The 52644-nt window shown below is 58.9% G+C and overlaps 7 protein-coding genes across 13 annotated transcripts; 5 read left to right on the top strand and 2 right to left on the bottom strand.

Moving 5' to 3' along the window:
* The first annotated feature begins 7133 nt into the window (after positions 1–7133).
* On the top strand, positions 7134–12705 carry CXCL16 (C-X-C motif chemokine ligand 16). The gene is made up of 6 exons (XM_048518174.1): positions 7134–7461; positions 7992–8115; positions 8210–8292; positions 9471–9674; positions 9774–9983; positions 10140–12705. The coding sequence occupies exons 1-6, from the start codon at positions 7380–7382 to the stop codon at positions 10166–10168; spliced, it is 732 nt and encodes a 243-aa protein (XP_048374131.1). The 5' UTR covers positions 7134–7379; the 3' UTR covers positions 10169–12705.
* A 1455-nt stretch (positions 12706–14160) lies between these two features.
* On the bottom strand, positions 14161–15215 carry MED11 (mediator complex subunit 11). The gene is made up of 3 exons (XM_048518175.1): positions 15018–15215; positions 14800–14930; positions 14161–14703 (listed from the first exon to the last, which is right to left on the bottom strand). Exons 1-3 carry the CDS (start codon positions 15157–15159, stop codon positions 14569–14571), a joined length of 408 nt encoding a protein of 135 aa, XP_048374132.1. The 5' UTR covers positions 15160–15215; the 3' UTR covers positions 14161–14568.
* Positions 15216–15292: 77 nt separating this feature from the next.
* LOC125445225 (autophagy-related protein 16-like) lies at positions 15293–18290 on the top strand. 3 transcript variants are annotated; one of them, XM_048518172.1, is made up of 9 exons: positions 15293–15409; positions 15500–15557; positions 15637–15679; positions 15892–15965; positions 16152–16382; positions 16536–16598; positions 17250–17313; positions 17682–17766; positions 17851–18290. In XM_048518172.1, the coding sequence occupies exons 1-9, from the start codon at positions 15319–15321 to the stop codon at positions 17874–17876; spliced, it is 735 nt and encodes a 244-aa protein (XP_048374129.1). In that variant the 5' UTR covers positions 15293–15318; the 3' UTR covers positions 17877–18290. The 3 variants fall into 3 exon arrangements, with proteins under 3 accessions (XP_048374129.1, XP_048374128.1, XP_048374130.1); XM_048518171.1 differs by having other exon boundaries at positions 17682–18290; XM_048518173.1 differs by lacking the exons at positions 16536–16598; positions 17250–17313.
* ARRB2 (arrestin beta 2) lies at positions 18283–28490 on the bottom strand. 3 transcript variants are annotated; one of them, XM_048518167.1, is made up of 15 exons: positions 28359–28490; positions 27098–27128; positions 26049–26109; positions 25591–25635; positions 24131–24327; positions 23620–23679; positions 23423–23490; positions 21896–22031; positions 21281–21365; positions 20356–20428; positions 19940–20077; positions 19758–19844; positions 19577–19657; positions 19429–19483; positions 18283–18962 (listed from the first exon to the last, which is right to left on the bottom strand). In XM_048518167.1, exons 1-14 carry the CDS (start codon positions 28382–28384, stop codon positions 19435–19437), a joined length of 1137 nt encoding a protein of 378 aa, XP_048374124.1. In that variant the 5' UTR covers positions 28385–28490; the 3' UTR covers positions 18283–18962; positions 19429–19434. The 3 variants fall into 3 exon arrangements, with proteins under 3 accessions (XP_048374124.1, XP_048374126.1, XP_048374125.1); XM_048518169.1 differs by having other exon boundaries at positions 19577–19656; positions 19761–19844; XM_048518168.1 differs by having other exon boundaries at positions 19577–19660; positions 19767–19844.
* Positions 28491–28507: 17 nt separating this feature from the next.
* On the top strand, positions 28508–39583 carry PELP1 (proline, glutamate and leucine rich protein 1). The gene is made up of 18 exons (XM_048518166.1): positions 28508–29032; positions 29125–29189; positions 29271–29376; positions 29637–29786; positions 29877–29948; positions 30034–30093; positions 30423–30573; positions 32058–32187; positions 32286–32373; positions 33239–33327; positions 33420–33536; positions 33669–33819; positions 34526–34670; positions 34837–34892; positions 35843–36049; positions 36165–37019; positions 37392–38078; positions 39389–39583. Exons 1-18 carry the CDS (start codon positions 28508–28510, stop codon positions 39476–39478), a joined length of 3744 nt encoding a protein of 1247 aa, XP_048374123.1. The 3' UTR covers positions 39479–39583.
* Positions 39584–40821: 1238 nt separating this feature from the next.
* RNASEK (ribonuclease K) lies at positions 40822–42987 on the top strand. Its single transcript, XM_048518036.1, has 3 exons — positions 40822–41008; positions 41323–41402; positions 41717–42987. The coding sequence occupies exons 1-3, from the start codon at positions 40931–40933 to the stop codon at positions 41856–41858; spliced, it is 300 nt and encodes a 99-aa protein (XP_048373993.1). The 5' UTR covers positions 40822–40930; the 3' UTR covers positions 41859–42987.
* Positions 42988–44347: 1360 nt separating this feature from the next.
* On the top strand, positions 44348–45989 carry LG15H17orf49 (linkage group 15 C17orf49 homolog). 3 transcript variants are annotated; one of them, XM_048516351.1, is made up of 6 exons: positions 44348–44498; positions 44640–44734; positions 44849–44950; positions 45075–45253; positions 45355–45459; positions 45668–45989. In XM_048516351.1, the coding sequence occupies exons 1-6, from the start codon at positions 44478–44480 to the stop codon at positions 45670–45672; spliced, it is 507 nt and encodes a 168-aa protein (XP_048372308.1). In that variant the 5' UTR covers positions 44348–44477; the 3' UTR covers positions 45673–45989. The 3 variants fall into 3 exon arrangements, with proteins under 3 accessions (XP_048372308.1, XP_048372309.1, XP_048372307.1); XM_048516350.1 differs by having other exon boundaries at positions 44349–44498; positions 45664–45989; XM_048516352.1 differs by lacking the exon at positions 44849–44950 and having other exon boundaries at positions 45664–45989.
* Positions 45990–52644: the final 6655 nt, after the last annotated feature.

Genomic DNA, 52644 nt, shown 5'->3' with positions numbered 1-52644 from the left:
CCCGAGGCAGTGGGCCCCTGGGAGGACTCGAACCCTGGTCTCCCAGATCCACAGCCGTTTGTTAGGCATGAAATCTGCCTGCAGGGCACGTGCAGAGAGGTGGCTGGCGTCCAGTGCTGGGCAGAGGTCGAGCGCTACAAAACAGACGTCTGCTTGTGGAGGGTGCAAACGCCCGCGTGACTGGAGGGGTCGGCGTGGTGCAAGGGAAGGCCCCGCTGCCCTCCCTGTCCTGCTGACTGTCCCTTCCGGAAGGGCCACCAACTCCAGCTCGGGAGGTTCACGGGGACCAGGGGGTGATGCCTGCGGAGGCAGAGTCTGGGGAGGGAAGAGCGCAGCCAAAGCGGCCCTCTCCTCCAGGGAGGAAGCGATCGCCCTAACTGGGATTCCAGAACCACAGGCCCCGCCGGCAGGCTGGCAACCGGACCTCCGGGGCACCTGTTGCCCCCCACATGGAACAGGATGCAGGACTAGACGGGCCCTCACTGGTCCAATCCATCGAGTGGAGGCTGGCAGTCAGAGCTGGCAAGGGAGAGGGTTCCAGACCCCCCCCCCATTTCACCAGGAAGCCAAGGGAGGGGAGGCCTGGTGGCTTGGCCTTGGGCAGCCCCTCACCCAGTTTGGGGGTGGGGGCAGCACCCACCGGGCTTGGTGAGCCCCCAGCCGGCGACAAAGCAGTTCTCCCACATGCCGTCGTCGGGGACGATGGTGTTGTCGGGCAGGCAGACGGCGCTGTGGTAGATGCTGTAAGGGATGGGCTCTTGCAGCAGCAGGAGGGCCAGGTCGTTGTCGTAGGTTTTGGGGTGGTACAGCGGGTGGGAGAAGATCCTTCGCACCCAGCGCGTCAGATTATGCTGGCCCAGGAAGTTGCTGCCGGCGGCCACCTTGATGTCGTGGACCCTACATGGAAAAGGAGGGGCAAAGCCTTTACCATCCCACGGGGAAACCATGCAGCGGTGCCACAAGCCGTGTGGGGCAGGATGGCAAGGGCCTCCGGCTGCGCACGGCCGAGGCAGAAGAAAACCAGCCAATCAGACACTCCGTCCGGAGGAGGCCAGCCAAAGCGACCTCAGTGGCTGTTCGAGCGTTCAGGTTCCGTAAAACTCTCTGCCAGGTTGAGGAATGAGGAAGAGGAAACTGCGTCAGGTGTTTGCCAGTAAGGCTCATGGGCACAGCAGGGCGGATCACGAGGCCTGGCCTATTAAGCAACAGAGTCAGGGAAAACAGCAGACACAACAGAACGGCACAGACCACTCCTCAAGAGGTGTCCCCCCCCCAGAATTTCACATTAGAAGGGGGGAAAAGGATATCGAAGAGATAGAAAAAGTGCAGAGAAGGGCAACGAGGATGATTGAGGGACTGGAGCACCTTCCCTATGAGGAGAGGCTGCAGCGTTTGGGACTCTTTAGTTTGGAGAGGAGGCGTCTGAGGGGGGATATGATTGAAGTCTACAAAATTATGCATCGGGTAGAAAGTGTTGACAGAGAGAACTTTTTCTCTCTTTCTCACAATACTAGAACTAGGGGACATCCATTGAAAATGCTGGGGGGAAGAATAAGGACTAATAAAAGGAAACACGTCTTCACGCAACGTGTGATTGGTGTTTGGAATATGCTGCCACAGGAGGTGGTGATGGCCACTCACCTGGATAGCTTTAAAAAGGGCTTGGACAGATTTATGGAGGAGAAGTCGATCTATGGCTACCAAACTTGATCCTCCTTGATCTGAGATTGCAAATGCCTTAACAGTCCAAGTGCTCAGGAGCAGGAGCAGCAGCAGAAGGCCCTTGCTTTTGCATCCTGCAGGTGAGCTCCCAAAGGCACCTGATGGGCCACTGCGAGTAGCAGAGAGCTGGACTAGATGGACTCTGGTCTGATCCAGCTGGCTTGTTCTTATGTTCTTAAGGAGGAGGGTTGCTGTTTGTTTAGCATCCTGCTTTTCTCTACCTTTAAGAAGACTTACTAGGGACTTACAAATTCCTTCCCTTCCTCTCCCCACTACAGGAGGGGCTGGGAGAGTTGGCAGACAACTGGGCCCCCCCAGCAGGCTTCATGTGTAGGAGCGGGGAGACAGACCCAGTTCACCAGGTGAGAGTCTGCTGCTCATGTGGAGGAGCGGGGAATCAAACCCGCTTCTCCAGATTAGAGTGTATCACTGCTAGCCGCTACATCAGCCAGGCCTGCACTCTTGACGTGCCGCAGGAGGCCTTTCTACTGGCGTCTGCAAGCTAACAGCTCGGGCCTGCCTCGTTATCTGAGACACCTGTACGTTTAGAAAGGCAACCGGTGGTGAAGAAGAGATTCTGGCTTCCACCACAGCTAGAGGAAGACCGGCGTGGGGGGAGGACGACAAGGGGGGAAGCCCAACTCTGACCAGTCAGGACCTGATGGGACTTTCACCCACGGCAGCCTCAGGAAATCTCTGCCTGTTCTGGTTAATCTGTGTGCAGGAAAAGTGTGGAGGGTCAGGGGAGAGAAGGGTTTTCTTCACCTTTTCTTTCCATTCTTGCTTGACCTGATCCCTGAACTTATTAAACTTACCTCTGTTTTGACTGTGCCCAGTGGTGGGATCCAAAAATTTTAGTAACAGGTTCCCATGGTGGTGGGATTCAAACTGTGGCGTAGCGCCAATGGGGCTGGGCCGGGCACAAAGTGGGCGTGGCCGGGCATTCCGGGGGCGGGGCATTCCTGGGCAGGGCTGTGGCAAGGATGCAGCCGCTATGCCGGTCCTTGGGTGGGAAACGAATGCACGCAGGCACAGGCTGCCACGCACACCGGTGCACCTCCTGCTAGACTGCTTCGAGTTCTGCGCGCTACTGCTGAGAGGAGGGGCGTAACTAAGGCAAAAACCACGTGGCAAAATCACAGATTAGTAACCCCCTCTCGGCACACACAAATAATTAGTAACCTACTCTTGGGAACCTGTGAGAACCTGCTGGATCCCACCTCTGTGCCTGACCTCTGGCAACACAGCCTTGCTATCCAAAGTGGGGTGATGAGAGCGGGGGGGGGGGGGCAATGGGTGAGCCCACCATCTCTGAAGGGTGACAGCTCAGAACCGGGAAACTGTGATTGATCATCCCCACACTCAGCTCTAGGAGTGGAGGGGCGGGCAGGTATCTGGCCAGAGGCTCCAAACAGCATAGCACATCCCAAGGTGAGGGGTGGGGGGGGGCAATCTCTTTCTGGCAGCAGCAGAGCCGGATTGGAGCCCGGTAGTTCTTTGAATGCAAACCAACACAACTACTTTCAGAAGTGGTCTAGCAGAAGATACCCTCAGAGTCACAGGTGCAGCAGTAACTAGTCACAGGGTTCTAGCCAGTGGGTGGGCTGAGAACGGGCTCAGGAGGCCCACATAAGAACATAAGAACAAGCCAGCTGGATCAGACCAAAGTCCATCTAGTCCAGCTCTCTGCTACTCGCAGTGGCCCATCAGGTGCCTTTGGGAGCTCACATGTAGGGTGTGAAAGCAATGGCCTTCTGCAGCTGTTGCTCCCGATCACCTGGTCTGCTAAGGCATTTGCAATCTCAGATCAAGGCGGATCAAGATTGGTAGCCATAAATCGACTTCTCCATAAATCTGTCCAAGCCCCTTTTAAAGCTATCCAGGTGAGTGGCCATCACCACCTCCTGTGGCAGCATATTCCAAACACCAATCACACGTTGCGTGAAGAAGTGTTTCCTTTTATTAGTCCTAATTCTTCCCCCCAGCATTTTCAATGTATGCCCCCTGGTTCTAGTATGGTGAGAAAGAGAGAAAAATTTCTCTCTGTCAACATTTTCTACCCCATGCATAATTTTATAGACTTCAATCATATCCCCCCTCAGACGCCTCCTCTCCAAACTAAAGAGTCCCAAACGCTGCAGCCTCTCCTCATAGGGAAGGTGTTCCAGTCCCTCAATCATCCTTGTTGCCCTTCTCTACACTTTTTCTATCTCCTCAATATCCTTTTTGAGATGCGGCGACCAGAACTGGACACAGTACTCCAAGTGCGGTCGCACCACTGCTTTATATAAGGGCATGACAATCTTTGCAGTTTTATTATCAATTCCTTTTCTAATGATCCCCACCTGGAGTGTGGGGCTGAGGTGGCTGGTGGGTGGGTCGGGGGAGGGGCTGTCTTTTCATCCCCACAATTACCTTGCATCCTCCTGGAAGCAGTGAGCTGCTGACAGCACCCACCAGGGGTGGATGATGGATCCCCCGCAGAAGTGGTACGATGTGGTCTGGATGCTGACGACCCACGGCCACTCTCCAGGGAATGCCTTGGTCCCCCCCACGATGCGGCCCCCGGCCATGGGTGACGCATGGGGCCCGTCAAACTCTGGCCGAAAGCCGCAGCCTGAAGCCCAGACACAACAGAGAGAGAAAGAGCCCTGTGAGGAAACTCCTTCCTTCCTTCCTTCCTTCCTTCCTTCCTTCCTTCCTTCCTTCCTTCCTTCCTTCCTTCCTTCCTTCCTTCCTTCCTTCCTTCCTTCCTTCCTTCCTTCCTTCCTTCCTTCCTTCCTTCCTTCCTTCCTTCCTTCCTTCCTTCCTTCCTTCCTTCCTTCCTTCCTTCCTTCCTTCCTTCCTTCCTCCCTTCCTCCCTTCCTCCCTTCCGCCCTCCCTCCCTCCCACCAATCCAGATGGAAGAACAGGACATAGCTGATCCTCCCTGTGAGCACACAAGTGTGTGCAGGAGCCGAGTACTATCAAGTCACTACTGGCTGATGGTGACCTTGTTCTGTTTTCAAGGCGGGAGCTGTTCAGAGGGGGGCTACCTGCCACCACTCCCTGCTTCCATCGCTTGGCCTTCGTGGTCTTCATGCTGCTTGGAGGTCACCCAGGCCATGACCCAAACACCAGTTGAGGTGGGCCCTGCTTAGCAGCCCAGCTTGGGCGAGGCCAGGCTACCCTGGACCATCCAAGTCAGGGGGAGGGAGGAATGCTGTGGGGTGGGAGTGTTGGGGGTTTTTGTATCTGGCCTCTACGGGTGCCGTCTCTTGGCAGCAGTGCCCGCCCCCCCCCCCAGCCCCAATACCTCGGCCCCACGCCCTCGTCCCTGGCACAAAGACCAGGAAGCCAAACAGCGTGAGATGCCCCATGGGTTGCGCCCAGAAGGCAGTGGTGCCAGCTGTGAGGGGGAGGGGCCTCCCGGTGTGCCCTGTGAGGTCACAGAACTCCGGCACGTGACGTCACAGGGGCAGAACCAGCGCTCCTCCTCCTCCACCGGGCTTTTGGGCCACCTCCTCCAAGTCTCTCTGCGGGGGAGTCGTCGTCGGGACGGATGACAGCAGCAAGACGACCTTCATGGTTTAAACGAGTTTCTTTACAGCTCACAATATTATTAGAACAGTCGCAGAAAGTCACAGTCTGAACTCTCCCAGGTTTCAAGTAGGTTCTGACCAGTTTCTAAGCATAGTACAGCATATGGTACAGAGTGTGGTAATCCAAGTATTTTATAGAGGAAGCCAGATTGTATTCTTTCAATGGACTTGTTCCATGCAGTTATCCATAAGGGAACTCCATAGAGAAGTTGCTGAACTACCCTGGAGTTGAAAACCTTTAGAGCTGCTGGGACAGATCCCCTTCCCCTGGTGTGAAAAAACTTTACCACTGCTGAAGCAGTGTGATAACTTCCTTTTACAGCAATATCTCTATGTCTGGCCCACGTGGCTTTATGATGGAAGGTCAGGCCTAGATAGTTACTTGGAGTGTTTGACCTTAACCCCATTAATAAGCCATCTAGAAGGCTTAAATACATTAGAAAAGATGACAATTTTTGATTTTTCTGGGTTTAAGGACAGGAAGTTAGATGTACAGTACTCCATAGTTTTTCTAAGGAGCCTTTTAAGGCCCACTTGAGAGCTAGAGATCAGTATGACATCATCAGCATAAAGTAGGAGTGGTATGGGTTTGTTTGAAAGAACTGGGCTGTGTGCATTAACATCTGACAACACTTGTACCAAATCATTAATGAATAAGGTAAACAAGACTGGGGCCAATACACAGCCTTGCTTAACACCTGTCACGACGGGAATCTTAGGAGTTAGGTCTCCAGAGTTTGTACATTTTATCTGGCAGGTTGTGTTTGAATAGAGAGATGTAATAAGTAGTAATAATCTAACGTCGATCCCCATCTCTGTTAATTTAAGCCACAGCAATTCTCTTACAACTGAATCAAAGGCACTTTTCAGGACCAGAAAGGCAGCAAAGATCTTAGATCGCCCCCTTGTTTTGTATTTTAATAACAGGAGGAGGCGCCCAGACCTATTTGCCTCCGAATGGTATCAACTTCTCAAATCAAAAATTTACTCAATAGGTTTATTGCTTGAAGATCTCTGTATGCTTGACACCCAGAGAGATCTTCCGAACCTTAAAAAGTAGACTTCTAGAACAGGAATATCATATCTTGTTGGGGCAAGCAAATAAATCATGCTCACCCCTCTCTGTCGGAATAATACCGGAACAGGGGCACATAGCCAAATAGCTTGAATTATTAACTGAACCCCAACAGAGATGGATTATCACAAGGGCCAGATCCGATACCTTCCCATCGGCCATTACAAAGGGTCGTTACTTATCCATCCCTCTCCAGGATCGGGTTTGTCCACACTGTAAAAACCAAGTGGAGACTCTTGCTCACATTATTCTTGACTGTCCGAGATATGTGGGCATTAGGAATTTCTCTCCCAGGCTGGCCCTAGACAAATCTGAAAGTGACTCTGACTGCTCTGTTGTGGAGCTTCTGTTAAACAACACAGATGTCGTGCTCTTGGAAAAAGTAGCAAAGTTTATCTGCCATTAAAGGTTAAAAATGAAAATGAAATGAAGTAGCAAAGTTTCTTTTACGAGTGACAGAACTTTCTAAGTAATGTGTACTGCTATATACAGTCTTCCTGTCTGCACTTTGAATGTACTCTTGATTTGTATTTCAAAAATGTCTGGCAACACTCTAGAACCTGTTTTTAAATGCCAAAGTTGTTGTTGTTGAACTCTCCCAGGTCTCAGTTCCAACTGCTCCTCCCGGGTCTCCCAACTCTGCCCCTCAGTCACCCATCGCCATAAGGGATTGTGTGGGAGGGGTTCCCTAGGGAGAGGCATGCCCCCCCACTTCTTCCGCCCCCTGCCGCCTCGGGAGCTCCTCCTCCTACGGGAGGGAGGGACGGCCCTAGTAGCCAGGGGCCAAATCGCTGGGGAGGTCTGCGGGAGCCAGGAGTCCGGCCGGGCCGGGGTCTGGTGGGCCTGCAGCCGGAGGGGCGTCCCCGGGGTGGCGCCATAGACGCGGGCGGCAGGCCAGAGGGCGGCGCTGGGCAACCCCCGCGCAAGGGCGGAGCGGCAGCAGCCAGCCTCCCGGCCACCCGCGCCCGGCTCCAGTTCGTTGCTTTCCTCCGCCGGCCACCATGCAACCGACGGCGGCGGCGCCCCGGGACCGACGGCCGCTGCCCTTCCTCCTCCTCCTCCTCCTCGTCGTCTCGGGCCCAGGTGGGTGGGAGCGCGCGTCCGGGGAAGGCGGCGCCGCGGAGCCGTCGGAGCGCCCAGAGCCGAGATAGCCTGGCGCGAAGGCGTCTGAGCGTGTGCAGAGTGCCCCTGGCTCTCGCCTCGCCGGCCAGGGTCGATGCCATCCGAAGCGGCCGGGGAGCAGGCAGGCGCAGGGGCTAGGAGCGGGAACGCGGTCTGTTCTGACTGAGGCCATCTTGCTTGGGCCCATCCTACCTCGCGGGATTGTTGTGAGGATTCAAGGCCCGGGGCGTGGGGGGATTCCGAATATCACCCTGGCCTTTGGGGAGGAGGGGGCGGCCGCGGCTGACCGAGAAAGAAAATTCCGCTCCGACGGAAAGAGGCGCCGCTTTCCCTCGGCCACCAGACCCCCGAAGCCGGGGAGGTCCCAGGCCAGAGCCGCTGGCTGGCTGGCTGGCTGGCTGGCTGGCAGCTGTGGGAGGGGGGCGACCCCCGAGGCCCCCGGGGGGGGCGTTCCCCCCCCCCTGACGCGCTGCCGCTCTGTCTTTCCACAGCCCGGGGGAACGAGGGGGGAGCTGCCGGGAGCTGCCGGTGCTCCAGAGAAGACACCGCTCCTTCGTTGGTCAGGAAATTCATTGACAGGCTGGTGTCCTGCGACAGCTGCCAAGACCTCTTCAGGTAGCTGGGGGTGGCCCAATCCCCCCCTCCCCGCCCTTCCGCCCGCCCTGCGCCCCTCCTGGAATTCGTCCCCTCTTTCCCCCTCCTTCTGCAGGTTCCACTTCCCCAGGAGGAAGGTCTGCGGCCTGAAGGATGCGCCCTGGGCCATTGAATTCAGAAATGCTCACTGCCCTAAAGGTGAGCCGCTCCCCACGGAACAAGACCTCCCCTCCCTTGTTGGGGGGGGCACATCCCCCCCCCCCCGCAGAGTCCTGAAGGAGGGAGAGGAGACAAGCAGGCGTGCTTTCTCCCCTTCCCGGCTGCAGGGGGTGGGGGGAGTCTCTGATGGCAGTTTAGGCCCAACTGCTGCCCCCTCCCCCCATGTCACTCACAGGATGGTGGGGCAGGAAGAGGGGGAGACGTCATTGGCCATATCTTCCCCCACCAATTTTCTCGCTCCCGAAGCTGTGGAGAAATATGGGGCAAGGGGCATTGAGATTCCTGCTGCCCCCTTGGCAGGCCGGCTTCCCTGGGGTCCCAGTTAAGAACATAAGAACAAGCCAGCTGGATCAGACCAGAGTCCATCTAGTCCAGCTCTCTGCTACTCGCAGTGGCCCACCAGGTGCCTTTGGGAGCTCACAGGCAGGAGGTGAAAGCAAGGGCCTTAAGAACATAGGAAAGAGCCTGCTGGATCAGACCAGAGTCCATCTAGTCCAGCTCTCTGCTACTCGCAGTGGCCCACCAGGTGCCTTTGGGAGCTCACATGCAGGAGGTGAAAGCAATGGCCTTAAGAACATAAGAACGAGCCAGCTGGATCAGACCACAGTCCATCTAGTCCAGCTCTCTGCTACTCGCAGTGGCCCACCAGGTGCCTTTGGGAGCTCACATGCAGGAGGTGAAAGCAATGGCCTTAAGAACATAAGAACGAGCCAGCTGGATCAGACCACAGTCCATCTAGTCCAGCTCTCTGCTACTCGCAGTGGCCCACCAAGTGCCTTTGGGAGCTCAGGTGCAGGATGTGAAAGCAAGGGCCTTCTGCGGCTGTTGCTCCCGAGCACCTGGACTGTTACGGCATTTGCAATCTCAGATCAGAGAGAATCAAGATTGGTAGCCATAGATCGACTTCATAAACCTGTGCAAGCCCCTTTTAAAGCTATCCAGGTGAGTGGCCATCACCACCTCCTGTGGCAGCACATTCCAAACACCAACCACACGTTGCGTGAAGAAGTGTTTCCTGTGGATATTAGTCCTAATTCTTCCCCCCAGCATTTTCAATGGATGCCCCCTGGTTCTAGTATCGTGAGAAAGAGAGAAAAAGTTTTCAGTTGAGGGGAACGATCCCCAATGCCCGCCTCCATTTCTCACTATCTCATCAGGCTACCCAGAAGAGGAAGCCGGGCAGGCAGATGCCAGCCGGGGGCATCACCCACCTGCCCCCAGCCCCCAAGCAACGGGACCAGCTCCATCCCCCCCCAGCTCAACTGCAGTCGGCCCAGGTGAGCTGCCCAGGGCTGCAGGCCCCCCCACAGATGCGGCCTCAGTGCCCACAACGGCTGGGAGCACCGTGGACCCCAGTGCTGGTGAGTGAGGGGGGCAAGTGAGGGTGAGTGGCCCCTCCCCCTCGGACAGGCTTCCAGCCCTCTCTGGAGAGCCTAAAATGGCCATGTTTTGTTCTGCAGAGGCAGCTGCGAGGGGAGGCAGTCGGGCCCCCCTGGAGGAGAAAAGGGCGACCCCCCCTCCAGTCCGTGACGCCAAGACCCCCGTCATTGTCCTGATCTGCGTGGCTTTGCTGTCATTTGGAGTCGCAGTGTTTGCGCTGTGCCGGTGGAGAGGGCGGCGGGGCAGGAGCCAGAGAGGGCACACCCCCCAGACTCCTCTCGAGGAAGATGGTGAGCAGGGAGGGGGGCACCCCCTTTTGCCTCTTGCCCTCTGTTCACTGCCACAACCCGTGGCTTCCTCCCTCTGCTGCCGCTGGCCCCTCCTGGCTTTCCTCTCGGAGCTCCAGGCTGTGCCTCCGTCTCCAAGCCCTGTCTTCCTCCCCCCAGAGCCCTGCCTGCGCGGGGAGAAGACCTGAAGTGGCCCCTGCGGAAGCGGTCGGGATCAGAAGACTTTGGCCCAGAGGGCAGCAGACCCGAGTGCGAACTCCTGCCATGGGAGACAGGCCTCTTGCAGAGGGGCGGCTGCTTTCGTCTGTTACAGCGGCATCAAAACGTCAGGCGGTACTTAAAAGACCTGTGGATTTTGGCGGCTGAGTGCACCTGTCTGAGCAGCGCCTCTTCACGCCTCTCTCGAAAGAAACCTTCCCCAAACCAGCTCTTCCGGGGCTGGTGTGTTTCTGAGGACTCCTTGTGGTAGCCCTGCACGGCCCCCAGCATGCTGGGTGTGGGGGGGGGGGTGGGGGCTTGGCGGTCTCCACTCTCGGCCTTGTCCTTGGGGCCGCAGCTCTGGCGCGCCACAATAAACAGACCTCCTTTTTGGCGGAAGGAGGGTGACGTGATTTCGCGCCTGTGGAATTTCCCAGGATAAGGAGGAGGAAGTGCGGTCTGCTTTCAGTTTCTCAGGTTAGCTGCTTGTAGCCTCAAGGCTGAAACCATGCTGCCCCCACCCCCACCCCCCTCCTTCCTCAGTGATGTCATGGTTTCTCCCCACCCCCTTGACTCAGCCAGCACAAAAGGGGGAAATGCACGGAGGAGGCTGTGAAGTCCTGCAGCCCGTTCCTGCTGCGACCAGCCGGAGGTTTCTCGCAAAGAAAGTGTGTGTGTGTGTGTGTGTGTGGGGGGGGGGGGCAATGAGCCCTGCCAGGTCTTGGGGGGGGGGGCTTGACTCATCCGACTGCCCAGAGCGTAAGAGAAGGCAGCTCAGCACTGCAGCAGGCCAAATCCTGGCTCTCCGATTGGGGAAGTCCAGCTGGCGTTGCGTCAGGGGAGACAGTGGGGGGACTTCCTCTGCATGGGCTCCCAGGGGGCTGCCGGGCCCTGAATGAAGAAGCCACCAGCAGGAACTCACCACAGTATCTTGTGCAACACCTGGGGGGGCAAAACATGAATTCTGGACACCTCTGAAGAAGTCGTGCCACCAAAATCTTTAATGCAACATTTGTCAACATAGAGTTGACCACATCTAATTTTGGGCTGAGAATCCTCCTTTGCTCCCAGCAGGTTCTGGGGTGGCGCCAGCAGGGGGGACAAAGGGAGGCCCTTGAGGGTGGGGGTCACCCTGCCGGACACCTCCCTGGGAATTCGCTGTCTTTCCTCACACTGGGTCTGGCTGGGAACTGCTGCCTGTTGCGGTTTGGCCTGTAGCCGGGAAAGAAAGAAGGGGGCTTGGCAGCCTCTTGAAAGGGGGTGGGGGATGAACAGCAGAAAGCGGGTGTGTGTGACAGGGCCGGGCCGGAAAGGGGACCTGCTGAGCTGAGGCTAGAAGGGACTCCTCATGAGGAAAGCCCTGAGGCGCAGCTGGAAGCGAAAGGGTGCTCAGACAGCTCCAGGCAGAGGCCGTTTGGAGACAGGGTGGCCGAGCCAAGGGGTTTGTTACGGCTGCAGCGGGACTCGTGGGGGGTGTGGTGGGAAGTCAGGGAAGGGTCAAAATAGCCATTTCTGTGCACCAAATGTAAATGATATCTGACAGAACCATTCGGAGACTCTGGCGTGTTTGAGGGTACCAGATGGACGGTGGCCTCCACAGGCTGTCTGGGAAGGTGTCTGATCCTTCCAAGAGGGGTGGGGGACGAGTTTCTGAGGGTGCAGCCAACTCCCTGTTCAAGAACCCCCAGGCCCGGAGTGCTACAGTCCCCCACTGCCCTGTGTCGTTTCCTGGTGCCTCCACGTGCCCACGTCCTACTTCTTGGGCACCAAGCAGCGCCTCTGCCCACAGACGAGGGGGGTGCTGCCTCCGTGGGCACCATGTGGGAGGATCCTGTTCCAGGCAGTCTCCCCCTCCCCCGAAGAACCCCTCAGGTGTAGCTCCACCTGGAGCAGGTGAAGGCCAGAAAGGTGAACAAAGCCTCAAGTGGGGTGGAGGGCTGTACCCCACAGATGCTTCCTTCAGCCCTCTTTAATGCCTTCTGGCAGCATCCAACCTTAGGAAGAGCTCCGGTGCCTTTGCCAGCTTGGGCATCGTGTCACATTTGGTCAGGATTGGGATTCTGTCACTTATCTTATAAACCTTTCTCTATCCATCACTGATATGACCTGAATCCTAGTAGGACCACCATGAGAATGATTCTGTATGAAAACTGGTCAAGTATCGCCACTTTGATGACTAATCATAACAGTACGAACGCAAAAGAATATATACACTGAGGAAGATTATTCTTTCGAAAACGCTCTACAGTGTGCCAGCGTTCGAAAGGGCTTGTCTTCTCCAACACGTCTAATTTACGATCTTCTTCGGACGGTTGGTAAGCGACCGGCTCCCACATCCCTACGTGATTTACCTACACCATCAGGAACTGACTTTTGAAACATTGCCTCTACTCATGAATGGTCTCCTATCTGTGGGATTTATGAATGAACTTGATTCCAGTGCTATTCTATTCATGTATAAGAATGTATTTATAATACTATTAATGCATTTAGGCTTGTCATTCATGCTATAAATCAGTTTGTTGTACTTCCCTGTTTTGGACGAGAGTTTTTCTGGAGGTAGCTCATCCAGCTTCCGTGCTTTCCTGGCCCAGGGCCACCCAGCAGGCACCCACAGCCGAAGGGGGCTTTACTGGTGGAGGAGCCAGAGCCTGAGCTGGCGTGCCCTGGATTCTGTGTGTCCTCCTTTCCTCTTCTGAGTTGGTGGACTGTATGCTTGGTGGGGCAGGGACTCTCAATTGGGCTCCCTCCATCAAGTTCTCAGTCCATTGATAACAGCACATGCTGTGTAAATGAGCAGCTGCCTCTTCTAGTCCTTTCAGCTCCACAGCCCCTTCAACTTCCCCACTGAACGCGCTGAGCATCACGCAGGAGGCAGGCTCTGGGGCTCCAGGCACGGCACAGGGCAGCGCTCTACTCCACGGAGGAAGGTGGAGTTAGGTGGATTCTGAAAGCCAGGCCTGGACGTTGCACAGGAAGCGTCTGTGCCAACTTAACGGAGAAGGAAGCAAAGTTAACCCTCCCCGGATTGCTGCAAGCTTGTGGACGGCCACGGCTGACCCTGTGGTGACCATCCTCTTCAGCACAAAGTTTTTATTCCTCGCCCCCAACAGCTGTTTCGTTTTGGTTAAAAGAAAGAGGTTTCTCCCACCCCATGAACCTTGCTGAATAACTCTGGGAAGCTGGGTCGACCTTCTTTGGAAGGTCTCCCCTTCTTGGAAGAACTCTATAATTCCCGAAGCCTAAAGAAAGCCCAAAATATTCTGAGAGACCCGTCTCATCCGGCACACTCTCTTTTTGAACTGTGACCATCCGGCAGACGATGCAGGTCTATCAAAACTAGGACAAAGAGGCTTAGAGACAGCTTCTACTCTAGAGCTGTGGCTATGCTGAACTCCACGGCTTCGTGTTGATGTGTTTGGGGCTGTGTAGGGATGGGTGGAGGAAGGGGAAAGTGAGGATGGGGCATGAGTCTGGAATTGTGTGCATTGAGGAATGCTGCTGTAAATTTCGTTGTGCGTGCACAATGACAATAAAAAATGCTTAATTGCTTAGCCAGGAAGATTATTAAACATCAGGAATTCTACACCTATGAAAACCACGGCTATTTGGACAGGACAGAACACCCCACCTTGGGCTTTGCCCACAGAGCTCCACGGCAAACCTGCTCCCTCTGGTGCGTGCTGGGGGAGTGTGTGTCTGTGTGCGCGTGCTCAGCTCCCTGCCCTTCAAGACATCAGTCAAAGGAACGGGTTTGGCATTTGTCTGAAATGGAGATCTGGACATGAATCTCTCTGGGGGAAACGGCCCTGCCCCGAGGGTGGTTCAGGGGCACTCAGCTGTCTCAGGAGCAGAGGCGGTCTGGTCTTTCCTAATCCTGCAGAGGTAAGTCCAAACTTCCCTCCCCCAGCGCCCTCCTTTCAGCCTCAGGACAGGCCTTCCGTGGGGCGCAGGCAATGATGCAAAGTACACACTGTGCAAATAGATACATACAACTTTTTTTTCCTACAAAAAGACAGCTTCAAAAAGTACCCTCCTCCAGAAGTCACCCGGAGATGGGCAGACTGCAACACAGGGGGAAATGCTGGCAACGTCCACTTCCTGTTGATGCTCCAGAAGACCTGCTCTGCTTCGCAGTCAGGCCTGCTAGCAGAGGCCTTCATCCACAGTGAACCACACTGAGTGCATCACGGGAGACATACCCCTGGCCATCAATGTGTGCGCCGTGGACCCCTTAAACGTGCGCCGAGCCTGGAATGTTGTCATGTGTTTGTGGTGCATCCTTGTCAAAAGGAAAGGCACGTCACACACACGCACACAGGTGTGGCACAGGTGTGGAGGCCCCTCGCGGTGCCTGGCAGCCCAGGGGAGGCGGCTGCACGGGAGAGGGCTACTCGGGGGTCTGCTCACAGGCCCGGCAGAGCTCCCCCAGCTTGAGGCGGGCGTAGTCGATGCGGTTGAGGGCCATCTGGCAGTCCTTGCGGGCCGAGTAGCTGGAGCCCTCGTGGGGCTGCCCCGTGGCCACCTGCGGGGGGAGAGAGGCGGAGGAGGGCTCAGCGGCTGCGGAGGGAGGGGGGTCGCCGTGCCCCCGTAGGGCCCCCCACCTGCCCGCCTTGCCTACCTGGGTCAGGTAGCGGATCTGGGCGCAGAGCTCGGCCTCCACCTTCTGCACCGAGGCGGCGAACTGCGCGGCCTGCCGGTCCAGCAGCCGCTCGTTGGGCTTCTCCTTGGACAGCTCCAGGGTCACCGTCCCTGCGGGGGGGGGGGGACAGGAGCACCGTCAGTGACGTCAGCAGAGGACCGACCAGCTCCCCCCCCCCCGCGCGGCGCCCCGCTCACCTGCGCACTGCAGCGCCGCCCCGATCTCGCGCTCCAGCTCCTCCAGCAGCCGCAGCCGCTCGTTGGCCAGGCCCAGGCTGTACGCGCCCCCCGCCGCCCCCCCGGCCGCCCCCGCCGCGCCCCCCGCCCCCCCGGCCGCCATGCCGGGCTCTCGCCGCTCTGCTGGGCTCACGCATGCGCGCTGCCGCGGCCACTGGAGGCCTCCTCGCGCGCATGCGCCGAGTGCTTCAAAAGCAAACCCGAGGGCGGGGGGAGAAGGGCGCGGTTGGCCACGTGACAGGGGCGGGGGCGGAAGGCGGGAATGGCGCGCGCGGCGTGGAGGCAGCACGTGCGGGAGGCGCTGGAGGAGCGCGATGGGCGCACGCGATGCCTGTGCGGGCTCCTGGAGCAGCGTGAGTCCCTGAGCGCGTGCAGAGTGCCGGGCGGGGCCGGTAACCCTCCCCCCGGTTCTGTCCGTTGACCGGTCTCTGCTCCCCCCTCAGATGAGAAGCTGCAACTCCGCCTGGAGATGCTGCTGGGCGGCGCGGGCGTCGGCGTCAGGTGAGGCATGGAAGAGGCGGGGCGGGGGGCGGAGGAGGCCCCTTCCCCGATGACCGTCCCTTCTCTCCCCCCAACCCAGGTACCAGCTGGAGGTGGTCGAGCTGCGCCGAGAGCGGGCGGAGGTGAGTTGCTCCTCCGGCCTTTGGGGGCGCCTGCGCAGTCCGAGGTCCGGAGGGTGCGTCGGAAGAGCCCTGCTGGGTCAGAAGACCGGGGAGAGTTCCTCCAGACCCGCGTCTCGCCTCGCCCAAAGGCCTCCGGGGCATCTAGAAGGTCCAAGAAAGGTGGGGGGGGAGGTGAGGGAGCAGCCTCTCACCTTTCCTTTCCTCCTCTGCAGCTGCACCAGCAACTGGCTGTTGTCACAGAGGCCCTGGAGAAGACCGAAGCAGAGGCTCGGGGACAGCGTGACAGGTGGGAGCAGAGCACCAGCTTGCTGGGAAGGCCCCCCCCCCAGCATGAGACGAGCCCCCCAGGGACCTTCCTGAAGGGGCAGGGGTGGGGCTGGATCCCACCAGCTTGGAGTGCTTTTCCGGGCTTTGTTGCCCACAGAAGAGGGGAGGCTCTCTCTCCCTCACACGCACGCGGGTCCTCTTCCAGGATAAGGCATCTTTTCCGGGACTTGGGGGCTCTTAAGCACCAGCACCAGCGGCTGCTGTGCCAGGCCTGGGGCTTCTCCCAGGAGGCCGAGGGACTGCGTGGGGAGCTGGATCTGGCCTGGAGGCTCCTGCGGGAGGCTCAGCAGGAGCTCCTGGTGCTGGAGGACCGCTGGGTGAGAGAGAAGGCGCAGGAGGCCGCGCGGCTGAACCGGGCCAATGAACGAGAGGAGAAGTAAGCTGGGAACAAGGGCTTCTTGCCCCCTCCCCCCGACCTCCCAAGGGAACCCTCTTTCCCAGGGACATGAGCAGGCAAGCGGGTCTCGCTCCTGAGGCTTCCTGTCAGTTGGGGAAGCCTGCCTGACGTCTCCCGACTTGCTTTCTGTAGGCATCAGCGGAAGGTCAGCCGCCTCCTGGCGAAGTTGGAGAGGGTGGGAGCCGGAAAGGCGCTGTAAGTGACCTCCCCCCTCCTGCCATTCCTCTGCTGCCAGCCAGCGGAGTGGCGCGATATTGAGGTTTTTGTTCCCAAGTTCAGGGGGGAATCGCAGTTGGAGGAGACCCCAAGGGGCCATCCAGCCCAGCCCCTTGCCATGCAGGAACACACAATCAAAGCACTCCTGACAGCTGGCCGCCCAACCTCTGTTTAAAAACTTCAGAAGGAGACTCCACCGCCCTCCAAGGAAGTGGGCTCCACTGTCAAACAGCCCTGATGGTCAGGAAGTTCTTCCTGATGTTTAGGTGGAATCTCTTGTACTTTGAACCCATGACTCCTGGTCTCTGGAGCAGCAGAAAACAAACTTGCTTCCTCTTCAACATGACGTCCCTTGGGGAGACGGGGAAGCAAACCTACCAGAAGGTTGAAAAACGGGAAGCGGAGAAGGATAAATATTCTGTGCTCTTGGGACCAGACGGAAAGGTCTTCTGAGGAGCCATGCAGTCAGTGGGGGGGGGGGGGGGGCAGGTCTGCTCTGTAGCGGGCAGTGCTTACCAATTTGGATTCAACTCATGTGAACCTCCTGGCCTGTCTCAAGGCCCGAAGTCAGCCCAGTCAGAGGCTAGGGAGGCCCTCACCGAAACCTCGTTTCTCTCGTTTGCACCACAGCCTGGGCCCCAAAACGGCCGCCAGTGAAGCCGGCTGCAGTGCATCTAGGGAGGAGGCTGAAACGGTACGTAGGAAGTCCACCTCTCTACGAAGTGGGGAGGGTTGTCCAATAGCAGGAGGGGGCACAGAACTTAATTAGCAAGGAGCTGAGTGGGCTTCCTCCTGTGCAGCAACGGGAGATGCGACCGCCGCCTGCTACCCAGGGAAATGGAGCCGCTTCCGCCAAGCTTGCAAAGATGTGAGCGAAGACACAGCAGCTGCGGCATCTCCCTCCCTAAGAGGGGATGAGGCCTTTGCCATTTGCCATGTTGCTTTTAAGTTGCTGTGCCCTGGAGACAGGCGTGCAAAGAATGGCCCCTGCCACAGGCCTGGCAGCAAGAGCCAGAAGAATGGACCAGGGTCGTGAGAGTGCTTTTGTGTTCTGTGACCTAGGCTGCAGATGTCGGGCTGGGGCAGGCTACCCCCACAAGCTCTTCTTCCCCTGAGCGATGGGCCAGGAGTCAGCCCGGCAGCACAGGTAAGAGTCCGCTGAATCGCTATGCGTGTTCCCAGAGGCACTGCTTCCCGCAGTGACCTGCTGCTCTTTTTGTCGTTGCTGCAGGTGCCCGTCCGAGAGTCGCTTCCTGAGTCTTCCCCTGAACCAGGAGGAGGCCGAGTCCTCGCAGGCCCGGGGGAGGAGGGATAACGGGCAGGTCTCCGCTGTGCAGGGGGCATAGGCAGCCTCTCAGCACACTTGGCACATTGGCCGGCGGGGTGGGGGGGTGCGTTTCGGGGAAGGACTGTACCCATAACTTCTGCCGCTCACCAGCTTCGAGGACCGCAGGCCAGAGACCAGCAGCGTTTTGGGCCTTTTATTTTATGCTCTTTGTTCTTGTGGGGTGGCGAGGAGGCAACCAATAAACTCACAAATGAGAACTAGACCCGCAAGTGAAGCTCAGGCTGCGTAGCCGAACAGGTGTTTGGGTTCCGCAGTCAGATTTGCAGCGAGGGCCGGGGGCGGGGCCACCAGAATGAAAAGCCAATTAAAACGTTATTATCTGAGTTACTTTATTGTATTCCATTCTCCTTTGTACAGAAGTGGTGGCTCGCACCCTTGACCCCCCCCCCCGCTGCAGCTGTCAGTGTCCAGCTGGTGGACGGGGGGGTCGGGGGGGGGGTGCTGGCTGCCATTGGCCCGTGCCCCTCCCGCCTGGGGCATCAGACTCTGGCAAAGCCTCCGAGGAAGAGGCAGGCAGGTAGGCGGGCGACAGCCCCGGCTAAAGAGCTGGTCCAACAAACTATGGCCCACTGGGTGGGGGAGATTCACATGGCAGGCCAGGAAGCGAATTAATGCCCACGAAGGACTCCAGTGCATGGAGGGGGGGAGGGGAAGAGTTGTCCTTAGACATTAAAATCCACCTGGAAAACAGTGTGGCGGGGGGGGGGGGGGAGAAGCTGGACACCCAACGAGCCCCCCCAGGTAGTCATATTTAACATCCCCCTGTACAGCACAAAAGACACAAGATGGGGAGGGGAAAGGGCTCCTGCCATGGGGGGGGGAGGGGAGATGGAATAAGAAAACACTGCGGGGGGTGGCCTTGCCCCTCCCTTGGTCTGGGTGGGGGCGGGGCTACTTCCTAGCAGAAATGGTCATCGTCTTCCTTGTCATCCTTGAGGCCCTTCAAGCGGAGGCGGGCAAAGTCCTCGAAGACGATGTCGTCATCTTGCCCAAAGCTGGCAGGGGGTGGGTGGGGGAACACAAGATAAGAGGCACCTGTTAGTCAGCCGTGTCACTTAAACGCTGAGGCCGACCATGGGGTTGACTGGTCAGTGGGGCCCACTGGCTGACTCCACCCCCACCCCCCACCCCCTCGGGCCACCAGACCTGGCCATTGTACCAGAGGGGCATTTCCGCAGTAGTTTGGTGAGGCACCCAGAGCTGACCAAGAGAGAGGCGAGGAATGCCAGGCAGCTGGCACAGAAATGGCATTCTTCCCAGCTACCGTTATGTGGAGCTGGCAGGCAGGCCCCCCCCCCCCCCCCGAGAAAGCCCAGACTGCATTTCTCCCAGGGGCTTCTTAGACTGAATAGCAAACAATGGCGGGGGAGAGTTTTGCTTCCTATCTAGGTCTGCAGTCTGTCTGTCTCTCCCGCCCCCGCCCCGCCCCCGCGCTCAACAGCAAACAGCGGCGTATCTTACTTGGTTTCAAACTCGATAAGATTGGTGTCGATGGGGGTGTCCATTTCTTGGGCAACTGTGGGGGAGAAATATGAAAGGCAACGAATGAGAGGGCTGTCCCTCATGTGCTGGGGGTGGGGGCTGATTGTGGGCGGGGGGGCGCCCCTACCTGTCTGGGGCTGCAAGGGGGGAGTCTGGTCCGGCGGCTTCGGGTGCATCAACACGAAGGGCAGCTCCACAGACACGTCCCTGTTGCAGCAAGAAGGAACAAGCCCCAGGGGGTGGGGGTCAAGAGAGGCTCCAATGGAGGCAGGGGACAGAGGGAAGGGACGGAGGCCACCTCCCCCATACGCATCTCACTCGACACCACCAGCTTCACTTTCACTCGGTAGGAGACCAGGATGCCGAGGACTTCCTTGTTGGTGCCCTCCTTCACTCTGCAAGACAAAGGGGCACAGCAGGGGGAGGGTCAGCCTTGCCACAGGTGTGTCTCCCCCCACTCCTGAGCCCCCGCCCAGGGCACGTGACTCACATGGTGGAGGAGGCCAGGTTGGTGTCTTCGTGCTTCAGCTTCCCGTCGAGGGCCAGGCCCCTCTTCTCACGGTTGTTGCTGAGCAGGGGCGTCAGCGTGTAGACTCTGCAGAAGGTGGAACTCGCGGCCACCTGGTCACTGCCAGCCGGGGAGAGAAAGGAGACCTCTGGATGAACTTGGGGCTGGAGGGGGACTCAGGCCAACATTTTAGGCGCAGCCCCACCCCCATTCCCAGTGTTATGGAGCATCAGAAGAGGAGAAGCCGCAGTCCTGCTCAAAAGAGACAGAGCTTGGGCCCAGGAAGAAATGCCAGCCACCCCCTGAGCTGCTCGGGGCTAGGAGCGAACCTCTGGTGCCCAGGGTGGGGTGGGGACTGGGCGGGGCGTGTGTCTCTATGTGCATTCAGGCATACTCACTCCAGCTCTATTTGGGCCACGGGGCACTTGTACTGGGCCGTGCTGAAGAGGCAGATGTCTGCATATTGCCGCACTGCATGGTGGGAGCAGGAAGGGAGTGTCACAGATGGGAACAGCTTTTCCTGCCCCCCCCCCAACCCCCACTTGCCTGTCAATTTCAATAAGCCTTAATTACAGGGTAGTAGAGTGACCTATATTCATACAGGGATTACACTATCAGCTCCAGCATGGCCACCGCTGGAAGGGCCGAATTGTAGTCCATAACATATGGAGTGCCAAAGGTTCGCCACCACTGGCATATAACATGATAGTATAAAATACAGTTCCAGTTAAAAAGTGAAAAGTAAAAGGCTTCGCGTTTGTCATACATCCAGTTTACAAACTTCTGACAAAAACTTTGCCACTCTAAGGCAACAATGAAAATCCTGACAATTTAAAAGCATGGCTACTTTATCTGATTCAGTATAATCAATCATGGCTTCTATAACTTGGGATCACAAACTGGATCGGAGTTCTTGGTATAATAAGCAGTTCAGGAGAATGTGTGGGGTGGAATCCAGCTGTCCTATGCTGCGGGGACAGAACCTCTTATCGCTTGGAAGACCTTTAAGTCTTCCTCTGTGTAGCAAAGATGGCCTGCCTGTCACCCCGGAATTTTCTACTCCCCCCACCCCGACGTATGGCTGCCCCCCAAAGAGGCTTCCCAGCTGCCCAAACCTGCAGCAGCATTTCCCAAGGGGGGGGGGGGGGCTTGACCTCAACCTGGAGTTAAATCCAGTTGCCTTTTAAGCCATTCCAGTCCTGACTGGTGAATGACGAAGTTCGTCTCCACTCCTCCAAACCTCCAAATGTCCCCTACCTACAAAACTGAACATCTCTGATCTAGCAGGACACCACACCCCCCCCCCCCCCGCACCCCACTTACCAGACACCTTCACTTTCTTGACACTCTTGCTAGAATTGTTGGTGACGTGGACGTTGACGCTGATCGGTTCACCGTGGTAGTAGAGCTGCCGGGAGAGGGAATCAAGGAGGGGTCAGAAACAGAGTCAGGCAAGGGCCCACCCCCCATGAAAGGCAGCCTCTGCCTTCTACTCATCACAGCAAAGCAGACGAGTGACCCCTTCGATTGCCTGGGACTGAGCAGCCCCCAACTCCAGGGGTCTCCCCCTCCACGGCCCCTGTTGAAGGACCTGAATTTTTCAAACTTCAAAACTAGCAGGAGGGCTTGCCCCCTCCCCCCTTGTAGGCATTTTTCTCAAATGTACTTTACCAAAAGTTGCACTAAGGAAATCATGAGACTACCCAAAATGACTCCATGATATGCCACCACTCAGCATAAAGCAGCCTAATTTTGCCGAAACCCCAATTGGAAGGAAAGGATTTTGTATCACTCAGACATTTCCGCATCCCCCCCCCACCCCCTCGTTGCCTCACAATGGTCGGACGGGCTTTCATGCTGGCCAGGAACCTGACAGATTCCCCTGAATATCCAGAGCGCGTGCCCCTGCCCGTAGCACAGCGCAGCAGGCCTCCCCACCTCCTTGTCGAGCGATGCCTCCAGGTGCAGCGACCGATCAGACATCAGGAAATGCCGGGTGGTCTCTGCCATTGGCTGCGGACCGGGCTTCTCTGGGGCATACTGGACCTTGCGGATCACGAGGCGGACAGAATTCCTGTGGGGAGAGGAGAGCTGCTCAGGTGAGCCTCGCCCACCCTGGGGGGCACCCACATCCCTCAGGGGGCTTGGAACTGGCCCCCCAAGCATCATCATGAAGAATGGTACATTCCCATCTGGGGTGGTTCCTCAGCCGTTGCAATCCATGAAGGATGAATTAGTACTTTTGTTAAATGCTCAAGGGTATTACATTGCTTATTAGTCTGTAGGGTGTATTCTATGTTAACCTGTTTTTCTTTTATTCTGTATTGCTGTTGCTATAATAGCGGTGTTATGCATGTAATACAACTGCAGTTAGCAGGTCTCTGTATTAGGTAGAGATGATTGATATTGCTTCATCACACAGCCCTTCTATGTACGGATAGCTGAAGTATGTAGACTTGGGGCCTACAAATTTCATCTTTGGAAGGGTTGTGTGATGAAGCAATATCAATCATCTCTAATACAGAGACCTGCTAACTACAGTTGTATTACATGCATAACACTGTTATTACAGCAACAACACAGAATAAAAGAAAATCAGGTTAACATAGAATATACGTCTTGTTCCACCAGGAGAGGTGAGGGAGGGCAAATGTTATTCAAAATGCAGGCTGTGTTCAACATACAAAGGGTGTTTTGTGCCCTGTGGGAGCTGGCCCCATTTTGAAGAGCGGAGCCACAGACTTGGCCCATCTCTATAATGTTTTAGGACATTTATTGTTTTTATTGAATGTTATGTTGTTGCACTGCTGCCCAAAGCCCCTTCTGGAGATGGGCAGGGTAAAAATCTAATAAATAAGTGAGCTGTGCCCTTTGGCAGCAGGGCCAGCTTTGCAGGGGCCCCAGTCTGTGGCGTTTCAGCCCACGTTTTAATTATGTCTGATTTCTTTACTGTTCCCCAGGATTGGATTAATGACCTTTTTGGTGGGTGGCTTCATTACTGCTATATTCACATTATATTTGAAGAGGTTTTCTTCGAAAAACAAGTAAGCAGAAAACATCCTTTGCGTTTGGGCTCAGGACCCCATGGAACATCTGTCCGGAGTGCTTTGATTGTGTCTTCCTGCATCGCAGGGGGTTGGTCTTAAGAACATGAGAACTAGCCTGCTGGATCAGACCAGAGTCCATCTAGTCCAGCACTCAGCTACTCGCAGTGGCCCACCAGGTGCCTTTGGGGGCTCACGTGCAGGATGTGAAAGCAATGGCCTGCTGCTGCTGCTGCTGCTGAGCACTTGGTCTGCTGAGGCATTTGCAATCTCAGATCAAGGAGGATCTTGATGGCCCTTGGGGTCTCTTCCAACTCTATGATTCTATGAAGGCCATCTTCCTGACAGAAAGGGGCTCCAGGTCTGGCCAGCCTCCATCCCAAAATGCCCCGTGTGACCTTTTGAATGACTGCAGCCTCACCTTTTATGGATTTTTTCATCTACATTTTTGGCACAGAAAGCACGGATCTCAAAATCTACTCCACATGCCTAGAGGGAAGGAAAATCCAGAGCCTGCCATTACTCCCACCATCTAGACTCCTGACCCCCCCATCTCAACACCTTCCCCCCATTCTTGCCCCCACTCAAGCCAGATTCAGGCGACCATCCAGCCCTCACCTTTCCTGTGTCTTCGGGGCCTGGCTGCAGCGTGACGGAACACGGCAGATTCTGCGGGATCTGAGAGGGATTGGGGAAAGCACCGTGAGACACAAGAGATTCCCGCCGCCCCCAAAGCTCAGTGGTTCCCAAACTTATTTGGCCTACCGCCCCCTTTCCAGAAAAAATATTACTTGGCATCCCCTGGACATTAATTTTTTAAAAATTTTAATAGCAATTAAACAGAAAGATCTATGTATTCATGTTTCTACCTGGGGCCATCACCGCCCCCCTGGATCGCTGCAGCACCCACCAGGGGGCGGTGGCGCCCACTTTGGGAATCACTGCTCTAGCTGAAGGACGAGGAGGGGGCTAAGGAAAGGAAAGGGGATCTGCCTGGGATGGAAAGGCCTCACCCATAGCTCCTTTGCCAGAGCATCTTGGGAGATGAGTTAGAAGTCTAATAAGTGGTCAGGTTGGGGCCAAGGGAGATTGTGTGTGTGTGTGTGTGTGTGTGTGTGTGACAGCTTACAATGAAACTGAAGGGGTAGGCATTGGCACCCAGTTTCCGCAGCAGCCGTTCCTGCAGCCGGGTAAGAGGTTCGGGGGCTTCCTCAGCAGGCGGGAAGGCCTGCCACGAAGCCAAGAACAGGTCCTTGCGGAAGGAGAGCCCCAGCACGTCCAGGTCCTCACGCCCATAGCGGAAGGCGCACGTCAGCGTCACGAACACTGTAAGGAGGCAGGTGGCACAGTCAGCAGTGCAATATTCCTGCACGCCCCCAGCAACTCTCAGGTCATCCCCCTAGCTAAGGTGTTGGAGCAAAGTTAAAGGAAAAGGCTCTGTTAAGTGGTGCATGCAGAACTCTCTGTTTTGCAAAAAGAGGACATGTTATTTCTATTCGGCAATCAGAAATCTGGGGATTGTGTAGATCCCATAGTACAGTGGTGGCGAACCTATGGCATGGGTGCTAGAGGTGGTACTCAGAGCTCTCTCTGTGGGCACGTGCAAACAGAGTGCCCCCTCCCCACATACATCTAGGCTGGCCTGGGCCACTGGGCTCGATTATTAGCATTAAACCTAAGACCTAGTTTGGGGGAAGCAGTGTAGGTAACCCTGTTAAGCGCTGTTAAACCCCACTGATTTTCTTGCGAAGGACTAAAGCTCAATCCCTTACCTGGGAGTAAGCTCGGTTGCTGGCAATGGGGCTTGCTTCTGAGTAAACCCTCCTTGGGTCGTGATTCACCCGTTGGAAGAGTTGCACAGTTGCTTCAAAGCAAAACCACCGACTACCACCAAGCTTACTCCTGAGTAACACAAGCCTCGAAGCCAACTGTTTTTCCTAAACTAAAACCTCAGTATTCAGGTTAAATTGCCATGTTGGCACTTTGCGTTAAATAAGTGGGCTTTGGGTTGCAATTTGGGCACTCGGTCTCGAAACAGTTCGCCAACATTGCCATAGTACATACCTTACTCTACTGCCCTCTTTATACTGCACTTAGAATAAAACTGCTATCGATGCTGTTAGCTAAAAATGAGCATGCTTCCAATTCGCAGAAGATCGTCGTCTTAGACAATACCAGCAATGACATAACTGATTCTGTAGCCAGATTTCTGGACTTATTTATAATTCAGAGTTCCAAGTGTAAACCTGACTAATACCTCCTTCCTCTCCTTCCTTTTTAATTTTTTTTAAAAATTATTACTATTTTTCTTCTCTTTTGTCTGGCCTGAATGAACCTATTGTTTATGGAGACGTACTGTTATGCCAACAAAGGTGGTTGATGTTGAACTTCCTGCTACCGAAAGCACCTCTTTTGTACGGGTGGACTGGCCCTTTAACTGAAAGTTCCCAGGAGGCCGCTGTCCCGTGGGCAGGTGGGGCAATCTGAGCTAACAGCTGCTTGGCGAACCCACTGAGCCTCCGGTCACATCCATCCCCTCGTGGAAAAGTGTCCCAACACCGAGGCAAGCAGCTCACCAGCGGCACTTACCCTTCCGATCCTTGAGGTATTCAGGATCCACAAGGACCACCCCATCTGGAACATGGAAGGGGGGAGAAATGAAAGGCAGGCAGGCAGACTCCCGTGCCCAGTCCCGCCTTGCCGGGCCTGGACTGGGGCAGCCCCACAGCAAAGCTCCCCCCACCCCCAGATGTAGTATTCCTCTTTCCCTTGGCCAGTGGAAGCACAAATTCTCCAGCCCCTTTGCTCTCAAGAACCCTGGAATCCACCCAACCTTCCCAGATTTCACTCTGCAGCTTCCTGAAGGATCTTGTGGAACCCAGAAGCCGGCTCCTTGCTCCTCCATAAGGCATGGGAGGCTGAGGCCCCAGCCACAAGAGTGGGGGTGGGGGTGGACTGGAGGGCAGGCAGGTAGGAGGGGGGCAGGAGAAAGAGCCCCTTCCTGCCAGAGCTGGAGCCCCATTCCACAGTGCCCCGTCCCCTCTCACCAACGGGGTCGACTCTGTCCAGGTGGTCCACAAAGTCCCGCTTCCCCAGGTAGACGGTGAGCTGGAGAGAAGAAAGGCCATCAGGTGGGGAACTGGCCCAAGGAGGCTTTTGGGGCACTCTCCTCCCCCACCCAGATCTTCCTACGGGTGCTCAGAGCCAAACTCAAGGCTCTCAAGAAGGCTCGCCCCCCCCCCCGCCAGAAGCCCCCCCCCCCCCGGTCTGCCCAGCTGCTTCGGATAAACACACAAGCACTCAAATACTCTGCAATGAATTTGGTCCCATTCGAGGCTTCCATTCTGCACCCTGTTCCTGTCCCCCCCCCCCCCAAAAAAAAACCCCCAGGGAATTTCAGACCACTTAAATGCCCCTGAGTGTCACCTTCCTGCCCCGGCACCCTGGCTGCCTGGACCTATTCCCTGTGTCCCCCTGGGAGTCTCTGCCAGGCACCCCCAGAGAGAGGGAGGGCAGCCAATCGGACAGAGGGCAGCTCCATAGAGACAAGGGGAAGGAGTAACCCAATCTGGTCCAGGGAGAAGCAGGAGGCCCAGAGGGATCCCCAGCTGCTGCCCCTCAAATCTGGGGGTCCCCTCCTCCTCCCGGCTGCCCAGCGATACACAGCAGCCAAGCACTGCCGGTCCTCTGGCGCACAATGGCCCAAACTCCCGCGTAACAGCAAGACTGGTGTCCTCTCACGCACAGCGGGGCACAATGCTGGGGAGGGGGTGGGGATCGCTGGGGAGGGGGTGGGGATCCAGCAACTTTGCCCCCTTGCCCACGACAGGGCTGTGGTGTGGCAGCTCAGTGCCTGCCCCCCCCCCCCCCAGTGCCCAACAGTCAAGTTCTGAGGTGAGGAGGAGGAGGAGCCCGGAGGCCCCAGCCTGCCTGCGCCACACGAGCTGCTCGGGGAGGAAGGAAACGGGGGTGGGGGCGGAAGAGAGACAGGAAACCCACAAGTGAGGATGGGGCAGCCTTGTGATCTCAGAGGGAGGCCAGGAGGACAAAACACACACACACACACACACTGGCTGAGGGGGGGGAGGGGGCTCACCTTGCAGTTGGGGCTGGATTTCTTGAAGACCCTTGAAGGGGGGAGAACAGGTGGGGTCAAAAACAAGGAAGCACGTCTGCTCCTCTGCTCCCTCCCCCCAGACCTGGGACTCCTTGCAAGACCAGCCCCTCCCCAGATAATTCAGGCTCTGGGCACAGGTTGGGCTCCCCCCCCCCTCCATCCAGCTTGCTGGAGAGTGCATGGAGGGATAATCAACAGCCTGCGTTGCTGTGGGAACCGCATCAGGACCGGGCGTCCCCGTGGCAACGGGGGGGGGGGGAGGGAGCAGCTGCGGCCCTCCTTGTGCCGGCAGCCGGCAGAGCTGGAGGGGCTCATCTCCTTCCCCCAATTTGTTTCCAAAATGCGTGCTGTTGTGGGGGGGGGGGACTGTGTTTTACGCTCCAGCAATCCTGGGAAGTGGGGGGCAGGGGAGGCCCGGCCCAGCCAGCTGCCAGGAGGAGGGTCTTCGCCACAGAGCCCCTTGCTGCCCTCCTTCCCCCTCGAGGGCAATGATGGACGACCACCTCCTTTATTCCCCCAGGAGAGGCTCTGGCTTAGCCAAGAGCAAAACTTTCAGTTCCCCCGGGGGGGGGGGGGGCGTGCCTGTCCGTCTAGCCAGAGGGCCCCCCCCCCCGACCTTCTTCCCCGCAGAGCAGGCTGGCGCTGGAGCCACCTGGAGAGAATTGCCATGAAAAGGGAGGGGGGGATGCCAAGGGAGTCCCCCCCCCAAGTTGTTTACTGCCTTCAGATGCCTCCTGGTCTCAGCGGGCTTCACTTCCCCTTTCCGTGGCCGACCGGGGACATCGAGGCCCGCTGCCAGCTCCACGGGCCCCCTGCCCAGGGCCGCTCGGTGCCCGCCGGAGACGGGCGAGCCAGGCACGGAGACCAGCCCGGGGGCACCTGGCAGACCTTGGCCGGGCGGGCGGGCGGGCGGGCGGTCGGCGGCGGGTGCTGCTGCTGCTGCGCGGCCAGGCCCGCTCCAAGCGCCCGCAGCCCACCCGGGCATTTGGGGCCTGCCGCCCCCGTTCAGAGCCATGCCCCCCGCCCCGCCACCGGCGAAGCCCCTCCGACGGCTCCGGCCACTCAGCGGCGCGGCAGTCCCGGAGGCTCAGGAGGAAGCGGCCCCGGTTCGCGCCCGGCGGCGGGTGGCGGCAGAGGGGCCCCGATCCGGTCCCGGCCTGTGCCCGGGCTGGCGGGTCGGCGGGCGCGGGAGGAGGAGGAGGAGGAGGGGGCGCCGGTGGGGGGGGGGGCTCCCGCCTACCTGGTGCCGGCCTTGCTGTCGCCCATGCCCGCAGCCTGGCGCGCCTCCCGGGCCCGCCGCCCGCCTCTACCCGCCGCCCGTCCTACTCGCGGGGCTGCCGCCGACGCGCGCCCGGGATCGTGCCAGGCGGAGCGGACCGCAGCGAAGCCATGGCTCGCCTCCCGCCCGCCCACGTGGGCCCGGCCGCAGCCAATCGCCGCGCGCGCCCGGGGGAGGTGGCGCCGTCGCCGTCGTCACCCGCGGAGGAGCCCCTCCCGGCCCGCGCGCGCCCCCGCCTGGAGCCCGGGACAGCCCGCGGGGGGGGGGGGCGGCGGCGGCGGCGGCGGCAGCCTATGGGCCGAGAGCCCCGCCCGGCGGCGGGGGCGGCACTCTGCACATGCCCCGGGGCTCCCTCCCCCTCTCTCGAGCGCCCGCCCGCCCGCCCCTCGGCCGGCCCCCTCTCCCGGCATGCCCTTTCGCCAGGCTCCTCTGCGCAGGCGCGGGGCGGGATGGCGGCGGCGGCGGCGGCGGCGGCTTCGGCGTGGGCTCCGGGGCGGCTGGTGCTGGAGACGCTGGCGGGGCTGGTTCGAGGCCCGGAGGCGGCGGGGGCGGAGGGCGGGAGCGCGGCGCCCCCTCGAGGGCTGCCCGGCCTGGTGCGCTGCGCGCGGGACAGCGGCGGGGGCGGCGAGGCGCTGGTGAGGCGGGGCCGGGGGGCGGGAGGGAGGGGGGCAGGGAGGGCAGGGACGGACCCCCCCCCCGACGGGAGCTGACCTCCTTCTCCCCGCAGGCGTCGCCCACCCTCGGCGGGCTGCTCGGGCTCAGCAGCGTCCGGCTGGGCTCGCTCAAGACCCGGTGAGTGCCGGGCGGGGCTCGGGGGTGGGGGGCGCGGGCGGGTGGGGGTCCGTCCTGCTGAGCCCCTTCCCCTGCCGGCAGGTTCGAGGGCCTGTGCCTCCTGTCCCTGCTGGTGAGCGGCAGCAGCACCGGCTCCTTCGCGCAGAACTGCCTCGCCTGGCTCCGGAGCCTCCAGCAGGTCATCCAGGTGAGCCGCCCCCGTGCCCACCCACGGCCCCCACTCACCTCCACCTGGGAGGGTGGGGGCGGCGCCCCTGGCCGGGACACGGGAAGCCTCTGGCGGCGAAGCATCATAGTGGGTGCGGGGAGGGGGCGGGGCGGTCTCCACCTGAGTCTCTGGGGAGGCCAGACGGGAGGGTCCGCCAGACTGGGCCCAGCAGAAGGTCCACCTTGTGGTGGAAGGTGTGGGTCTGCTTAACCCCCCCCCCCCCCGCCTGTGCCCTCTAGTCGCAGGACCCTCCCCCCACCACGGAGCTGGCCGTGGACATCCTGCGAGACCTGCTGGAGTATTCCTGCCAGCTGCCGGAACTGGCCCGAGAAATCAGCACCAACCACATCCCGGGACTGCTGACCTCCCTGCTGGCCCTCAAGCCCGAGGTGAGGCCTGGGCCAGGTGTTGGGGGGAGGCCTTGGGTCCCCTCCCCTGCCAATGGGCTCACCTTCTCTCCCCTTCGGGTCTGCCGCCAGTGCCAGATGTCTGCTTTGGAAGGAAGCAAGGCCTGCATGACCTTCTACCCACGGGCCTGCGGCTCCTTGCGAGTAAGTGTCGGTTGTGAGGGGGTTGGGTGGGGGAGTCTTGACTGTGGGTCGTGGAAGGCTGAGCGGTTTCTCCCTGCCTCCTCAGGGCAAGCTGGCAACCTATTTTCTGGCCCGCCTGGATGCGGAGATGCCTCACCTACAGCAGGTACAACTTTGGCCTCATGAGAATATTTGTGTTTGTGTGTGGGGGGGGGAGGGGCTGGGCTTTGAGGGGCTTCCCGGATTTCCCAAAATGGGAAAGTTCATTCTCTTTTGGTAACAGGAATTGGCTTCTAAGGGAGGGCGGAAGCATAAACAGGCAGACCCCCCCCCTTCTCCATGGGGCTGGTTGGGGGAGGCTGTGTTGGTGCCGGGGGGGAGTCGGTCCTCTGGAAGGGGGGAGCCACTGAGACTCAGGGTCAGTGGGTGGCCTTGGAGGGTCTTTGTGCAGCAGGGGCGGGGGGTACTCACGGCTCGCCTTCCTGCCCCCTGCAGCTGGCCTGCGACTGCTACGCGCTCCTGCCCTCTCTGGGGGCCGGCTTCGCCCAGGGGCTCAAGCACACGGAATGCTGGGAGCAGCAAGTCCACTGCCTGCTGGCCACGCTGCACGGCCTGCTGGGAACGCTCTACGAGGGCGCTGAGACAGGTGGGTGTTGCCTGCCTGCCTGGGAGGGAGGGAGTCATTCACGTGATTCAGCCTCTACTTCCTGTTGTTGGGTCTCCGGAGGGACTGGTCAGCCACTGACTGAGGGGAGATGTTGGGCAGATGGGCCCTCGCTGGTCAGATCCATCAGGGCGCTGCTGGTGTTTCCAGGGTGCTGTGCTGGAACATCTGGAACGGCTGGCTCGCCCTAATTTCTTGTTCCCTGCTGGTGATGCAGTGTTGGCCAGTCGTCAGGGGGATGTGAGACCCTGACCCCCATTCAGGGTCTCAAGCAGGAAAGGGCTTTTCCTTAACTTCTGAGGTCCTCGAACTGGACAGGCAGCGCGTGCTCACGTCAGTCCACGCGCCCCTCTGCTGCACCGTGCTGGATTAGACCAGTGAGGGTCGGCCTGGCCCAGCATCCTGTTAGCCGCAGCGGCCAACCAGTTCCTCTGGGGGTCCAGCAACTGGGCTTAATGGCTGAGGCCTTCCCTAGTGTTGCCTGGGGGCACTGGGATGTCAAGGCTGGCGGCCTCTGAAGGCCCCCGTGGCCAGGAGCTGCTGGGCCTTCTCCTCTCCGTGACTTTGCCTAATCTGCTTCCAAAGCGGTCTGTGCCTGTGGCATCCAGTTCCAATCTAAAAACCTTTATTAGGCATAAACCAGAAGTACCATACATTCCAAGTACAAAAACAGGATCATTGTTATATATCATCTAGAACAGTGGTGGCGAGCCTTTGGCACTCCAGATGTTATGGACTATATTTCCCATCAGCCCCTGCCAGCATGGCCAATTGTCATGCTGGCAGGGGCTGATGGGAATTGTAGTCCATAACATCAGGAGTGCCAAAGGCTCGCCGCCACGGATCTAGAACATGGATTAAAACTGTAGCAACTGCTTCAGAAATTTCCACATTAGGGCTGTTCAATAGCTTAGACATTTTTAGTTTGTCTGAGACAAACATAAATTCTAGAGGTAGTAGAGCTCCCAGATCGGTTCTAATATCATTATACCTCGAACGGTAAAGCAGGATATGAGGGATTGAGTCCATAGCATTGGGACAGTACCGACAGCAACGCCCACTTTGTGGGATGTTAAGGAAACTACCTTGAAGATAGACAGAGGGGAATGAGTTGCACCTTGCTCTGGTCATGACCCATCTGCACTTATAATTAATAAGCTGTTCTAAATATACAGCAGGGCTAGATTTCGGGGGTGTGATCCCAAAGTATAGAGGGGAACAGGAGCTTTGTGCAGCACTCAGGAGAGATTGGGATTCCTGGACAGCTAGTTCCCCGTTTTAGTCATTTGTTGTGTAAAGTCCTTCATTGTGTCCATCTTGAATCTACTGCCCCTCAACTTGATTGGATGCCTATAAGGAGGTGGCGTTGCCTGCAGTGTTGAAGAGTGTGGGCTTTGAGGGGCACGTGTGTACGTGGGTCAGGTCGTGTCCTTGAGCTCCTCCCCCCCCCTCCCCGTTTGTTCCAGAGCCTCTCCATTACGAGGGACCTGGGGTGGAGATCCCCCTGCCGGCGCCAGAGGAGGGGCAAACGGGCTTCCTGCTCCACCTGAAGCTGCGCTTCGCAGGCCTGGCCAAATGCCTGTGCAGGATGCTGAGGTGAGGCCGCTCCGGCAGAGGCTGCAGCTCCTCGGTTGGGCTTTTGGCTCCTGCTTTACTAACGAGCTCCCCCCGTGTGCTTTGGGCTCTCGCTTTAGCAACGAGTTCCCGGCGCCTGTGACGGTCCCTGTTCAAGACATCTTGGACCTCGTGTGTCGCAGCCTTAACATCTCCACCAAAAACATTGTGAGTAGCAACAGCAGCAGCTTTGGGTCGCGCTTGAGGTTGGGTGACGTGGCCAGCCCACCTTGTCTGACCACAGCTCCTGTCTTCTGAGCCTCCTGCCCACAAGAGTGGGCTTCAGTTGTGGCATCTGGGGCGCCCCCTCTGGCTCTGTGCCCGGCGTCTCTGAGACTAGAGCCTTGGTCTGGATTGGGCAACCAAAGGGCTTAGAGAACAGAGTCCTGCTTGCCCTTGGCACGCCTTGACTCCAGTGTGGAATTACTGCACCCTTGGCATGGCTTGTCGCTGGCGTGTTTTGGGTAGGTGGTGAGGCAGGGCAAGTTGGGCAGAACCAGTGGTGGGATCCAAAAATTTTAGTAACAGGTTCCCATGGTGGTGGGATTCAAACAGTGACGTAGCGCCAATGGGGCTGAATGGGGCACGATGGGGGCGTGGCCAGGCATTCCTGGGCGGGGCATTCTTGGGCAGGCTGTGACAAGGACGCAGCTGCTGCGCCGGTCCTTGGGTGGGAAACGAATGCACGCAGGCGCAGGCTGCCACGCACGCCGGTGCACCTCCTGCTAGACTGCTTCCAGTTCTGCGCGCTACTGCTGAGAGGAGGGGCGTAACTAAGGCAAAAATCACGTGGCAAAATCACCTGTTAGTCACCCCCTCTCAGCACACACAAATAATGAGTAACCTACTCTTGGGAACCTGTGAGAACCTGCTGGATCCCACCTCTGGGCAGAACCCACTGGGGCTGGGGTGGTGCCAGTCTGCACTTCCTGTTGCTTAGAATGCTGCTGAGGAGGAGGGGGGGGGGGCGGGCAGTGTCTCTGTGGTGCACAATTCTGTTGCTAACTCTACCTGCACCCACAAACTTTTCCAGGGTTGGTTTGGCGACGGCCCGCTGCGGCTGCTGTTCCTGCCTTCCATCCACCTGGAGATCTTGGACTTGCTTTCTGCCCTCATCTTGGCGTGAGTTTGGGGGATTGTGGGCGGGGCGGGTCTCCTCCGTCTGGATGTTTGCGTCAGCCTGACCCCGGCCCCTCCCTGTCCCCCGCTTGCAGGTGTGGCCCTCGGCTGGTGCGGTTTGGTGGAATCCTGAGTCGCCTGTTCCCACAGGTCCTGACCACCTGGAGTGCTGGACGGGAGCTGCTCCTTCCTGGACAGGAGCGCCCGTACAGGTTTGTGGGAAGCCACGGGGCAACAAAGAAGGGCTGTGACCGTTCTTGCTTTGGTGTGGGGTCGTGTCTTGCTAAGATGTCTCCTGTGTGTGTCACTGGTGGGTGAGAGATAAACCTGCTATGTCCCCTCAGTGCGGTGCGGACTCGACTGTACCAGGTCCTGGATCTCTGGGTCCAGGTGGCTGGAGCATCCTCCGGTGTCCTGCAGGGGCACAGACAGCACAGCGAGGCCCTCCTGGGCCACTTGATGGCTGACATCAGCCCCCCGACCGAGACGCTCAAGGTGAGCCCTCCTGCCCCTTCTCCAAAGGCCCTACAAGTTATGAAAATTCGTAGAGATAGATGGTTACGAAGAGGGTCCGTCCCCCCCTCCTTTTCTTTCTTTTAGGGGATTTGTTAGTAGGTGCCACCTGTTACGCTGATTAGTGTGCTGCGTTTTAAGGGGGGTTATTTTTATATAGAGCCAAATTAATTAATATTTAATTGATTTTAGTTTTTGGTTTTATTGTGCTCTACCTATGCGTATTGTTCACTGCCCCTAGCCCTTCGGGGGAGGGCGGTATATAAATATAATAAATAAATAATAAATAAATTTGTGATTATAAACCCATAGTAGAATAAGGATGTATTTCATTTAAAATACGGGGCCTTAAGGAGGCATTACGAGGTTAACCAATACCGGAGGTTAACTAGCCCCAACGTTTGTGTTTACTTTGAAGCAACAACTCCAATATGTATTACTTTGTACATAATTATACTCACTTCAATACAAATTGTAAACGTATAAAGCTGTGAAAATTACACCATATAAATCTCTGTTTATGAACTTGTGTATTGTGCATTGTGGATAACATTACCCACGTTGCTCGTGGTCTAAGCCGTTGGGAACAGATTTGTATAGTTGCCTTCTCCAAAGCTGGCGCCAGTATCGTCCATACCTGCCCTCCCGAATACGGCCTTGATTTTTGGATCTGCCTTTTCTCCTGCAGTTGCGCGAGGGCAGCCCTGGATCTGACGGGAAGCCCAGCGCCCCCAAGAGACCCCGCCTGTCCGATCTGGGGGGCTCTGGGCCCTCTGTGCACCGCAAGCACGACCCCCGGGCGAACAGCGATGTCTGCCTGGCAGCTCTGCAAGGTATAGCCTGTGTGGCCCAGGCAGGGGCATCGGGGGAGTGCGGGGGGGGGGGGGGGGGGCTCTGGAAGAAAGAAAGGGCAGGGGGCACGAGTGAAGCTGGCCAATGCCCCCCCCCCCAGCCTCTCTCTCACCCTCCACCTTCCTTTCTTGGGGGCTCTGATGCCAGGCCTGAGCCGTGCTGTCCTGCTCAGCGGGAATCTTCTGAAAGAACCAGTCCACAAGGTGAGTTGAAAGAGCAGGAGGGGGGCTCTATGCCAGCCGGTGGTCACCAGCTGCCAACGGGTGGGTCTAGGTGGGCAAGGCAGCACTCCGGGGGGGGTGGCAATGCGGGCCTCATCCTAGGTGGCTGAAGTGGGAGGGGCTGGAGCTCTGGGGGCTCTTCTGCTCAGTCCCACTTATTTCAAAGTGGGGGGGAGGGGGGTGGCTGCTTGTGGCTGACCTCTGAGTGAGAAGCTGGTGTCCTCGGGACTCTTTTGCTGCAGGTGTGGGGGATGGGCAGGGTGTGATCCTGGCCGCCAGAGTGGGGGGGGGAGGGGGTGGACCAAGGCTGGGCATTCAGTGAAGCAAACCAGAACCCCAAAAGGAAAATGTCTTCTTGATGTTTTGCTGGGCTTTTCACCCTCCTCACCCCCGGCCAAACAAAAGCGGCCGAACAGTCAGATCCCGAAAGATAGCGAAGTTTTAGACGTTCTTCAGGCCTGTTGAGCCTTTTAAAAAGGAAGGAAGCCTTTTGTCCCGCCTTTGAGTTGCAAGTGGAGCCCGCAGGGGAAGGGCAGCCGGGAGTTCCTGGGGGCAGCAGACAGTGAACGTTCAGCTCTGCACTGCTTGTGGCCTCCCAGACCCACGGGGAGTTGGGGGGCAGGCGTATATATTGGCTTTGGGGTTATTAACCTGAAAAATCTAGGAAATCCTGAAAACTACATATCAGCTTTTGGGGCTTTTATTTGACAATTGCCTTGTCTAATAAACCTGAAGTGTAGACATGTCAAGGGTGGGGGGGCTCCCTCCTGCACAGTCCCCCCTATTCTCTGGCACGTGCCCAGCCTGGCAACTCTCTTCTCGGGGGGTTTGGGCAGGGCAACAGCCCACTCCCCTGTGGAGGGAGGCGAGGTGTTGAGCCAGGGCCCGGAGTTGCCGTGGGGCTTGATTTCCAACTTTGACCCGTCTGCCAGAGGCTGCAAGAGCTGGTGATCCCGCTGCTGATCCGCCTGAGCCAGGCCGAGCCTCTGCCCGGATCCCCGTACGCAAGTGCCGGCTGCCGGCAGGAGCTCTACCGCCTGCTCTTGGCCTTGGTGCTGGCCCCGGCCCCCTCCTGCCCGCCCCCTCTGCATTGTGCCCTCCGGCTGCTGAGCCAGGGTCGTACAGATGCCAACCTTCAGGTGAGGCTTCCGTTTACCTACCTGGGGCCAGTGGCCAAACTTTCCTCTGGTCGGTGGGGGGAGCGTCCTGCGTCCTGCTGCTCCTTTGGAAACCGGACTTTGTTCTCCGTTGCAGGTGGCCTCCTTCTGCGCGGAGGCGATGGTGGTGTGCAACTCCCTTGTGCATCCCCGAGCGCCGTCCTTGCAGCTTCCCCTGGCGGGGTCTTCTGGCCCACCCCCCGGCTCCTCTGAGCTCTCGCCTGCCACAGCGTCCCCCTTTCGCCCCACCCCCCCTCTGCCTTTCCCCACAGCTCGGCTCCCCCCTCCCGTCTCCCCGTCTGCACCCCCCTCGGCGGCCCCCTCTGCCAACCCCCTAGGGCTGCCGATGCCCAGCCTCAGTTTGGGGCAGCTGCCCCCCCGCCTGACCCCCGAGGAGCCCTCGCTCCCGGCGTCTCCCGGCACGGCGGAAGCAGCGGCCTTGGCGGCCGGAGCCAAGATGCGGCGCCCGATCTTCATCCACTACGACAAAGAGGAAGAGGAGGATGTGGAGCTCTCCCTGGAGAGCGATTCTGACGACAGCGTGGTCATCGTGCCCAAGGGGCAGCTGGGGAAGCTGGTCAACCACACGAGCGTGATGGCAGCGCCGCCGGTGGTCGCAGTGCCCTCCCCCGCCCCTCCGGCTCCCCCGCCCTTGCCCCCAGCGGCCCCTCCCGCCTTGCCAGCCTCTCCCCCACCAGCCTTGGAGGAGGCCCTGGCGGAGCCGGCTGTCCCACTTCCTCTGGGCCCCCTGCCTCCTCCTCCTCCCCCCTTGGCGGCTCCCCTGGTGCTGCCGCCTTCCCCGGCCCCCCTGGCGAGCGATGCTTCACGGGCTGCCCTGCTAGAGGAGGGCCCTCCCACCGTCATCAACATCAACAGCAGCGAGGAGGAGGACGATGAGGAAGATTTCCCCGAGGGTGAAGAGTTCTTTGATGAGGAGGAGGAGGAGGAAGAGGTGGGTGCAGGCCCTCGAGGCCACTTTGGAGTCTGTGTGCCGCGTCCTGAGAGCCTTCCAAAACTCAGGAGCCCTGGAAGACACCCCCCCCCCCCGTCTTCCCCCAGAGGCCTATGGGGAGGGGCACTCCATTGGCTCTCGCTTGGCAGCCCCCTTTCGGTTGAGTCAGAGGAAGGGAGTGGGCTTTCCCCCCTGTGGCCCCTTTCAGCACCCCCCAGGCGAGCACGGCTGCTCCCCTCCCGCCCAGACCCCTTCAGCCGCTTGCTTTGGTGAGCTTTTGGGGAGAGGCAGCTGCTTCTCCCCACTCCTGCGGTGAGGGGCCGAGGGGTGCTTTCTGGGAGTGCAAAAGCCGCCTTCTTTGTGCTTCACCAGGAAGAAGAGTTTGACGAGGAGGAGGAAGAATTCGAAGGGGAGCTGGATGAGGAGGAGCTGGAGGAGCTGGAAGAGGAGGAGGACGAGGACGAAGAAGAAGACTTTGAGGAGGACGAAGAGGAAGTGATGACAGAGGAAGAGGAGGAGGAAGGACTGTCGGAAGAGGAGGAGGAGGAGGAGGACGAGGGGCTTCTGCCCACTATGCCTCCCCGGACTGATGAGCAGCCCCCTGAGCTGCTGCCTGGGAAGGAGGAGCCCCCCGAGCAGGTGGGGGAGGAAGAGGAAGGGGCGGGGCTGCTCATGGAGGTCGATGAGGAGGCCTTCCACCCCCCCGAGGAGGCGCTCCTGAGGATGAAAGCAGAGGAGCCCCCCTCGCCCCCTGCCGAAGCTCTGCCTGGTGCCCCGGCACCCCCGCTGCCCCCCCTGCAGGAGGCCCCCTCTCCGCGGCAGCCTGCGCTTGACGAGCAGGAGGAGAAGGCCTGTGTGGAGCAGGAAGCCCCCCCGGATGGCGTGGCCCCATCAGCCCCCTCTCCAAGGGAATCGGTGCCGGTGGAGGAAGAGGAGGTGGCGGCAGAAGAGAGCCATCCTTCGGAGGCAGGGGAGGGGTCCTCGGAGGCATCAGGCACCCTGCGAGGGGAGCCGGAGAAGGTCCCAGCAGAGGAGGAGGTGGTGGAGGTGAAGGAGGAGGTGAGCTGGGGGTGGGGTGGGCCCCTGGAACTCCCGTCCACCCACAGTGAAGGTGTTGGGGGGCAGGGGCGGGGCTGCCTCTTCCCGATGTCATGGATCGTGGGGAGGGAGGAGCAGCCGCTCGGTGGGAGCTGTTAGGTGCAATCCCTGTTTTGGCTTCTGATGGAAACGGCGCGTCCACAGTTGGGTCTATCTAGGAAGTACTGTCAGATCAGCACTCGAGGGAGGGAGGGAGGAACGTCCGTGTTTGGTTCAGCTGTAGGGAACCCCGTTTGTTTCAGGTAGCTGGACAGTTTTAGCTCCCGTGTCTTACAGTGCCGTGTACGTGGTCCGCTCTTTTATTTGTGTAATTCTTTGAGCCCCTGCCTTTCTCCTCAGTGGGGATGACTATGCTGTACTCTGCTCCACACAAAGAACGAAAGGTGGTCCTGCAACCTTAGGTGGAAGCGCAGCAAGAGGTTTCCACTGCCCCAGACGGAGCCTACGCAGTGGCGAAGGAGGTTAAGAGCTCGTGTATCTAATCTGGAGGAACCGGGTTTGATTCCCAGCTCTGCCGCCTGAGCTGTGGAGGCTTATCTGGGGAATTCAGATTAGCCTGTGCACTCCCACACACGCCTGCTGGGTGACCTTGGGCTAGTCACAGCTTCTCGGAGCTCTCTCAGCCCCACCTACCTCACAGGGTGTTTGTTGTTAGGGGGGAAGGGCAAGGAGATTGCCAGCCCCTTTGAGTCTCCTGCAGGAGAGAAAGGGGGGATATAAATCCAAACTCCTCCTCCTCCTCCTCCTCCTCCTCCTCCTCCTCCTCCTCCTCCTCCTGCCTTGGGAAACAAAATTGCGGGCGCAAATTTACAAAAAGGGACGTCTTGCCAGTACCCGTCTGGAGCAGCGTCAATGATCTTTTTACAAAGATCAATATGTAACAGTGCTGGCCTTGCTGTCTTGTAAAAAAAGTGGCACTTAATGCAATTCTCTGATGGGGACAGAGAATCGGAAGGGGTGGGGGGTGAATGGCAAGCACTAGGACGCGGTGGTGCATTCAACATAAAGAAGATCCAGTAGGTCCCATCCCTGACATCTTTATGCTGGAAAGGATTTAGTGGTTTTCAGTTGTGATAGGTGAATAGAACCTTGGTGTTTAGAGACAGGATTCCTTTCTGCAGCAGGTGCTCGGGGGCTGCAGGTCAGGCAAGGTCAGGTTGGCCAAAGGGAAGTTGGACTTTTTGTCCCCCGACCTGGGGTGCGTCTGTGAAAGCCGAAAAACGCAGCGTCCTGATTCTCTGCTCATTCTCTCTCTCTCCTCCCCCACCCAGGCAGCGTCCGATGAGACAGACGCCATGTTGGCTGACTTTGTGGACTGCCCGCCGGATGAGGAGAAGGTGCCCGTGGAGCCTGGTTCCTGACCGTGAGAAGAGGAGCAGCAGAATCACGGGGGTGGGGGAGGTGGGGAGAGGTTGTTTTGTGTTTTGTTTGTTTGTTGAAAAGGTCAATAAACCTCTTGGATTTTGTGTCTGTGATTGATCCATGTTCTCCAGTGTGCATCCCAACATGCAGTTCTCCATGTGGAAAAGTGCCTTCTGTCCCAAAATTCACCAGTGGTGGTGGGGGAGTTGTCGAGCCATGAAGCCCAAGCACGGACTCCTTCCTTGTACCACCCAGGGGAAAGAGAGGGCAAGGCCAAAGGGCTGGGAAGTATTCTCTTCCCCAGGGCACCTGGAAGATCTTTCAGGGGTCTGCAACCTGTGGCTCTCCAGATGTTTATGGACTACAAATCCCATCAGTCCCTGCCAGCATGGCTAATTGGCCATTCTGGCAGGGGCTGATGAGATTTGTAGTCCATGAACATCTGGAGAGCCATAGGTTTCAGACCCCTGACTGAATGATGATGGCAGAGGGGAACAGACTGTTCCAAGATGGGGTTATCCAAGCCATGGAGGCTTTACCCAGAGTCAAGGGACAGTGGGGAGAAGGGGACCGTGGGAATTCATTTATTCATCCCCTGTAGTTGGAGTGCTCTGAGCCTGTTTGCTGGAATTGCACCACGGTCTTGTGTAGTGGCAGGGAGGGGTTGTGGGTGAGACCCTCCCCATCCCTGGAGGCGAAGAGCTTGACATTGCAAAGTTGTGATCTATCATCCCCACACTAGTTTGGGGGAGCAAAGTGGAGGCGTGGCCAATGAGGCAGCTTTTCCAGAGCGCAATTGTCAAACTTGCGCCCCTCCAGATGTTATGGACTACAATTCCCATCATCCCCTGCCAGCATGATGCTGGCAGGGGATGGTGGGAACTGTAGTCCATAACATCTGGAGGGCTGCGAGTTTGACACCTGTGTTCGAGAGGGCAGAGCAGGCCCAGCACACCAGGTAGGCAGACCTACAGCTGGTTTACCTGTGCCCCCCCCCCCCCCCGGTGTATCTCCATGCCTATTGGCTGTCTGGGTCTGAAAAATGGTGTCATTTGCATTTATGGGGTGGAATGGCGGAAGGACAAATAGAACACACCTGGGAGGACGCCCAGCCACCCACCCCCGTTGGCTCCTTCTGCGCTTGCGCGTCCTGAACGACGAGGACCCGCTCACCTCCGCTGCCGAAAGGGGGCGCCCGCGGGAGTGAGCCGCGCCGGCCCTGCGACACTTTCTCCCCCTGCAGCGGCGGCTCCGAATGGAACTTCCCGGAGGCCCCTCCAATGGGCTCGCCGCGCTGCTCCTCGGCCCCGCCTCCCGGCCTGTAGAGAGGCGCGATTGGTCGCGGCCTGTCAGGTGACACACCCGGCCCTCGGTCAGCGGGTCGGTCGTCTCGGGCAGGCGGCGGTTCGTCGGGGCGGGCTGCGCGGTTGCTGCTGCTGCGGGGGGGCGCGATGGTGTCGCTTCTGTGCTGCGGGCCGAAGATGGCCGCCTGCGGGATCGTGCTCAGCGCCTGGGGGGTCATCATGCTGGTAAGGGGCGCGGGAGGGAGGGAGGGAGGGGGGGAGGGGGGGCGCTTCCCGACGGAGCAACGCGAGGGGGGGCTTTCTTGGACCGGGGGGGGGGGCGAGGGAAGAGCAACCCCCCCTTTTCCTCGGAGGCGCCTGGGAAGGAGGGGCTTGTGGCGGAGGGGGGCTGCTCCTCCCTCTTAATGCCCCCAATGCTGCCTCCCACCCCCGGAGAGGCGGGGGAGGGGAGGACAAGGGGGGTTGGAGAGGAAAGACGCGGTGGGGGGGGGTCTTTGTCATCCCCCCCTAACCCTCCCCCCCACCCTCCCCCCCTCCAGGTCCTGCTGGGCATTTTCTTCAACGTCCACTCGGCTGTGCTCATCGAGGACGTCCCGGCCACAGAGAAGGACTTCCAGGGGTGCGTTGCCTGGGGGGGAGGGAGGACGTTGTGTCTGGGAGGGGGCCTGGGTCTCTCCTGTACACACCTGGGCTGTGGGGGGGGGGGCGGCGCAATTTCCGGCCTTACCGGGCTGCGTCCAGTGGGTGCCTCCTGCTCCAGGAAGCAGAAGCGGCGGCTCCAAGCCTGGAAACCCTTCACAAAGCAACACGGAAGCTGCCCCCACCTCACTAGGGGATCTGGGGGGGGGGGTGAGGGGCTTGAATGTTACTGGGGAGGGGGCTTGTTGGGAGGACCGACTGCTTGACCGCTCTCCACTCTCTCTTCCGCCGCAGCGAAGGGCCGGAGAAGATCTACCAGCTCTACAACCAAGTCAGCTACAACTGCTTCATCGCCGCCGGCCTCTACGTCCTCCTGGGGGGCTTCTCCTTCTGCCAAGTGCGACTCAACAAGCGGAAGGAGTACATGGTCCGCTAAGGCCCCTCCCGCCCACCGCCCCCAGTTCCCCGCTGGAGGGGTCATGGCTGTTGTCGCCTCTCCTTCCAGTCCACATCTTGTGTTTGTTCGATCTGTGGGACCCTGTTTGACTCCCTTCCTCTACAGCCTCCCAAACTGTATTTTTGTCTGATGCACCCGTGAGCGTGGGTGGGGGGCTCTGCCCCTCTTCTTGGAATGCACTGGGCACTGGGTCTCTCAATGTGACCTACGCTTGAATTACTCCATCCCCCCCCCCCATGACTTGGATCCCCTTTCTGGGGTGCCCCTCTCCAGTGTTAGGAAGGGGGAGTGAAGCTACTTGTTGGTGGTGAGTGGGGAAGGCTCCCTTTCAGTCACCTCCCCCACCCCTTCAAAGCAAGTACTGTGTGGCAGCTACCGCCTGCACCAGCATTTGCCAACCCACCCCCGCCTGCCCAAGGTCACTCCTTTGTCCCTCCAGAGATGCCCAGGCGAGGCAGCCCAGCTTTCAACTGGTCCTGGTCGGCAGAGCCCGGCTTCAGTGTTGTATCAACAGAGAAGACTCCACCTCTGCCTTCCCCGTCTCTGAGAACCAGGAAGGGGGGTTATGCTGGGTGGTGGAGCACACTCATTGGCTCCCACAGAAACCCAGTGGCTGGCGCACTCTGGTTCCAGTCTGTGTGGTGTGTGTTGTGTGTCTGGCTTAGTTTGATGTCCCTCCGCATTTCTTGTTCAAGCTGTACTCCTGGGGGTGAAGTGATCACGTGAGCCTGCTGGTTTGTAGGGCTGGGCTCCTCCTAAGCACGCTGGCGTCTTCTCTGGTTCCTGCTATCCCCCCTCCCCCATGCTGGCAACTCATGGAGCGTTTGGGAGCAGCACATGAGCCCCTTCAGGTGTGTGTGTGTGTGGGGGGGTCTCTTGGAGGTTTTTGGCTTGGGAAAGGCACCCCTGCCCCTTGTCCATTATGAAGCCTGTCTGCCACTGCTCTCGGCAGGGTCACCCTCTTTCCTCAGACTGCCCCATTGTGCCCCTCTGAGAGGCCCTGGCTGCTTTGGGCTGGGGTGATGCCTGGGATTTGGGGGATGTGGGGGCACACTGGAGTTGTCTCCATCTTTTTAGTCACTTCTGCAATAAATGGTGTTGGACCCCATGCCTGCTGTGCTGTTTCACTTCCTCTGCCTGGACTTCCTCTTTCTTGGCTGGGGGTGGGGGTGGGGTGTGTGGAGCAGGAAGATTCCTGTCTTTGCCTTCCTGAGGTCCTCTTGCTGGGAGTTTTATCTCCTGTCTTTCATTACGGGTGGGGCTGGAGGTGGAAAATGGTGGTGAGGGGAGTTGCTCCAATTGCCAACCTGAATGGTAGTTCCAGAAAAGCCTCCCCAGCCAGGGAGCGTGCCTGTGTGTGCATTCCCCTGCAGGGGGCATCGGAGTGGTGGTGGGGGGGGGCAGCTACTAGAATTGGTGTCACATGTCAGAGCGAAATAATTCAGGGCGGGGGCTCTGCTGGCTAGAAGGGGGGCTTTTTGTGCTCACTGTGCCAGTCTCCGACCACTTTGCCACCAGGTGAGGCTGATAAGTTGATCAACAGGAGCCCAAAAGGGGCTGGGAGGCTGAGGGGCCCCCGTGGGTGACCAGTCAGTGGAATCCTTGCCAGTTTCTGCCGTCGCATCTCTCCTGATGTGGAGAGGCATCTCTCAGGTGCCATTATTGTATATATTACAATTGGCTGAAGTTTGTGTTTTTCCCCCTTGTGTGTTGCCTTATGAACATGTGGCAAAACGGCAATTGTGCATAAGCCTCTGAGTCATGGACCAGCCTCCCTCGTGCAGCTGATGAGCTTGCCAGGGTCTGGGCTGCTCAGTCTGCCTCCAGCTTTTCCCCTGTGGCCAGGCCCTTCTCCCCTCCCCCCCCCCCCCCCAGTACCAGTCATAAAAACCTTGTGCCCCCTGCATGCTGTGGAGGGGAACAAACGGCTTGTTAGAGGGACAGACATGCTGGACGGATGGCCTGCATTGCTTGTGGACAGGCCCGTGGAGGGGGGCGCGCTGGCTTTGGCGCATTCAGGCAGAAGGGAGCCTCCCCCTCATCCCACCCCCTCTGCAGCTGGAGCAGAAACTGGCGGCTTTGAACACAGAGCTTTGCATGCTTCGTTGTGCACTCCTGCCTGCAGACCAATCTGCGGACCGATCTCTTTGGGAATGTCTCTTGGTGATGGCAGCATTTCAAGTCACAAAATACTTAAAGCTTGTGCCTCCCCTTCCTAACCCTAACCTGCTTGATGCACCTGGCAGGGCACAGCCCCCACACCTGGCCTGCAGGCAGTTCTACCGGGCAGCTCCACCTCCAACATAAACAAGCCCTGCAGCAGCACCCAGTCCTGCTTTCTGCCCCACAGAGGCCCAGGCTATCCGGCCGGCCGGCCCCATCAAGAAGCAGCAGCCTAGCGGCGACCCCCGGGCGCATGCGCATGCGCGTGCCACAGCCTCCGCGGGCGCACCATCGAGTCGGGCGGCGCGAGCGGCCGCGGCGAGGAGCGGAAGGAAGGAGGCGCCGCGCTGGTTGCCATGGAGAGCGGCCCCTTCCCGCCTCCCCTCCTCTCCAGTCCCGGTGGGGCTGCGGGCGGCGGAGGCTGCGGACGCCGCCATGACCTCGGCCTCGACCAAGGTGCGAGGGCGCCTCTGAGCGGGTGCCGAGTGCCGCCTGCGGGGGGGGGGGTGGAGCGGAGGGGGGGGGCGGGGCCGCGGCGGGGACTCTGCACGGGCTCAGAGGCCCTCTAACCTGCCCCCCCCTCCCTCCCCGCCGCAGGTGGGCGAGATCTTCTCCGCGGCCGGCGCCGCCTTCACCAAGCTGGGCGAGCTGACCATGCAGCTGCACCCGGTGGCCGACTCGTCGCCCGCAGGGTGAGCCGGGGGGGGGGCACAGGTGGGGGGGGCGGGGCGGAGGGGGAGCCCCCCCGAGTGCTGGCTGAGCCCCTCCCTCCCTCCCCCCCGCCCGTTCCCACCCCCCCCCCCCAGGGCCAAGTGGACGGACGCCGAGATCTCCCTCCTGCGGGCCTCGGTGCAGCGCTTCGGCGACGACCTCAACCGCATCAGCGCGCTCATCAAGGACCGCACCGTGTAAGGGGGGGGGGTGTCCGGTGCGGGGGGGGGGCTCAGAGCAGCCGCTTCTCTCTCTCGGGGGGGGGAGGACTGCCAGCCCCTCCCCCCCGGCTGACCCCTCCCCCGCCTCTCCCCCCCGCAGGGCGCAGCTGAAGGGGGCTGCGAAGCGCAAGGCCTACGAGGACAGCGGCCTGGCTCTGCCCCCCGGCGAGTCCCCCAAGAAGGCGCCCCGCAAGGCCCAGCCCCCGCCGCCCGCCCCCCCTGCCGTGACGCTCCCGGAGCCCGCCCCCGCCGCGCCCCCCAAGAAGCCCAAGGCCTCTGGTGAGTGGGGGGTGGGGTGGGATGCGGGGGCTGCTGCTGGGGAACCGGCTGTGGGCGTCCGTCTGCTGGGGGCTTAACGGGGGCTTCTCTTCCGCCCCCAGACGTGACCCTCAGCGCCCTGAACGACGCCGACGCCCACAGCGACCTGGTGGACATGGAGGGCCTGGGGGGCTCCCCCCCGCCCAAGAAGCTCAATTTCGACCAGGGTAAAGGAGGCCGAAATGCCCCCCCCCCCCGCCCACGGTCTCCCCGGGGCATCTGGACTACGCGGGTGCAGGGGGAGAGGTGGGGCTGGAAGGACCAAGCAGTGGCTCTCCACTTGCCCGGTGGGGCTGGGGAGGGGGCTGGGGAGGGGGGGGCAGGGTCCTCGGCCCTTCACCCCTCCCCTCTGTTTTGTCTCTGTTTTCCAGACAGCCTGAATCTGGACTCGGGCTTCCTCATGGCCCCCGGAGCAGACTTGCCTCTCCTCTCCCGCTGAGGGGCAGCCCCACCCACCGTGCGCCCCCTCCCCCACTTGCTCCTCCTTGCGGGAGGGGGCCACTGCCCCCCTTCCCCTTGGGCTCTTCAATCGGGACACAGCTCCACTCTGCCATCGCCCGTGCATCTGTGCCAACGTCTGTCCCCCCCCCCTCCAATCCCCTCCAAGGCTGGACACCGAGGGTGGGGCTCTCCCCCTGTTCCCAACCTGGCTTTTGTTTTTTCCTCCAGTCACAATAAAAGTGGTGTGGAGCCTGGATCTGCTGTCTCTGGAGCCCTTCTGTGTGCTTCTTGAGCCCAGGGTGGGGGTGGGGAGAGAAGTCTCCTTTCCGGGGGTGGGGGTGCGGGGGGGGGGTCAGTTTGCCCCCCAGACTCTGTCTGCTCAGGCCAGGCCTCCCTGGAGCAGCACGAGGAAGACTGGCGGCCGGCAGGGCAGGGCAGGGCCAGTGTTGACGTGCTGCTAGACGGGGGCCAGCGCTGCTTGCCCCTGACAGGGAGGGAGGGAGGGGGGGTGGGGAGCCCCTCAGGCTCAGTTCGGGGCGTGGATTTCCAGCGGTGGCGCCCCCGTGTCCCTGGGGAGGGGGCAGGGATTTCCCTGCTGGCTCCCGTAGAAATCCTGGCCACTCGCGTTAACACCACAAAATGGCTTGTGGATTGCTGATTGCCCAACAAACCATGTTGTGCTGCTGTTGCGGGTGCCAGTGTGGAGTGTGCCGCTCTGTCGAGAAGTCCGTCTGCGGAAGGTTCTCCCTCCTTGGGGGGGCAGGGCGGGGGTGGTCCTGGACTCGGTGCTCCCGTGCCTTCCTGCCGCTTGGCTTCAACATGGAGGTTTCCTCGCTGTCTGTCCTTGGGCCAGGTTCGAGCCGGGGGGTGGGCATTGGGATGAACAGGATAGAGGGCCCGGGGGTGGGGTAAGGGGGGTGCTCTTCTGCCCTGGTTTCTGACTGTCGAGCGGTGGGAGGGGGGCAGAGCTCTCTTCCCCCTCCTGCTTTCTTCAGTCTGGCTGCCGAAAGTGACTTGGGGGTCCCATGATGGTGGGAGGCTTACGTGGGCAACACAGCTGAGGAGCTGGCAGCCTTCTGACTGCGCGAGGCATGCGCCGATATGGCTGGTCTAATGCACACACATTCATGCGCAGCGAGGGGGCACAGAGCACAGTGTGGAGGTCGGGTGACAAGGCCCAGCTCGCGCTTGGGGCCAGGTGGGCCTATGGGGCTCTCAGAACAGCCACCCCCCTCCCTAGAAAGGCGGTGGGCGAGAGGTGCAAGAAAAGCAGCCGAAGGAAATGCCGGAGCCGGCCACGAGCGGGGAAGCATTTTTTCCATGTCAGCTGAGTGGGTCAAGCTGCTGAAACGGGTGGGGGTGTGGAGGGGGGGACACGGGTGTCTGCTATCGATGAAGACAGGCGCACCCTCACTCTGGGTGACTCGGCCTCAACCTGCTGCCAGCAGAGGCCATTGGGGGCGTTGGCCTCTGGGTGCCAACAAGGGGCCTGGGTGCTTTCACCTGTGTGGACCCCCCCTCCCCCCCCCCGTGCTCATTTCTGAGAAGCTGCAGTCCAGTTTGTGGGGAGGGGCAGCGTTTGTCGCCTTGAGGCCGTTTTTTGGGAGGGGAGGCCGCAGTCCCTACATCAGTTACATTACAGAAGTCACTATATTGCAAGATCTCTCTCTTTTTTAAAAGGTTGTTCTTTGTAGCCAGCACCGCATAAAGTGTCCGGGGTCGGGGGGGGGGGTCAGGGTGGGGTGGGGTGGGGTGGGGGGGCTCCTTTGCATGCCCCTGTGCAAAATGGCTCTCCTTTGCTCTGATTGGAAAGCATATTATTTGCGTTCAGCTCTGCAGGAAAAGATATCAGAGGAAGCCGCTCTGACCCCCACAGGGAAAGGGCAACATAAACGCCCAAATAAATAAATAAATGCTCCCCTCCCAGATTTTGTTGGGTTGGGGGTAAAAATTAGAATGCATGCAATCGTTGCAAAAGACTGATTGGAAATTGGGAGGCGGCTGAAGGCTTCTCAGAGACAGAGGTGAAATTTTTAAAAAATCTGGGAAAGACATTTGGGGGGGGAGTTTTTGTTTTTGTTTTCTTCGATTCAATTCGAAAGCCTTTATTGGCATACAAATGTTTTATTTAATTCCTAATCAATTAATTGGAATGCCATCAATGAAATCTCAGCAGCTTCTACGGCCCTCTGTGTGTGTGTGTGAAGTTATAATGGGGCCTGGTTGTTTTAGGGAAGGGGGGGTTTAAAAATCTGACATCTTTTTTTGGAGGTCGGGTGGCGGCAGCAGCTGAGTAACCTCCATCGGCTGGGGGGGGGGGGAGGCGGTGTGGGTCCTGGCTTCTCCAATAGGCCGTTGGTGGCCTTTGCATTTGGTGCTCCTGCAATCGTTTTAGTGTGGGGGTCAGGTTCGGGGGCTGGGAGGGGGGTGTCATTTCCTCTTCCTCCAGCTCACCCCCCTTTTACTTTCCTCTGAAGTGCTGGGGGGGCGGGCGGGGGCGGGCTCCTGGGCCGAATGGTGTGTGCTTTCTCCCAGGAGGAAGGGCTGAAAGGCAGATTGTGTTGTGAAAATGACGCATCTCTTTTCCAAGGAGGGGTTTCTGGCCGAGGCCAAAGCAAACGGCTTCTGGGGCTCGTTCTAGTTAATTGTGGGGTTGTTGGTGCGCAGTTTGGGGGTGGCGGCGGCTGCCCCTTCCCCAGTCAGTGGGCTTCTTTGGGGCTTCAGTTCTGTCTTTCTCACCGGGTGTGATTCTGCTCTTTTTACGAGGTTCCATTCCCACCCACTTCTCTTCCATGAGAATCAGCCCAGTGGCCCCCAAGCCTTCAGAGCTATTAGGGGGCTCTTGTCTTGTGTCCAACCCCACAACCTGCCCCGTCAGCAGACGTGTGGGCCTGGGGGCCCCTGGGGCCTGCTCTGGTTGCACCACAGTGGCACACTGCTGGGGACCAACCCACAGACCCCCTCAGTGGCACACCCCCTGCCCTACCAGCCCTGGCCCCGATCCCCAGCCCTCTGTGCCTCCAGCTTACCTGTCCTGCTGCCCCACTGCCCCTGTCCAGATGCCTCGGGGGGGCTGAGGTTTCCAGAAGTCTTAATTTAGCCCTTAAAAATCACCCACCGAGGGCAAGGGATCTGGGTGCACCCTGTTGCCATCCAGTCCTGGCACAGTGCCCTTTCTCGGTCCATTTGGGGCGTGTCCTCAAAAAAAGGGGGGGAATTTGCCCCCTTCTGTTCCAGTCGCAGAAATGGGGGGCCCCTCCTCCAGCTCCCCCTCCCAAAGACCTGTTGCCCCAAATTTGCCAGGGGACTCCAGAATCAGGAAAAAAATTAAAGAAAATAAGAGGGTCCCCCTTCCGCCCCCCCCCCCCCAAGAGCCACCAGCCCTTTCCGTGCGCTCGTGGAAGGCAAGGAGAGACCGAGAGGGAAAAAAACAGGGTGAACCGAGAAAAGACTGGTCCCGTTTCCCCCTACGCAACTTTCTACACTTGAATAACCCCTTTTGGGGCCAGGGGAAAAATCTGTAAAAAATACAGGGGGGAGCCCCAGCTCCCCCCTGGCGGGGTGTGGAGTTTGGAGAGGATCGGGGCAGCCGCGCCCTGGGAAAAAAATAGCCTTTGAGCAGCTCCGTCTCCCGCCAGCATTAACGTCCCCAGCTGACTTTGTCGCGGTGCCAGCTTGCGAGGCTGACTTGGCAGCCGATCAGCTTTTCAAACGGCCACTTTGTCTCTGCAGGCGGTGCTCGTAACTCTGCTCCTGGTGCAATCTCCCCCCCCCTCGCCACCGCCCTTGTCCCATGCCCCCCCACCCACCCACCCACCCCCGGGTTCCTGTACGTGGAGGGCTTTGTATGTGCTTTTTGAAACACAAGGCCACGGCTGCAGGCGGGCGGGCGGGCGGGGGCCTGTGTGCCTGTGTGTGCGCTCGCCTGCTGGCTGCCACTGGGGCTCCTGACTCGAATCTGTGGATGCCGAACTGCAGGCAGGTTTACCAGGCTGGCCAGCACCGCTTGCTCCCCCGGCACCGGCACAACACAGGCCAGGCGGACTCCTCTCCCCGAAACAGCACCACAGGGGCAGATGCAAGCAGTCAAGTGATTGGAGGAGCCCCCCGCCTGCCCCCCCCCCCGCCCAGCACCTTGGCTTTGCTAGGCCAGGACAGTCCTGCCGTCTGGCCCCGAATCCCAGCTGTACAGCACAGAGGTCAGAGGGCAGCCACCTCTGCTTGACCTCCTGCCCACGGCTGCTGCAATCGAGGCCCGAGGGCAGGCTGGGGTGGTGGCAGTGGTGGGATTCAAATAATTTAGCAACTGGTTGTTTACAAACACCATTTTAATAACCGGTTCTGCCGAAGTGGTGTGAAGCGGCTGAATCCCACCCCTGGGTGGTGGTCCGCCAGTGTTGCCTCTGGGCTGCGGCAGAGGACTGTACAGAGTCAGGACACCAACACGACAGGCCGGGCAGGCGGGAGGCGGCGGGTGGGGGCTGGGATGTCTGGGGGCAAGGCCAGGCTGCCTTGCAAAGCGAGCGGGGAGGCAGGAGGGGTGTGTTCGAGTGTTGGAGCAGGGGCCACTTGAGAAAAGGTGGATGCTTCTCGGCCTCCCTCCCAGGATGGCTGTCTGTGTGCTGGAGCTGGGGAGAGCGCCCCCCCCCCACTGCTAGTGACCAGGCTCTGCTTGAAGAGAAGCACTGGGGGTGTTGCGGGTGCCTGAGGTGTCTGCCTATTTGCCTGATTTATATTGATGTCCCCCTTTCCCCCAACAAGGGACCCAAAGTGACTTCACTCACAGTTCTCCCCTTCTGTTTATTCCTCACAACAACCTTGCAAGGTAGGTTCAGCAGAAAGTGATCCAGAGACTGATCCAAGGTGATTTTCCCTGGCAGGGTGGACATTTGAATCCGGATCTCTCAGAGAATACTGTGACACCAACCACCACCCTGAAGGACCCCCTTTGGGGGCTGAACGTTCATGCTCACAGCTTGGGGTCTCCTGCACAGTGCCTCAGTGCTGGCTTTTCCTTGAGGTTAAAGGTGGTTAAGCTCAAGGCTACAGGGGCAGGTGGGAGCCCCCCCAACCCCCCCCCCCCACAGAGCCCATTTCATCATTTGCATCAATTCCAGGCATCTGGAGAATGCCCCCTTCTTTCTTGGTAAACAGAAATGACCCCCACAAAGGAGATACCACAGGAAACCCTGGAGGTGCACCCTCCCCCCCATCTGAGCATCTCTTTTGTCCTTATATAGAGTCAACTGCAATGGGGGGGGGGTTTGGGGGGCAGTTGCCCAGAGGCCCCATGAGCATAGGGGGGGCATGCTAACCGATGCATGCTGCGAGTGGCTGTCAATACATAAACACTACACTAAACTATAAATATTTATTATTGGAAATTTTTGATTTTTTTGTGTTGATTAATCTTTGCCGTACAGCATGTTTTAAAAATGTTTAAATATTTATTTTGTTGGAAGTATCAATAAATATGTTTATTGTTATCGCCTGTTTACATTTTCCTTCCGCTGAGTGGTTGTGTTGGTAGGAGTGCGCTGCTTTGCCAGGGGCGGGGGCTATAATGCTGTGAAGATGGCCCTGGGGGGGTGGGGGAATCAGTACCCCCAGGCAAGACGAAGTCAAGCGTCGACTGGACCCTCCTCCTCCTCCCCCACAAACACATGTTTTGCGGATGCTCCTGAACCCCCACCGGGCAGAGTCGACAATCGCGGGGGGGTCAGCGCTTAATCCAAACCGCTGCCAGGCACTTTTTGGGGGGACTCCTCCACAGGACATCAGTCTATGCAATAGCTCTCGCAGGGATGGGGGGCTCTCTGGGCCCTTTCTGCACCTCTGGAGCCCCCACACCCTCAGCCCCCCCCCCGCGTGCCCTTTATGATCCCCCCATCATGTCCCCTTTTCTATGCAAACACTTAAGGGGGGGGGGGGGGAGCCAGTTCGCCAGGGCCGCCCTCTAGCGGAGGAGGCAAAAAAGACCTACAAGAGCCGGTGGGAAAGGACACGCCCCCTCATAATGGTGACGGGGTTCTTGCGCCCCCTAAGGCCAAGGCGGGAATTGCCACTTGGGGGAAAGCCTTGGGCGGGGCGGCATGAGTTGCGCATGCGGAATGGAGCTGCCATCCGCGGGGGTGCACCGGGGAGGGGGCGTGGCCTTCATTCGGGAGGGCGGGGGGCGGCTTCTGCCCCTTTCATGCCTGCGTTTGTTAAACCGGGGGGTGGAGGAGGGGGGGGGCATGCAGAACCCGCCGCGGGGTGTAATTCCCCCCCTTCTCTCCTTCATGCGCTTTCTGTGGCCAGTGAGCATCTGTTGCTTGCACGTTATTTCAAGTCTTAGTGGGTTTTCTTTGTCAGTCTTGGTGGCTGCCGGGCGGTGACTACAGCCATTTCTGTTCCGGTCGCCTCCAGTTCTGCCTTAAATCTGATGGAGGCTTTAAAGGGTCTAAACTGGGGACCCAAAGAAGAATCGCCACCGCTTCTGACATCCTTTGGCTTGCAAGTCAGCAATGGAGTTCTTGCTCTTGTGGGCACAGTACAGTGGAGGTGTTCAAAACAGCATCCCTTTATTAGCCAAGAGATACAGGCGTGGAAGCCCAGGATGCTTCAAGATGGGGGATCTCACCCCAGCTAAGATGCTAACAAAACACACAGAAGGGGCAGAGAGACCCCACCCCTGGGCCTAAACCAGCACACAGAGATATGGGCTCTACTGTAATTAACACATTAAATATGCCACAATGGACTCTTTGATGCCATTTTGCCCCCAAATATGTGCAGAGTGCCCGAAGAACACTGGGAGAGCCCTGCCAGATCAGACCAGAGAGGGTCCAACTAGTCCAGCCTTCTGTCTGACAAGGGGACCACCCTGGAGGGCCAACAACCGGGCACAAGAGGCCCAGGCCTTCATCTGA

Source organism: Sphaerodactylus townsendi, linkage group LG15 (genome assembly GCF_021028975.2).
Source record: "Sphaerodactylus townsendi isolate TG3544 linkage group LG15, MPM_Stown_v2.3, whole genome shotgun sequence".
Classification (NCBI taxonomy): Eukaryota; Metazoa; Chordata; class Lepidosauria; order Squamata; family Sphaerodactylidae; genus Sphaerodactylus; species Sphaerodactylus townsendi.
Note: the sequence above shows the minus strand (reverse complement) of the source record. Positions and strands in the feature narration are given on the sequence as shown.

Excerpts from the sequence above, each read along its gene's own strand:
- CXCL16 (XM_048518174.1), top strand. The coding sequence starts at position 7,380 with ATGCAACCGACGGCGGCGGCGCCCCGGGACCGACGGCCGCTGCCCTTC. Across the intron at positions 7,462-7,991 it reads CCTCGTCGTCTCGGGCCCAG|CCCGGGGGAACGAGGGGGGA; the intron begins GTGGGTGGGAGC and ends GTCTTTCCACAG. Across the intron at positions 9,675-9,773 it reads CACCGTGGACCCCAGTGCTG|AGGCAGCTGCGAGGGGAGGC; the intron begins GTGAGTGAGGGG and ends TTTGTTCTGCAG.
- MED11 (XM_048518175.1), bottom strand. The coding sequence starts at position 15,159 with ATGGCGGCCGGGGGGGCGGGGGGCGCGGCGGGGGCGGCCGGGGGGGCG. Across the intron at positions 14,931-15,017 it reads GGCGGCGCTGCAGTGCGCAG|GGACGGTGACCCTGGAGCTG; the intron begins GTGAGCGGGGCG and ends CCCCCCCCGCAG. Across the intron at positions 14,704-14,799 it reads AGATCCGCTACCTGACCCAG|GTGGCCACGGGGCAGCCCCA; the intron begins GTAGGCAAGGCG and ends CTCCCCCCGCAG.
- LOC125445225 (XM_048518171.1), top strand. The coding sequence starts at position 15,319 with ATGGCGCGCGCGGCGTGGAGGCAGCACGTGCGGGAGGCGCTGGAGGAG. Across the intron at positions 15,410-15,499 it reads GTGCGGGCTCCTGGAGCAGC|ATGAGAAGCTGCAACTCCGC; the intron begins GTGAGTCCCTGA and ends CTCCCCCCTCAG. Across the intron at positions 16,383-16,535 it reads GCCAATGAACGAGAGGAGAA|GCATCAGCGGAAGGTCAGCC; the intron begins GTAAGCTGGGAA and ends TGCTTTCTGTAG.
- ARRB2 (XM_048518169.1), bottom strand. The coding sequence starts at position 28,384 with ATGGGCGACAGCAAGGCCGGCACCAG. Across the intron at positions 26,110-27,097 it reads AATCCAGCCCCAACTGCAAG|CTCACCGTCTACCTGGGGAA; the intron begins GTGAGCCCCCTC and ends TCTTCTCTCCAG. Across the intron at positions 21,366-21,895 it reads AGGCATCGCTCGACAAGGAG|CTCTACTACCACGGTGAACC; the intron begins GTGGGGAGGCCT and ends CTCTCCCGGCAG.
- PELP1 (XM_048518166.1), top strand. The coding sequence starts at position 28,508 with ATGGCTCGCCTCCCGCCCGCCCACGTGGGCCCGGCCGCAGCCAATCGC. Across the intron at positions 30,574-32,057 it reads CTACGAGGGCGCTGAGACAG|AGCCTCTCCATTACGAGGGA; the intron begins GTGGGTGTTGCC and ends CGTTTGTTCCAG. Across the intron at positions 32,188-32,285 it reads TGCCTGTGCAGGATGCTGAG|CAACGAGTTCCCGGCGCCTG; the intron begins GTGAGGCCGCTC and ends CTCTCGCTTTAG.
- RNASEK (XM_048518036.1), top strand. The coding sequence starts at position 40,931 with ATGGTGTCGCTTCTGTGCTGCGGGCCGAAGATGGCCGCCTGCGGGATC. Across the intron at positions 41,009-41,322 it reads CCTGGGGGGTCATCATGCTG|GTCCTGCTGGGCATTTTCTT; the intron begins GTAAGGGGCGCG and ends CCCCCCCTCCAG. Across the intron at positions 41,403-41,716 it reads ACAGAGAAGGACTTCCAGGG|CGAAGGGCCGGAGAAGATCT; the intron begins GTGCGTTGCCTG and ends CTTCCGCCGCAG.
- LG15H17orf49 (XM_048516350.1), top strand. The coding sequence starts at position 44,478 with ATGACCTCGGCCTCGACCAAG. Across the intron at positions 44,499-44,639 it reads TGACCTCGGCCTCGACCAAG|GTGGGCGAGATCTTCTCCGC; the intron begins GTGCGAGGGCGC and ends TCCCCGCCGCAG. Across the intron at positions 44,735-44,848 it reads GCCGACTCGTCGCCCGCAGG|GGCCAAGTGGACGGACGCCG; the intron begins GTGAGCCGGGGG and ends CCCCCCCCCCAG.